Source organism: Indicator indicator, chromosome 2 (genome assembly GCF_027791375.1).
Source record: "Indicator indicator isolate 239-I01 chromosome 2, UM_Iind_1.1, whole genome shotgun sequence".
NCBI classification, from domain to species: Eukaryota; Metazoa; Chordata; class Aves; order Piciformes; family Indicatoridae; genus Indicator; species Indicator indicator.
In genome coordinates, this window is record NC_072011.1 from 27,578,460 (window position 1) to 27,650,548 (window position 72,089).

Below are 72,089 nucleotides of genomic sequence, written 5' to 3' on the forward strand. Positions count from 1 at the left end.
TGTTAAAGTATGATGGATGAAAGAGCATGTAGGATGTCTGCTGGTTTTCTTTCAGAATTAAACAAAACCAACATTCTGACTCATTCCAGAAGAAACACATGGATTCTGGAATAACTCAGATGGTGGGTTTGTTTTCCTTATCTATCAATATTTTCTTTCCTTAATTAGCACAGGCAGAAAAATAACATTTGTTGAAATTTGAGAAACCACAATAACCATATCAGCTCAATGAGAGTAGATTTCCTTTCAGAACTCTAACATATGAGCTAAAACTAACTACATGTGGGGGGCTTAATTTGCATAGTATGCAGATTTTCAAATAGTTGTGTTAAGCAGAAAAAAACGTTTCCACTTGCCACAGTGAGAAGGTGAAACACAAAGCATCTGCAAGGAAGGCTGGCTGGGCCTTGTAACTACATCAAAAGAAAATGCTCTGCAAAGGTAAGTTGGACAAGTTTCCTTGTGTTCTTCTGGACATTCACCTACACAGTGAATTCTTCACTTTGGGAAAGGCTGTTATTCATGCTGAATATTGAATATATTGCAGACAAAAAGCATGAGATACATTTAAATTAGAAAATATCTGAATAAGGAACAAGATGAGGTCTAGTTTTTGTAACTGATAAGCTAAAATTCAGATTTATCTTTTCATTAATCATTAAAATTCTGATTTATGTTTTGATGACTTGCATTCTATGAAACAGTGTTGATCATATTCAGCTGTTTCACAGGCTAATCTGTTAGCATTCCAAAAGTAGGTAGTTGTTGTCTGAGAAAGATGCTAGAATCTGTTACTAGTATCAGAAGTGCTTGTTTGTATTTGGACTACATGGACTTGGTTGGTGATTCGAAGTTACATCCATTTTTGTGATACAGAGAGAAATTCTACTTCTGTTACTCATTATTTGCTGCTTAAGTGACTGTCAGGGGCAAGATTTGTCTTTGTGTAATGAGGTTTGCTTTGCAGGGTGCAGATCCCTTTTCAGTCACAGAGTGATTGGAAAGAAGCACTTAAAAGGCTCATGGTGAAACGGCCTGTAATGCAATATCAGCAAATTCCTTTACCAACATAGAACATGCTCCTACTGTAAATTTGCTGGATTTGAGCCCTTGTTTCAAATGTTAGAACTTGTGAGCAAGAATCAGTGGTTTGCTTCAGAGAGCACTTAGACGGAAAGTGGGTTCTTTGTGAATAGGATCTGGGCTGTCATATGTAGCTAAGTTATTACAAAATTATATGCAGTTCAGCTTATCAAAATTAAATGTACTTTACTTTGCAGCACTTTGTGGGACAGGAGACTTAAAACAAACAAACAACTGTTTTTCCTTTCCAATAAAGTCTAGAAAATACCTTATGAGCCTTATTTGAATTAATCAAGTTAGGTGGTTTCCATTACTACATTTTGACATTCAGATATCAGCAAATTGGCAAAACAGTACAAAAATGTAGTCAAAAAACCCCGTAAAAGTCCCTCATACCACAGATTGAAAACTTTTGAAGTTTAAATGATGGAAATTGTTATGAATGACAGAAATTGTTATGAATGATGGAAATTGTTATGAACGATAAGATAAATAATACAGTGAAAAGTAGTCTAGTATTATGATTAAGGGTATCTTGAAAGATTCACAAGGTTTGGGCACCTTGCTCATCATCTTAACGTAGAAACCCAAAATACAGTGCAGTCGTTCAGCATCTTCCACCACATCATTGCTCATACACTCTCTCCACTCACACTCCTGCCTCCATGCTGCCCTCTTACATTGACCAACAGCTCTTTATAGGCCAATTAAAACACAGATGTCCTTGAACAGCTGCTGGAAGTCTCTAAAACTGGATTACTAAGGTTAAGGTGCATTGCTGAGCATGATGACTGCTAGGAATACAAGAACTGTCCCACAGACCTAAGTTCATTCAATGCCACATACTATTTCTGAAGATGGTCAGAGGCAGACACCTGGGGAGAAGAATATCTGCCTTATGAATTATTCTTTGATATCCTCAAAGATTTCATGGATCTGTGTTTTGACCATTGTTTCTCATCCTCTAGCTGCAACTAGTTTGACTTACCTATAGAAATATAAGACTGAGATAATTTAGTCATCTACTGCAATTGTTTCTCTTGGCCTTTTATCTTTACCTTCTTTGCACTGAAAATCCCATATCTTTCTTGAATGTAACTGGACTTTACCAAACCATATTACAAATACTGAACTACTTTACATATATAATCATGATCTTCCCCAGATTTGTGATGACAGTGATTAGTTTAGTCCAAACAGTAATAAGGTAGTCGAGTTAATCTTGTAGTGAGCCCATTGAAGTTGAGCCACAATCCAGATAGGTTTCACACTGTTTTATCTTTATATGCATCAAACAGTGACAGATGTTTTCAGCAGTAACAGTCAAAATACATGTGCACTCTGTACACGTGTGCACGCACATCTACGAAGAAATGAAGCTCACATTTCAGGGTTTTTAAGTATTTCTCTACTGTTCTACACAAATATGTTAGGATTTTGTCAAAGCTGAAGTCAAAGTCTTACATCTGATGAAAATCAGCTGTTGAAAAAATGAAATGTGCCTGCTTAAATGATTATGAACCATTACGATATGATTACTTAAATCCACCAAGTCACTTTTTGTCACTATGGAGTGTTTTTGTTTCACTCACTGCATATGCTAATTGGGAAGCAACTTATCTGATTGGGATTGACTGCTATCGTGATGTTCCCAGTTTGGGAAAAAAGATGAGCATGACATCTACCGTCCTGCATTGCTTTAGGTCCAGTGTTCTATTAATTTAATAATATCTTAAAAGGCTGCCTATATTAATGCCATGTGGTGTCTCTGGTGAGATCACAAGCTGCAACTGAATGCTGTCACATGCAATTTCTAAAATAAATAAGTTTGAAGGGGATCTTTACTAATTTTTATTTTTCCTTCTAATGCAAACATCTAAGTTACCATAAGAAACTAAAGCCTGGAAAAGAAACACCTATAGCTTTTAAAATTCAGGAATCATAAATCAAAATATTTTCATGTCTAGCTCCAACTGACTTTATTTAACAACAGACCTGAACAACATGCACACAGACAAATGTTTGTACCAAACAGGCAAACACAATTGCATTTTACCTCATTCCTTGGGCTTTTACAAATCTTGTGTTAGTGATTCAGGAACATCTGGATAATAGCAGTTTGACATATACCAGAGTGTGATTTTTTTCATCAGAAAACAGCTATTATTTATTTCAGTAATTAATGCTTGTCTCAGTTTTGCAGTTCTTCTGTAAGTGATCATGCTGATTTAAATGATTAATGATTAAACTGCTCATCTGCATGGCATTAAGTGCACCCTTTGCAAAAATAGGCCATCATTCAAAATGCATTCTGAGCACTATGACAATTAACATCCTACTTTTTATGATTCTACTGCTATCATTATTATTTAAAAAATAATACCATGACATAGGTAACCTAATTAGTAAATGAGTTGCCTCCAGCTTGCATGTTTCCAGCACAGATAAAGTTAAGTATTTTCTTTTACATAAAAAAGCAGTTATTATTATTGCTTCTCAGGAGGAAGTGGTGATCATTTCACTTTAACTCCGTACCTTTAACTCATGCTGTTGTTTCTTGTTTTTCAAATTAAAGTACATTCCTGCTGAGGCTGATGGTAAATGTGCTTGGGGCAGCCACAAGAGACTGTAAGAGTGACACATCCTCTTTCATTTGATTTTCAGATAATTTTGAAATCTGGTGAGTACTAAAATAAAATTTTTAAAAAATGTATCTATAATGTATGTGTGTGATGAATGTGTTAAATTGAACATTTAAGGAGTATACTTACAAAGGCAATGCTTAAAAAAATACTAATTGATCCCCACCACAGACTAAGATTTTTTTCTTTATAGAAATCTGTCCTTTTCCTGAGGCCTTTCTTTATCCATTGTCTTTTGTTTGTGTAATTCAAATAATTTATTTGTATTTAAGAATGTAGTTTAGTCTTACTTTGCATATTCACATGTTGCTTTCATAGTGAAAAAATATGTTAATGTTGGTAAAGTGGAAAAGCTAAAAAATGCCAAAGCTTATATATTTAATATTCTAAACACAAGTATGTTTGTGTGCAAATGCATGATTGTGTGACCATATGTAGTATAGAAATAATATCAGAACACATGCAGCCCCTTTTACATATATGGAAATTTATTTTTTATAATTACCTTATACATTAATGCTAGATAAAGCCATAAATAAGCAGGTAATAGATCATAAAGATGCTTATTGAAAGATTGCCAGAAAGATTTAAGCTGAAAAGAATATCGTGTTTATAAGAGTTCTGATTCAACTTCCTTTGCAGTCAGTCCATCTTAGTAACTTCAGTGAATGCCATTTCAAATTCAGAAAAGGAAACTATCTCAAGAGATTTAAATCACGTCCTAAATCTGATCTCTGCAATTATGGTTTCAGTTTGAGTCCTTTTGTACTGCTATTATACCAACCATTCTCAAGAAAATTTGCTGGACATGGGAAGTCTTTTTCTGAATATATGTGAGTGGTGGTGCCTTTGTGAATTCCTATAGCATCAGGTAGCTCTCCCATGATGAGTGGTTGTTTCCTACAAGGTTTATGCTGAGTTGTTCTGAGGACTACAGAGCCTTTCTTCAGTGCTTATTTGAAGAGATCTCTTTTCTTAGCCCTCCTTGTAGACTAGGGGGAACATCTATGTGCCCTTTCTTCTAAATGCCTTCACCCTGTCTTCTACCTTCTATGTGTCATACTAATGTTTGATAGTGGCTTTGACTAAGAGAAATGAAGAGTGACAGTTTCATAGAGAACAGGCTGACAGGCTCTCTTTCTATATTTAACCATGTGTGTCCTAGAAATATCTGAATGACAGATACATAGAAAGTTATTTTTCTTGCAACAGTTAAAGTTTCTAAACTGATAATCTAGACACTTCCTCCTTTAGTACTGCCTAGCTGAAGTTGCTGTAGTTGCATCCAAATGTGAAGGGTAACAGAAACAACAAGCAAGGGCATGAGTGCCTGGCTGGCTGGGGTCAGAGGAAAAGATGGAGACCAGAGTTGCTCAAAGATGGGCTAGGGGACAGCAGCTGCAGCTGCACTGTGACTTCTTGAGTTATACATCTTTCTACTTCTGAGAGACACTTCAAAGTGTTTAAAGCTTGCTTCAGAAGGTGTTCCAGAGCTTTCAGATTGTCATATTCCTGCAGCTCCCAAAAATCAGCTTTTAAAAGCAAGCATAGAAAACTGGAGAAGAGGTTAAAGATTTACTTAAATAGAAGAAAAGCCAGAGAAGCTGTGATGCTTAGGCAACATTATATAATATAGGTCTTTTCCTATCTGCAGCCCTCTCTTGTGAGCCATCCTCCCCACATGAGTCACAGAGAATCCTATGCTCTTTATGCTTTTGGAGAACGTTTTGTCCTTTCCTTCCTGTTATTTCCAGGTTATATCTGGTCTGCACCTGCTCCACTTTTACAGATTTTCTCTCTATATCTTTCAAAATTCAGGTAATTCCTAAACAGGAAGGATTTGTTTATTTAGACTTAAAAGTTAGCCCATGCACATTTCCATACTAGCAACCCAATTAACAAAAAGCATAGGAAGTCTGGACAAAATTGCCATTCATGGCCTTAGCAAATGTGGGACCTCATGTCATGCAGGCCCTGTAATTACTGCATAGCTGACACATCCCTTTCTCACAGAGCAGCTAATGGGAAGAGGAGGACTGTACTCATGCAGGGAAATGCTAAGAACTAAATGTCCCGCTTTTGTGTTCCTCTGTGAGGTTAAATGAGCAATTTAAGCTCAGCTTTGTGCATGGCACATTTCTCATTTTATCTGTCTGTGACTTTAGAGACTGTGGTCTGATTTGCAGAAGTCTGAGTCTGGCTGTAACCAGTCAAATAACTTTAAATAACTGAAGTCTTTCATAATACTAAGCACTATTGAAAGGGATGTTAAGAGGGTATGGGTGTCTCATACTGAACATCTCTCATGGACACTTACTGTCATGACTCAGCACTTAGGTTTATTCCCTGTAAAATAAATGTAATTATACCTCCTCACCAGAGTGTTGTGCAAATTAATTAACTACCATTTGTAAAATACTCACAGTGATATGGAAAATAAACTATTTTCACAGAGTATGTCTATAACATAAAGATGTGTGGACTGAATGACGACAAAACAACACTAGTGCCCGATCTGTTTGGATGTTGTGATTATACACTATAAGAAGCAGTTACCTTGGTGCTCCTAATTTAGCTCACTAGTGTAATAAGGAAGGGAAACTAGTGGGATGTTGAAAGCACTGAGACACTTGGATAAAATGCCAGAGTGAAACAAACAAAAAGAAAGTTCAAGTTTCTTTTTTTTACTGTTATGAAGTATATTAAGGTAGTGCTGCTTATTTTGCCTGAATTTTCCTCAATACTCTGCCACTGTCAAAGAATTTCTGAAAGTCAAATTTAATTTACTCTGCTTTCTTGTGCTGTAAAGTCAATGCAAAGTGAGAGTCACATATTCTCATGTTATTTATTAGCTCCATGAATGAGCATTTGTATGTAAGTTTGTGCTTTTAATGACACTAACACAAACCATTCACTTCCCACAACAGCACACTGTGCTGTAGAGATGTCTGATTTGTTAAAATGCTTCTCTGTGTTGTTGATATAGTTGAAGTGATGAGATACTTCTTTGGATAAATGGTTTATTTCCAATTGTATTTTTCTACTTGTTCATATTTCCTGTCTGGTTTCCCAACCCAGTCTACATTATTTTCTTTTCAGAAATCCTTGTAAAAGTATTTTGAATTTCATCTCAACATATTTTACTTTCTGAGAAGAGTACTGCCAAAATGAATGTTGTAAGTACTTGATTGATAAACCGAATTAGTACATCAATAAAACTATGAATCTGGAAGTCCCAGCTTTTTGAGGCTGCAGGCCCAAATGCCATAATCTCAGGAGTGAAGAGATGTTTCTAACAGCAGTTTACTGCCAAAGCACACTGTTTATTGGGTTTGCACTCTCCTAATGTAACTACAGGTTTGGTATTTGTGGTGGAGGTAGCTGTGTCTCAGACTAGCCATCCTGGATTGCCTTTGTAGCCGAGTGGTTTAATAATTTGGGGGCTTGAATTAGCCAAAACTACTTTGGTATGAAATATATAACATGCTGGAAAGGCCTGTTCCCCTCCCTTGAAAGTGAATTTAGGCTTCAAATTCAGAACTTTACACTGCAGAGTCTTCTGTGATGTTAGACTAATACATATAAAGATGGAAACCTGTGGGCCATTCAAAAATGTTATCTCCATGTCCATATTTTAATTAAGATTTAGTTAGGTCTTACATGTTCCCCCTGCAGTATTAAATGCATTTGTAATTGGGGTATGTGCTCAGTGGAAACAGCATAAAAAGTAGCATGGGAGGAAACAACAGTGGTGTGGATCCTCTTGAGATGAATTTGATACAGGCTAGAAGCTGACCCATGGGAATACCTGGGAAGATGTACTATGGTTATCATAACGAAAATGTCATTTACATTTCAAATCAGCAAGCTGTATAATTGTCATATACTAATTTTTTAAAGATTTCCAAAGTGCCTTCTATTTTTATGACTTTGCTATCTATGATCTTTCTATAGCGTAGAAATTAGAGATTAACATCTCTGTGTTGTTTGGTGTTCTTTTTTGCAGACATCTCCTCATACCCTAGATTACCAGTATGACTCAGAGTATCCTCAGATCACAGAACCTTGTTCTAAGTTGGAAGTCAGGAACTTCACAAAAGCATTTCTGCCAGTTGCGTATTCATTGATTTGTATCGTCGGCCTAATTGGTAACATCTTTGTAGTGATGACCTTTGCTTTATATGAAAGAACTAAGTCCATGACAGATGTGTACCTCTTCAACATGGCCATAGCAGACATACTGTTTGTGCTCACTCTCCCGCTGTGGGCAGTGAATTATGCTAGAGACGAATGGATTTTTGGTGATTTCATTTGCAAAATGACCAGAGGTATCTATGCAATCAACTTCAGCTGTGGCATGCTGCTTTTGGCCTTTATCAGTGTGGACCGGTACATTGCTATTGTACAGGCAACAAAGTCGTTTAAACTCAGGGCAAGAACACTTGCCTATAGCAAACTTATTTGTTTGGTCGTGTGGGTATCATCCATTTTAATCTCTAGTTCTTCTTTTCTATACAGTGAAAGTTACAGCTTCTCCATCAATGGAACCAAGGAGGTTTGTGATCAGAGATTTGAAAAAATAGCTGAAAGCACGATGCTGAAATCACTGCTTCTGTGTCTACAAGTTGGGTTTGGATTTTTTATACCTTTCATATTCATGATTTTTTGCTATACGTTCATTGTAAAATCCTTACAACAAGCTCAAAATTCCAAAAGAAACAAAGCCATCAGTGTGATTGTATTAATTGTAGGTGTTTTCCTATTTTGCCAGGTACCTTATAACACTGTTCTTCTTGTGGTAGCCATAAATATGGGCAAAATGGACAAGTCTTGTGACAATGAAAAGATCATTGCCTATGTGAAATACACTACTGAAGCCATAGCATTCTTGCACTGCTGTGTGAACCCAGTGCTATATGCATTTATTGGAGTAAAGTTCAGAAGTTATTTTGTCAAGATAATGAAGGACCTGTGGTGCATGAGATATAAGAAATACAATAAACGTAGTTCAAGGACAAGCTCTGATATTTATCGTTCAAGGCACACTAGTGAAATTCCTACTGACAATGGATCTTCTTTTACTATATAATACAATAACAGCATTGTTACTGAAGGACTCTTCTTACCAAGCAACGCAAAACAGTGTCGCTGTGCCTGTGAGAAGCAAGTAATTTGGGCTTCTCTGAGCCTCTAAGGGAGCTTCCATGATCTACAACTCCTTCAAAAAAATAATTAAGACTAAAATAAAAACCACTGTCCTGTGGAAAATTGAAATCTTACACACCTCTCTTAGCATTCACACTCCTTTAATGTGTACTTTCTTGTAATTATCAGGAAAGTGACATTTACAGAGGAACTCTTCTTGTTTTCTAAGGAACTGTTTCTGTTAATTACTTTTACCTGGAAGTCTTATGTAAGTGTAGATGTCCACTGTGCTTTTGTTGACAATACTAACCCAAAGAGATGACATTTTGAGCAAAGCACAGCAAGGAAAAGAAACAGAGAGATGAAGAAATGGGCTCAAGGCTGCTGATGTAGCTGGGCTTAGGTATTAGGTCTTGTAAATCTTTTCCCAGTTCTATAGTCCATTTTCTCATCTGGAGTTGCTTTCATCAAGGCTGAGGCTGGCCAAAGCTGACAACAACAACTCTACTAAAGAGAATATTAGAAAGAAAAAAAATAATCAAAGAGAATGCTGAAACAGGCACAGAAAGGTTTTCTAGCATCTCCTGAGATTATCTTCTGAACAGAGAACAGAGCTTTGCTTGGGAGATAATTTTCTTCATTTGGCACAAGATTCAGATACTGAAATCTATCAAAGCTGATAATCCAGTGAACATCTTTTTGCAAAAAGTTGTTTCTTTCTATCTCAAATTCATACTTCACTTTTTAAAAGGCAGCAGACTGCATATAACTGCATTTATTTCAATGTTTTTGTTGGAGTTGATCATGATGCAATTCTTGGTATTCAGCTACCATTAGAAAATTTTCCTTAGGAATTCATTTACTAGCACAATTATGCATATATGAAATTTACTTTATTAAAGACTACATCTAAAAATAAGACAAAAGCATGACTTAACTCAGCCAGAATTTTTTACTGAGTCAACATTTACTGTATTCAGTTCTGGAGCCCTCAATATGGGAAGGACATTGACTTGATGGAGTGGGTCCAGACAAGGGCCAGAAAATGATCAGGAGGCTGGAGCACCTATGCTATGAGGACAGGCTGAGGAAGCTGGGGTTGTTTAGCCTGGAGAAGACTCTGGGGAGACCTAATCTCCACCTTCCAGTACCTAAAGGGGGCCTGCAAGAAGGCTGGAGAGGGACTGTTTACAAAGGCCTGCAGTAATGGTGGGCCAGAGGCCAATGGATGAGATTTAACCAGGCTAAGTGCAGGGTTCTACACTTTGGCCACAACAACCCCAATGCAGTGCTACAGGCTGGGGACAGAGTGGCTGGAGAGCAGCCAGACAGAAAGGTACCTGGGGGTGCTGGTCGATAGTAGGCTGAACATGAGCCAGCAGTGTGCCCAGGTGGCCAGGAGAGCCAATGGCATCCTGGCCTGCATCAGGAGTAGCGTAGCCAGCAGGACAAGGGAGGTTATTCTTCCCCTGTACTCAGCACTGGTCAGGCCACACCTTGAGTACTGTGTCCAGTTCTGGGCTCCTCAATTCAAGAGAGATGTTGAGGTACTGAAACATGTCCAGAGAAGGGCAACGAGGCTGGTGAGGGGCTTGGAACACAAACCCTATGAGGAGAGGCTGAGGGAGCTGGGGTTGTTTAGCCTGGAGAAGAGGAGGCTCAGAGGTGACCTCATTGCTGTCTACAACTACCTGAGGAGAGGTTGTAGCCAGGTGGGGGTTGGTCTCTTCTCCCAGGCAACCAGCAGCAGAACAAGAGGACACAGTCTCAAGTTGTGCCAGGGGAGGTATAGGCTGGGTATTAGGAGGAAGTTCCTCACAGGGAGGGTGATTGCCCATTGTAATGGGCTGCCCAGGGAGGTGGTGGAGTCACCATCACTGGAGACGTTCAAGGGAAGACTGGATGAGGCACTTAGTGCCATGGTCTAGTTGATTGCTTAGGGCTGGGTGATCGATTGGACTGGATGATCTTGGAAGTCTCTTCCAACCTGGCTGATTCTATGATTCTATGATAATAGGACGAGGGGCAAAGGGGCAGTGGTTTTACATTAGAGAAGAGGAGATTTAGATTGGATGTTGGGAAAAGTTCTTTACAATGAGGGTGGTCAAGCACTGGAACAGGTTGCCCAGATAGGTGGTTGAGGCCCCATCCCTGGAGATATTCAAGGTGAGGCTCGACAGGGCTCTGGGCAACCTGATCTAGTTGGGGGTAGGAGGGCAGGGAGTTTGACTATATGATCTTTAGATGTCCCTTCCAACTGTGGTGACACTATGATTCTGTGATTTGACTCACTATAAATACAGGAATACTTACAATAAATGCAATTAATTTTACTCAGCCATGATTTTTGAGCAAATCCTCAGTGGATCTTCTGCTCATTGAATGAGCTTCACCACACTGTAGCAGTCATGATGGGATGGTGAGGCAAATAGGAGCTGGAACTGGACTGCAGAGGGGCAGGATGGAAAAGAGGAGCACCGTTGTTTGCAGTCTTCTGAAGCAACTGTTAGTCCTCTGCAGTTCTGCTGCAATGGAAGCATAAGACATGTTGTCTGAATTTGCTGCTATGTGGGACATTACTCTCCTATGGCTGTGTAAATTAATGCAATTTGCAGTTTGTTCTTAGCCTGGCTGGGTTTTTATTAAAGTTCATCCCTGAAGAGACAGTGGAACTTGGATCACTAACCACATTGTTTGGTGACAATGAAAAGGGCCACAAGGACAGTGCTGCACCTGAAGATCCCTCAAGGAAGGGTACTGATATGGCACAACACAAAACTAATACTTCCCCATCTGGTGCAATCCATCCTTGTTAGCAGTGCAGTGGGACATTATTAAACTTCAGTGCCAGGTGTGATAAAGATTGTATATATTTAGCATGACTAAATAGCATCTTAGGCAAGAATACAATACAAAATGCTGTAAATGCAGATGCATGCATTTGCTGTATATAGCATTGGTGATTTTCTGGAAAAGAATTCAACAAATAAAGAATGTAACTGAAAAGGAAAAATATCCCCTAAGAGTTTCTTGCTACACATATTGCTTTGTAACATCTTATTCGGTGTGAATCTCACATATTTGAAGGACACAGGGTCTCTCTGTCAGAGGGCTGCATGCAGGAATATTCTCTTAGGTGGGAATTCCATGACTGAAGCCCACCAAGTGCTCTGGAAGCTCTCAGACAGAGCCCCACAAGGCTTGAAAGCACATCCCGACGCTCCTGCCAGCCCTGCTGCCATTCCTTCATTGACCTTCAGCCACTGAACAACACAAACACTGCCCCAGTGGCTGCTAGAGTGGGGCTTGAGGGGCAAGACAGTGGTCAAGGGGCAGTCGCTGACTCTGCTACTGTTACTGCCCCACAGAATACTCACTGGCAGACCCTGAGCAGAGAGGGAGTGCCCTGGGGCAGGGTGAGTGTACCATAGCCTTGGTGAAGCTGTTCCTGGATGAAAGGACAAAGAGCAAAGCTTGGTCCCACAGGCCCTCTCACAAAGAGGACGCCTTATAGGTCAGCAGCCCCTCTGCTAACTGTGAGGGACTCTTGCAAGCTGGAAAGGCTGATGATGGTGGGACATCTGCCTCAGACACAGCCTCCCAGCTGCTGTCTTGTTGGAGGGAAAAATGCCCACTGGAAAGGATGTAGGAAAGTTGAAAACCATACCCAGCTGTTTCCCAGTTCTTGTGAGTGAGAAGTGTTTCTAAGGGAAGGGTACATGGTGCATGTGTGGGACTGAAACTGTGGTTGGGGTATGAATCATGATGATGTCAAGGCCTTACTAAACATCTCACTTGAGGTACTGCCAAAATGTCAGTAGTCATGAATGATTGCCCTCTTTCTGGGAGGACAAGGGTGAAGGGTAGGAAAGGCTCTCAAGGGGCTGCTGATCAGGTAGAACCACAGCTCCAACCTGCACAGTAACAGATTTCTTAAATTTTGAGGACAACTGCAGAATTGAAATGTGAGTAGGTAAAAATTTAACTTACATGCAATACCTTCTTACCCTTTGTCATGAAATCTCTTGTAAGGCAAAGAGCAAGACCAGTTCAGAGCAAATGAGCAGTGGAGAAGGAGAACCCCACTGTTCAACATTCAGCAACAGGTGGCCATAGTGGCAGGTTAGCAGGAGGGTGTTCCTCATCAGCATTCACATATTGTCTTTCCTTTAGTAGCCCCAACAGCAGAACTGACATGTGAGCTGGGATTGATGATGGATGTTTAGGGCATGAAAATAACACAGATTTATAGAAAGTTGTTTTACTGCTTATGGAATAACTTCGGAGAGCTTGCTATGGATGCTGCTTTTTATTACTATTTTCATTTCGTGGTAGCTGTGCAGTATGCTGCATAGCAAACACATGATAAAGTTTTCTGGTTTGTTGCATATATTGCATCTGTTATTTTTGAAGGAAAAAAATTGTTTTTATATAGGTCTTCATTTCCTACCATGTTTAAAAAGAGAAGAATATATACCATCTTTTGTCATGTTTTACACACATAGACGATGTGTATAGCTTCAAGAAGACAATTCTTATCTTCCTCCAGATGGGGGCTGGGTTGTGGCATTGGCTGCAGGTACAAGGTCTCTGCTTGTCGATGGGTTCTGCTTTTGGTGGCTCCATGCTTGGTATTTCCCATATCTCAGTGCAGATAGCCTAAAGTTCTGTTTTCTGACACATGCCATCTTGAAAATGGACCTAATTCATTAATTACCTCTCCGCAAAAAATGGCAGCTTTCTTCCCATGGTGTTTAAATTTCATGTTCTGTCTTTTCTATTTAAATACTAGTTTTCTTAGAAGGGTGATCAAATATAAGCTGTTGAGCCTGCAAGAGAATCACAATGGACAGAGGAGGTCGAAGTCATTTGGACCTTTTCCTCTAACAAAAAAAGGCAGAGGAAATAAAATTAAATACAGAGATAGATAACAGTTGGACATAGGACATAATGAGTGGAAATGGAAGCAAAAGAGGAAAAGATACTCTATTTGTCTATTAGTAATGGAAGTTAATTGATATGATTAATTACATAACAGGTACAACTCTGATCTTATTATTTAGACCAAACACTCTTGGCTTTGGATCTTTGTAGGACAATCTTTTTGACAAGAACTGTGAAAATTTGGGGTGGGGGGTGGGTTTACTACAAAAGTATCAAGAAGGTCATACTTGAAGCTTCCAGAATTTGAATGGAAGGGGAAAAACCCATTTTAGATCGAGTGAAAATGATAATGTTTCCAAAATGTCAAAACAGGTTGTCTCATGAAACACCTAAAATGTTTTGACATGTCTGGTTAGTTTTCAAATACTGTAATAAAAGCCAAGGAAATTATTTCACAAAACTACTGATAGAGGATCATAATTTACTTTTGTATGCTGAACAATGAGGTTATATCTTCATACCACCTCCTGCTCTAGTTACTACCTCCTGCCAGCACCTGTGGATTAGGAGCTCATGCCCTCTTTGAAGCAGTCTGTGTAAAATACAGCCAAAAAACCATTCAAACAAAACCCCCCAAACCAAAAAACAACCAAACAACAACAAAACCAAAAACACCACACAAACACCTCCCTCTCCCTGCCTTCCCCCCCAACCTCCCAAAACCCCCAAACCACACACACACACAAAACCACACCAAAAAAGAGGATGTAAATTGTACTACCTCAATAGGTCTCAATTCCATTCTGGATAATGTAGTTGCAGGTTCTTCAGACTCAAGAGGAAATGACATCCTCCTCTATGGGTGAATGACTTGAGACTTGGTGGTGATGATGGTACCACTAAGCAAGGAGTTGTTCTCTGGGCAGTTTTGAACACAGTTAAGTTCCCTTTTTGACAAGTTCCTTAAAAAAAAAAAAGCCTTATTTGGTTGAAAGAACTCCATTATCTAACGTGAGTTAAAATGTGTCTGGGTTTTACTTAGTCAAGGAAACAAAACATAGTCATTACAAATTTATTTTGATGGTCAAATTTCTTATCCACCAAGTAAAGATCCCTTTCCCTACAATTTGAATAACCTGTTGCTTGTACAATTTTCTAGCTGATATTCATAGTGAGTTTTCTTTGGATTGATGGTATTATGTAACTGTATATGGGGCAAAATGCAGGAAAAGAAGAATGTGAACAACAGGAACAAATCCTGAAGTTTCTCCTTAGTTCTGCACTCTATATTTTGTGGATATAGATGTGATCTCTGATAGGGTAATGGTGATTGCATGAGAAAATGTTGAACTAAAGTGTTTTGGGTTTTTTTAATTATTTGGACTTTAATTAAAAATATATTTTTGTGTAAAAATTACAAATACTCCTTCTTTGCAGAAAATTTTACAGCAGTTTTATATAAATTTTATGCAGTCATTACAAAAGCTGAAGTAACTAGCTTAAGGATAAAAGGAGAAAAAGGTAAAATAAAGGCAAACAAAGGGCCCAATCTTATTTTTAGAGTTTTGTAAAGGCCCTCACAGCAAACTGCAGACCCAACAGCTTTTAGAAGAATTCTGGATGTTATGGTTGTAATGTTTGTCAGCTTTCTGTTACTAACTTTGATCATTTAGGGCTATAAACCCATGTTTTTAGGAAACCTTCCTTTTGGGAATGCAGTTATCAGAAATGAATATTCCTTAAAATTTGTTTCCTCCTACAAAGGCAGCTAACATGCCTAAGACATGGGCAAAGTGTTGGATATTTCACAGTGCCTAATAAAGTCTTAAGTATCTTCAGCAGATAACTGGAGTATATAGAAATCTTATTAGACATGGACTGGTTCATATTCTTCTTGCCTTAGGACAGGATTCAAAGCATCTGAGTGCAATGCAAGGATAAACAAAAGCTACCACATGACAGTGCAGGATATGGAATCTGACAGCTACAGACATACTGGGTAATGTTTTCAGCATATGTTTGTATATGGCTCTTCCCATGGAGTTTAATATCTCATAGAACCAGGCAACAAAAAAGATTTTGTGAGGAAAATGCTAAAGAGAAACATCAGTTGTCATAGGATCTGACATCAATGGTGACACACTTGTATTTACAGGGTTCTGGTTGCAAAGATGCAAACCTGATGCTCAGCTATTGATTGCCACTGTTAGATGCACCTTGTTTGGGTGGGGAAGCTTATTCAGAAGAATTGTGCATAAAAGGATCTTACAGATTTAAAAATACCCTTAATTAAAAGTCAAGCACCCAGCTGTCAAAATAATCCTACTCACAGGAGGGTGGAAACCAGGACAGGTAACCTGGGAGGAATACAAAAAAGATGTCCAAGCAGCTAAGGGACAAGACAAGGGAAAATGTGGGCACTCTCTGGAAGCAAACAGGAGACCTAGTAGCACAGAACATGGAAAAGGCTGAGGTGCTCATTGAGTTTTTTGCCTCAGACTTCAAGGGTAAGGGCTCTAACCACAGCATAAAAGTTGCTGAATGCAAGGACAGGGATTGGAAGAATGAAGATCTGCCTACTTTAAGAGAATCACAGAATCACAGAAAAAAACAGTTTGAAAAAGACCCTCAGGATCACCAAGTCCAACCAACAACCCTACTCTACAAAGTTCACCCCTAAACCATATCCCCAAGCACCATAGCCAAATGACTTTTAAACACATCCAGGATTGGTGACTCAACCACCTCCCTGGGCAGCACATTCCACTGTCTGACCATTCTTGCCATGAAAAAATTTTTCCTAATGTCCAGTCTAAACCTGCCCAATCACAGCTTGAGGCTGTTCCCTCTTGTTCTATCACTAATTACCTGTGAGAAGAGACCAGCACCAGCCTCTCTACAGTGTCCTTGCAGGTAGTTGTAGATAGCAATGAGGTCTCCCCTCAGCATCTTCTTTTCCAAACTAAACAGCCCCAGCTCCTTCAGTTGCTCTTCATAAGATTTATTCTCCAGGCCCTTCCCCAGCTTCACTGCCCTCCTCTGCACTCACTCCAGCACCTCCACATCTCTCCTGTATTGAGGTGCCCAAAACTTAATACTTGAGGTGTGTCCTCACCAGAGCTGAGTACAAGAGAACAATCACCTCCCTACTCCTGCTGGACACAGCATTTCTAATATAAGCCAGGATGCCCTTGGCTTTCTTAGCCACCTAGGCACACTGCTGGCTCACATTCAGCTGCCTGTCGATTAGAACCCCCGAGGTCCCTTTCTGCCAGACAGCTTTCCAGCCACACTTCCCCAAGCCTGTAGCATTGCTTGGGATTGTTGTGACCCAAGTGCAGGACCTGGCATTTGGTCTTGTTTAAGCTCATCCCATTAACATTGTCCCATGGATCCAATCTATCCAAGTCCCTCTGTAGAGCCTCCCTACCCTCATGCAGATCAACACTCCCACCTAACTTGGTGTCATCTGCAAACTTACTGGTGACACACTCAATGTCTTCATCAAGGTCATCAATAAAGATGTTAAACAGAAGTGGTCCCAACACTGAGCCCTGAGGAACACCAGGGCCCAGGTTTAAGTCCATCTAATGAACCTGAGAGTGTACAAGTCCACATGACCTGACAAGATCCTTCAGTGGGTCCCGACGGAACTAGCAGATGAACTTGCAAAGCCATTTTCCATCGTATTTGAAAAGTCTTGGTGGTCTGGTGAAGTTCCCACTGACTGGAAAAGGGGAATTATAACCCCGATTTTCAAAAATGGATGTAAAAAAGACACAGGGAACTATAGACCAGTCAGTCTCACCTCAGTCCCTGGCAAGATAACGGAGCAGATTCACCTGAAGATGCTGCTAGGGCACATTAAAAATGAGGAAGTGTTTGGTGGTAACCAATATGGTTTCACCAAGGGCAAATCCTATCTGACAAATTTGGTGGCTTAATGTGAGGGGATCCCAACAACTGTGAATAAGGGAAGAACAATTGATGTCACCTTCATGGACTAGTGTGAAATGTTTGACACTGTCCTGCACAAGATCCTGGTCTCTAAATTGGAAAGATACGGATTTGATGGATGGACTACTCAGTGGATAAGGAAGTGGCTAGATGGCCACTCTCAAATGTTACAATCAGTGGCCCAATGTCCAGTGGAGACCTGTGATGAGTGGAGTCCCTCAGGGATTGGTAATGGGACCAGTGCTGTTTAACATCTTTGTCAGTGACATGGACAGTGAAATTGAGTGCACCCTCAGCAAGTTTGCCAACAGCACCAAGCTATGTGGTGTAGTCAACATGTTAGAGGGAGGAGATGCCATCCAGAGAGACCTTGATAGACTGGGGAGGTGTGGTCATGCCAACAAGAAATTCAACATGGTTAAGTGCAAGATGCTGCACCTGGGTTGGGGCAATCCCAAGCACGAATATAGGCTGGGTGAGGAGTGGATTGAGAATAACCCTGAACAGAAGGGCTTAACAGGAGGCACTTAACATGAGGCACTTATCATGAGCCCAGCAATGTGTGCTGGCAGCCCAAATATCCAACCATATCCTGGGCTGCATAAAAAGATGCATGGCCAGCAGTTAAAGGGAGGTGATTCTGCCCCTCTACTCTGGTGAGACCTACCTGGAGTACTGGGTCCAGCTCTGAAGCCCCCAACACAAGAAGACAGAGATCTGTTTGAGAGGGCTGAGAGTAGTATCAAAGATGATCAGAGGGCTGGACCACTTCTCCTATGAGGACAGACTAAAGGAGTTAGATCTGTTCAGCCTGGAGAGGAGAAAACTCTGGGGAGATGCAGAGCAGTCTTCCAATACCTGAAGCGGACCTACAGAAAAGCTGGAGATGGACTCTTTATAAGGACATGTAGTGATAGGACAAGGACAGAACAACCAGAGCAGGGTAGATTTAGATTGGACATTAGGAAGAGGCTTTTTACTCTGAAGGTGGTGAGCCACTGGAACAGGCTGCCCAGGGAAGTTGTTGATGCCTCATCCCTGGAAGTATTTAAGCTTGATGAGGCTTTGAGCAACCTGATCCAGTGGGAAGTGTCCCTGCCCATGGCAGCAGGGCTGGAACTAGATGATCTTTAAGGTCTTTCCCAACGCAGGCCGTTCTATGAAATCTGCTTTGCAAAGGAAGGAGAGGTTAGCGATACACACATCAGTCGGATTTTTTGGTGTAAGCTTTATCTATGTTATTGCTGTTCTAGTCTGTTATAGGCAGTGTATTTCCACTAGGAAAATACCCTTCTTGTGGAGTTTGGCTCTGTGTTTGTCATGACATCTACTTTCATAGCTGGAACTGCCAGCCCACCTTGAGCAATTATGTGGTATCACCTCATTCAGAAATACAGCAATGCTCCAATCGAAAAACTGTCTACAAATCATTGCCACTGTCTTCTCAATATGAGTGTGGAGGCTTGGGTGTATTTGGAAACTGTTTGGGTTTTCCACCAGCCTGAGTTTAGCAGCCAGCTGGTTGTATGAAAATGTGCTTGTTCATTGAATATTCATTTTTGAAATTGCACGTTGTGAGACACTGATACTATTCTAAGAATCTCTTAAGATTACTTTAGGGAGCATGTGTTTCTTTCACTGGTAAAATTATTTTCGTTGTTACATTTTTTCAAATCATTGGTGTGCTTTGATTTGTGTGTCTGCTCACTCAGAATAGTGCAAGATTTCCCTCTTGTGGTTAAACCCCTACAAACTGCCTGAAAATCTAATGTGATACATTATGTCTGCACCACCCACCCACACCATCCACCCCACCCCATTCAGGATGCACAGAAATGTCAGACCTTATACATACATCATTAGTTTATAGATGTAATCAAAGCTTCTTGCAGCCTGAGTGAACAGAGTCATTCAAGAAATGTTTAGATGTGGCACTTCAGGATCTAGTTCAGCAGTCATGGTAGTTGGGTTATGGTTGGACTTGATGATCTTAAAGGTCTTTTCCAGCTGTAATAAAACTTGTCACTTCTGCTGTAGTGAAATTTGAATAAGCAGTATTCAAGGCAATAGAAATCTCTCCTGGGGAGTCTTAACAGATGCCAAGATAAATTATATGCAGTTCAAGCATCCTGGAGTGTCCTAAATGGTAGATAGTAAATAAGCGGTACTTAAATGAGAGTAACTCATGTCAACTGCATTGTTAGACTGCATTGTGGATACTGTTAGTAAGTTGCTAGTAGCATATATTCAAAACTGGTAAAGAAGTCGCACTAACAAGTTAGAAGATTCAGGAAGATTCAGCAAGAGCAAGCCCTTACCTTACGCTGTTGCAGCTAGGTCCTGGGGGAAGTCATGAGCTCAGTCCGAAATGGTTTATGCAAAAACAATAGCAGCATGAACCAAAAAGCTGACCTGAGTACAAAGGTCACTGCTACGTGCTTCCATGCTGCAGTGCAGGCTGTTTGGGGCAGGTGGCTGCCCATGCTGCCAGCTCTCAAAATGAAAAGGAGAGATTAAAAAAAAAAATAAAAAGATAAAAATAATTCTTCATTCAGTCTGCTTTTAAAGACTCCAGCTTGCTAGTGTGGTGGCTGGCAGGATCTTGCTGGGAGGAGACCTGGCATCCACTTGGAGAAGGAAGGGAAAAGGATAGAAACACAAATGTTAAGATGTGTAGATTTTGTGGAAAAATATTGTTGCAGCAGAGGTGCAGGACAGGATTGGTCCACCACACAGAAAAAGCTTCAGTGCTGCTCCTCTAGACTTCAGTGTCATGAACAATACTTCAGTAGCTAATATTGAGAGAGTATGTGTGGAACTGCCATGCATTAGAAATAATTTGCCACTGTTTGATGTCAGTGATCACAGTAATGACTTTTTTCAGTCATCAAACAAAGCTTTCAAATGCATCAGCCATTGTGGCAGTATGGAACAAGTAACAACTTAATACAAATAAATGGTTATATGAGAATAAATCTCAAGGTATAACCAAAAAAATAAGCAAATACAAACACATCACAAACTCTTTAATAATTTTTAAAAGCTTGATCACCAAGTATACCTTCTAAATGTATTTGTCAACACATCTCTTACAACAAAAGACTTGAAGTTTATCATTAAATCCTAAATATCATTAGGGACTATCTGGAAACTCCATTTTGTTCAGTTTGATACCAGCCTTCCTTTTCTCTTGAATCACTGAGGTATGAAGAGTTAGATATTGCTTTGGCATTATTGATGGGTTGGAACTAGATGATCCTTGTGGTCCCTTCCAACCCTGACTGATTCTATGATTCTATAATTCTGCTATAAATTTTACTAGACAGCTAAGTATATTTTCAACCATTTAGTACTTTCAAAACAAGTAAAAAATGCTATTCTTTGGTGTTGATGTATGATGTTTATCCTTATATCATTTTAGATGTGTCCCAAATCACACAGAGGTTAATGGGAATTAATGGGACAAACTATCCTTTTTATGTTATTGTTGGTTTTTATATTTTAAGTCAATGTTTACTGAAGCCAAATAAGCCCCAGGAAGCAGGTGCATTCTTGTTTGCATAAATAGATTATAAATGTCATTTTGTTATGGGGTTGTATATGTCATTTTCTTGTGGGGTTGTGTCATTCTCAGCAGAGAAGGATCAAGGTCTGTGCTTGGTATTGTTTGGTATCAGAGCAGTGCAGATACAGAACAATAAAAAACTAAGATTTTGGAGAATGCAGTGAGCGCAGGGTAAGTGTAGCACTTCAAGGCTTGTTGAATATTTTATATTCTGTGCTGCTTAGGAGGAAAATTATCACTGCTGATTTATGTCTCTTTGTCCCTGTTTATTTATGTGCATCAAGTTGTTTCTGCTTTACTCTTAATATGATTTTTAAAACCAAAAGGAAAATTTATTGGTGTCTCCACTAGGGACACACTTGCACAACCGCTCCAGGGTTTAGGAAAATTCTACTTCTGAAGGTCTTTCATACAGTGTGATGGGAAGTGAGCTTCTCTGACATGCCCCTGACCCTGACAGCTCTCAGGGGTCTGTGAATCTGGCTCTAAGGCTTCAGCTGAAGTCTGCAAGCCTGAGCACGTATCTGTGACTAACTTCCAAATGCGATTTTTGGGGAACCTTATTAAAACTGTCAGAGTTCTCGGTCAGTTTTCCACTTGTTTTCAGGGGAACTTGTGAGGATTAGGTCATGTATGTATAGACATACTGACTTTATGCAAGCAATTTAAACATTTCTGTGGAAGGCTCTGTGAAAATGAAAAGCTTTTTGCTTATTTACTTTGGTGCCTGGAATTGATGATCTTAGAGGTCTTTTCCAATGAAAAGAATTTTATGATTCTACAAATATTAGGAGACTACCTGAGGTAAAACACGTTAGTCCTCTTTAATTAAAAAAAAGTCTGCTAAAACAGAGAATCCCCATGAACACTTCAAAAGACTATTGTCAGCCTGTACTGTGCTTCCATGTTTTCTCCTACTGGCTTTCAAGGTATGCAAAGGTATTTCTTCCTCACATGGAGTAGTTTTGACTGCTTTGTCTGTATTTACTTTGTTGCCTGGATAGTCAAAGGCTTTGTGTGCCTTTGATTGAGTGGTGCAGTCCAGGAAGAACCACAGAAATCAGGGCTGTGGGTGAGATCTTCTGTTTGCTCACTAATTCCCTAGCAATCCACAACAACGAGAAAGCAAACATTGAGAAGGTTAATGACAGAGCAAGTTTCGGCGTTCAGTTCCTTATTCCAACTAAAGTCAGCTACCAGCTAAGAAGGGTGAACTTTTATAAGCAAATTATTTCTTACCTATGAAACTGAATGCATTAAGATTATGCTCCTCTGCCTTTTTGAGATTACAATATTTTAAACTGATAAAGAAAAATATGGACAATTGCTGGAATTTCTTTTTACATTTTATTTTGCCAAGCTAGTCATCAAAAAAAAAAAAAAAAAAAAAAAAAAAAAAAAAAAAAAAACCCCAAACAAAAACCAAACCAAATATCTTTTTCTTGCTACTGATGTGTCAGAGAAGTTTTCTCACAAAATTCTTCATAATTCCTTACCTGCCAAGCAGTAGGAGTGGAGCCTAAAGAGAAGCATATATTTGGAGAGACTTTTCAAATGTTGCATGTTTCCAGATCCCACCGTTCTTACTTTTTGGATTATATTTCCTTCATTTGTATTTTGTAGAAAGCATAACCAGGACATGGAATTTCCATGCACTTAATGCAAAACGTGATGTCAGTGGAATAGGCTTCTAATAGCCTTTGTAACTTTCTTGCTGGCAGCTGATAACTGCTCATCATTTGAACTTTGTACCCTGTGAATAGATAAATGATTTCTGTGGGTATGTGTTGTTTTCTAGGTTTAAAATAAATAAAATGTAAAACAAAATAATGAAAAAAAGCCCCAACCAATTTGCAGATAAAGTTACACTTAGAACAGTCACTGGTAGGTTGGAACTTTTAGCTCTGCTTGAGTTCACACTGAAGTGGGGATGTTGTGTCCTGGGTAATTTGCCAAGCAATATCAGGATACTTCCGTTGACAGCAGAGGAAGAGGGAGAAGAATTTGGTTCTTATTCTTAGGCTTTGGAGGAAATTGTGATGTAGGGTCACAGGCTCTACTCTTTAAATGTGATTTCTTAGCCCATCCTTTCTGATGTGCCCCTATCCAGTACCCTGTCTTCACTAGATCTGCTTCCTTTTTTCATCACTCCTATTGAAGATCCATTCCATAGGGTTCTTATTTTACTGTATAAGCATCTGCTCATACAGCCTGGACTTCTGTTGTTTTAGATTTGTAGATTTCCAAAATATTTCCAGTGGAACAGCAGATCATTCTAAAGGGACTTTAAGCCCACAGACAACAAAATGTTTCCCAGCTACACATGATGGATTTGTCTAAGCAGGTGTCAAACCTGGTAGGGTGTGTACACATCTTATGCAAACCACTCACATTAAAGCAGGAAGAAGGCACTGACTTGCAAGAAAGTGAGGTTCTTGGAGACTCCACATTTATCTGAGAACACAGATAAATTACTTTTGAATCCTTCTGCAGCAGACAAGATTGAGGAGCTCACTAGCCTCTGCTGCTGAAATATACCCTCACACCCACCAGGTTTTTAAAGGTAAGCAGCAAATTCCTGACTCTTGCCTCTGAAGCAAAGTTCCTAAAGAAGGGACAAAGAATATTTGTGTTGTGTAGCTCTCTAAGTCATACTGGTCTCATTAGGAATAGATGCAGACTGCAGCAGTGTTATTCTATCCTTCTGAAATTAACACTTTTCTGAGCTACTTAAACATCAGGTGGTTTCCTAGTGATGTTTTTATCTGTTGTTTGTTTTCATATATCATTTGTTTTCTCCTGTTTCCTCCTGTTATATCCATCCCCTTCTTTCTGCAGTCACCTTTGAGCATTAAAAGTACTTTTTCTGAAATTAAAGGCTGAAGATTTGGGGTTTTTCTATTGCATGTATCCTAACAGTAGTTTTATACTTATATATGTATATTTTTATATACTTTTATATATAAAAAATACATATGTGCATTTTATAGTTTCTGAAATCAGAAGATACTCTATATTCAGCCTGGGCTAAAAAAATAGAAGGGAAAAAATTAGGAAAACAAAACAAACAACAAACCAACCCCCCCCCCCCCCCCCCGACCAGAAAATAAACCACAGGATTTACTATGTCACATTTGTTCATGCTGGGTTTTACTGCACATCCCTAACATGGATTTCATAAAGCAGGGCATAGAAGCCAATATTTTAAGGAGAAAGACCACACATCATAGTGGACAGTAAGTTGTCTATGGGACAGCAATGTGCCCTTGTAGCCAAGAAAGCCAGTGGGCTCCCCAATTCAAGAAAGACAGGGATCTACTCGAGAGAGTCCAACACAGAGTCACAAGAATGACTAAAGGACTTGAACATCTCTCCTATGAGGAAAGACTAAGAGAACTTGGACTGTTTAGTCTGGAGAAGAGAAGGCTGAGAGGGCATTTTATTAATGTCTATAAATATCTGAGGGGTGGGTGTCGAGAGGAAGAGGACAGGCTTTTTTCAGTGGCACCTGGTAATAGGACAAGGAATAATGGATATAAGCTAGAACACAGGGAGTTCCACCTCAACATGAGGAGAAACTTTACTGTGAGGGTGACTGAGCACTGGAACAGGCTGCCCAGAGAGGTTGTAGAGTCTCCTTCTCTGGAGGCTTTCAAAGCCAACCTGGACGTCTTCCTGTGTGGCCTGCCCTAGATGATCCTACTTTGGCAGGGGGTGCTGGACGTGGTGATCTCTGGAGGTCCCTTCCAAGCCCTAACATTCTTTGATTCTATGATTCTGTGTGATCACAGCAGACTGCTGGTGATTTGGCAAGCATGGTGCCATCTTCCTATATGATAATTCAGATTACACCTTCTTTATCCCCAAGTTGGGCTGACAATACTAATGAGTCTTCTAGCAATCATTGTCCACTTTTACACAGTTCAGAAGCCAGCAGTATGATCAACAACAGCAATGTCTCAGCTGGTAACTGGGCCACAACCGAGCTTTTCACCATGCAAGGCAATTATATTATTTGGCCAGCTCTAATTTTTCTCTTCAGAAGTTGGTTTCCAGTGTAGCCCAGGATGGAGCTCATGATGCAAGTAATGCCTTGAAAATGTTCACTCCTCCTCTGCTTCCTGTCTCAGAGCCTGGAATGAATTATTGTGACCCACCTACAAAAACACAGAACAGGTTAGTTGGCTTTGAATAATCACTAACTTTATAATGGCATATTGTATATGCATTTCTGATGGCTGCACAGCCTCTTTCAGAAGGAAAGGGCTGGTGACTTCTGTGTCTGTTTATAGGCAGAAAACTTTACTGGCAAGCACTGGGATTGCATCATTACTCTGATGCTGTTGCTCTAATGCATACATGCAATAGAGTGCTTTTCATGAGACAATCCATTTTTCTCTTGTTCCTCATTTGATAGTTACAGCTATCTCCCTCCATCTCATGAAAAAAGTTACATGTGAAAAAGGCTGCACGTTCTTATTCAACATTCCCATGTGTACAATTGTTGTAGGGAATATTCATGTTCTTATTTCCATGTTTTTCTATCAGTCCTCTTCTCACGCTCCATCTCTTTTTTCCTCTTCTTTTCCATTTCCGACCTTTCCTTCTTTTTCTTAGTTTTGACAAGGTGATGGACTCCACACTCACTGAGCAGTCCATGTATTAGTAAACAATACATTGCCTTAGTTGAATATTTTTTTACAAACTCTTACATCACTAATACAGATCAATGTATTATTTCAGATGTACCTGTGCTGGCAGTTCTTAACACTTTCTCTCCTGGAATTCTATCATAATTTTAACACTTTTTTGATGGTGTCAAAAATAAGAAGTACCTATGCTAACAAGGCTGCATTGCCTGACTCTTGCCTCAGGGATTCACTTCTTGACTCTCTTGATGCCACTGCTGCACAACAGAGAGGAGCTAGGAAAACAGTTATTTTTCAGTCATATGTCAGGAGACTGGCAGCTAGGCTGTGTCAGTGAAGTGGCTCCTTGACTATCCAGCTTTCCTGTGGCTGAGGACTGCTAAGTGTGGTGTTAAGGCTGCCCTGGGATTCAGTTCCTCACTTCCCTTCTCAAGGGGATACTTAAAAGCCAGTCAGGAGCCATCACCACCTTCAGCTCTCGATCTAATGAAAATTTTAGTACTTTACATACGGGGACTTGTTATTGTTAGGAAAGTATTAATGCAGGTCAGACTGCAGTTGAAGATAACTTCTTGTGAGCCCCAGGAATATGCTACTTCTTTTCCTGGATGACATAAACCACATCATTAAGTTTAATGACCAGAAAGTATCCTGTGATAACCTAAACTATCAACAGCTGGTTGTAAAATCTGGTGACAGGCCTTTGTTCTTTGGTGGCATCTGGCATTTGACTAGGTGAATTACTTGAAGTCTTCTCAAATAGTCTGGTAAAGAAAAAGTAAACATGGGGTTTGCTTTGTTACATGGTATTTATCAGGTGATACTATGCAGAGGGATAGTAGAGTGAAAATGATGCTTCTAGGCAGACTACTGGGAAGCTTCAGGCTCAGCAACAACATGAGGGTGTCTTCTGCTCTAAGTTTTAGTTCTGGAACAGCTCTAGTACTTCACAATAAATATTATTTTTGTAAAGATAGAAGAAAAGGGGGGAAAAAAAGACCTATCTCTTGTACTACTGGTCTCTGGTAGTTCTTCTCAGTGGACAGGACAAGTGAGTAGGTAAAGGACTCACATAAATTAGGAAACTCACAAGGCCAAGGCAAGTTAGATAGGTGTGCACCCACAAGGAGGCAAGGGAGAGTGCCTGATCTGCAGAAAAACTGAGGACTGGTTTATCAGTTTAGTGAAACTTTTGAAAGCTGCTTGTCATCAGTGGTACTGGTAATTTCCATTTATCATATTGTTCAACAAACAACAAAATGTTGCACCCTGGCACATTCTGAAGTTTTACAGTGAAGCTTGACACCTTCTTGGTGTGAAATGTGGATGGATACTTCATTCTTTTTTGTGCTTTAGCTTCTGTGGGAAGGAAATTTCAGCACATAAATCAGAAGAATATGCTGACTGGTGTGCAGCTGACTATCAAAGCCTGGCAAGGCACATACTGCCTGCAGATTGTCAGAGTACCCTTTGAACTGTAAAATGGTAAAAGTATTTTAAATACAATGTCAACATTCCTTATTAAAAGTAGTACACACTTTAAGAAATTCCTGTGCCCAAAGCCCTGATATGGTGATTCTTTCTCATAAAACCCATGCAGATATGTAGTTTGATACTATATAATCACAATATTTTCAGACTCCAGGGCAGCAGGACCAGGTGATGAGGCAGCAAATTGAGCAGCTGCAAAGGCTGGTTGTTGAACAGCAGAAAATCATCACTCTTTACAACCCAGGCACTTGAGGAATCCCTCCTGATACCTCAGCACCCTCACTTATTGATGCTTGCACTCCATCAATGAAATGCAGCAGATCCTTAAGGATACAGTGGCTGGGGACTCTTCTTTTGGCAGTTGGGCTAAAATATTAATTTCTTTACACACGTTACATACAGCTGTAAATCTCAGAACACACTTCTTTCCACTTTTATATAGTAAAATTCCAGGAGAACCATGAGGAAGATTTCTTTATGTTTAAAAACAGATCTTCCTCACAGAGAGAGTTGTTAGATGTTGGAATGTGCTGCCCAGGGAGGTGGTGGAGTCACCATCCCTGGAGGTGTTCAAGAGGGGATTAGACGTGGCGCTTGGTGACATGGTTTAGTAGTCATGAGGTCTTGGGTGACAGGTTGGACTTTGATGATCCTTGAGGTCTTTTCCAACCTTATTGATTCTCTGATTCTGAACAGACTTCTACTGAAGTATAGATTTGAATGGTATGCAAAAAGTTTAGTATAATTATGAGCATTATAGAAAAGCTAAAATATCTTTTTTTCCCCCCCTGTACTTATATATGAAAGTTGTATCTTTTATGTAGAAAAGAGAAGAGGAAGAAAGTCAACAAGCCATGCTTCTGGTGCACAAATAAAAATACTTCATAGCACATCTAGTTTGGACAGAGTATTAAGAATCAAAATTCTCTTTCAGTTGCCATATGAGGAACATCTGCTTACAAAGGTCCACTCAAAGCTATAGGTGTTACTTTAGGCAGAGTTAATGATAATAATAAAATCACCAATACAATAGACAAAAAAACAATAGACAATTGTATCCATGACACTGTTGGAGAGCAGTGGATACTGAAATTGAATGCGTTAACAGCAGCTTGAAAAGCTGTATGGCTCCCAGAGATGTGGAACATGTACATAAGCAGTAGGTGTACATTGGGGCATAATGCACCACATAGGAAGCAAGAGACAAACACCAACTCCATAGTGACCATCAAAGCCTGACTTTCTGCAGCTTAGGTTGTCTGCTTGTGCTGTGGGAACGTTTCTGAGCTTCCTGATGATACCTGCAGTGTTAAGCAAAGTGACAGTGAAAGGAACAAGAAATGTGAAGAAAAACATAGTGTCACATCTGTTTGAAGGTCTCATTTTCAAACTTGATGCTGCATGACAATCAGGGTTTTTTTTTTGTTGAGGAGGTAAGCAGGATCTCAACCATCAACCCCACATAGTGATCCAGAGAGCTAAATGGAAATCTTTCTCCTCCTTTGCATTGAGGAGTGCCACAGAGACACTGCAACACCTAACTCTTACCTGCTGAGGGACTGAAGGGGTCCTAGGGAAAATTAGTTTTACATGCTCAGGACTACTTTGTAAATTCTCTTTAATTCATCATCTCTGTAGCACGTGATGATTATTTTGGTTATGACTGATGGTTGCAGTAAGCATGTTTTGCAATTAAAATAAAATAACAAAATGTGCAGGACACCAGGGAACATGAAAGCAGTACTGGGTTTGTGCAATACTGGGTTTGTGCAATACCATTAGTAAGAGATTTCTACTTTGGTGCAAAATACTTAAACTTCTCTAATTTTTCTTCTTTGAGAAATATTTTTAGGCTTTTTTGTTTCTTCTGGGATACCTCCCCAGCCAGTAGCCACAATACCACCTCTTTCATGCTTTCCAGCTACTTTAATTCCTGTCCAGTTCCCATCAGAAAATTCTTTGCAATTTGAGAGCCCAGAATGCTTGCAGACCTCTCCCTTGGTGATGAGCTGTGCTTTGCAAAGCAGATCCCCACTGATAGTGCCAAAAGAGAGCAGTTCAGAACTCTTCAGAACTTTTAGCCTGGTAAAGAGGAGGCTCAGGGGTGACCTCATTGCTGTCTACAACTACCTGAGGGGAGGTTGTAGGCAGGTGGGGGTTGGTCTCTTCTCCCAGGCAACCAGCACCAGAACAAGAGGACACAGTCTCAAGTTGTGCCAGGGGAGGTATAGGCTGGATATTAGGTTCTTCACAGACAGGGTGATTGCCCATTGGAATGGGCTGCCCAGGGAGGTGGTGGAGTCACCATCACTGGAGGTGTTTAAGAAAAGCCTGGCTGAGGCACTTAGTGCCATGGTCTGGTTGATTGCTTAGGGCTGGGTGGTCGGTTGGACTGGATGATCTTGGAGGTCTCTTCCAACCTGGTTGATTCTATGATTCTCAGAACAGCATGTGTAACTTTCAGATTCAGGTGAGTAACAAGCACTGGAAATCTGAAGCTACGGCTATTGTTCAAATCCTGGTAATTTTTGCCTTTGATAGTGATTGTTACTGATCTTATTGCAGGTCAGTGGAAGGTGCTTTGTTTTTATGGTGGGCTGTTAGAAAAGCTTTTAAAGTATTTTAAACACAATTTTTTTTTTTTTTTTACTTTTAGTATCATAATCATTCTGCCTCTCATACTGCTGCTATTCTGTCTTCTCTTTGCTACACTACCTTGTCTTCTGTGGGAAGATATCAAAGTGTAAGAAAGAAGAGTGAGTGATTTGAAAGAAATTAAAATTTGATTTTAAAACTGAGGAAAGAGGAAAAAAAAGAAGTGGGAATGAAACTTCTTAAAGAGGAAGAGGATATGAATTAGACCTGCACCCTGAATTCCTTTAAACTTTTATAGCAAAACCTGATTGTGATGCTGTGAGACAGCATCTGAAACTTTCCTCAAGCTAGTTCAGTACCAGTACTCTCTCTGAAAGAGTCTTGTATCCTTCTTGTATCTGGCACTTCTGTTTTCCCTCTGGGTTAACCTGGACTTGAATCTGTTGCCCAACAATTTTTATCAGAGAGCTTCAGAAATACTTCTGCCAGCACAGATTGCTAAGGTAGAGGGGTGGGTATCATGTGTGTGGTTGAGAAACCCAGGAACCTGAGAGTGAGAACATATTAGGACAGTGGGAGGTATGACTGCTGGTTTTGACAGCAGTGATGACTTACACCTGCTTTGTGTGTTTCAAACCAAGGCTTGAAGGTGCAGAGTCCTCAGTGCATCAGGTTAACTCCTGACTGGAAGCTGGTCAGTGCGGTTGCCTTTGAAATATACTTCTGTTGAATGTGGGCTTGAGGACTGGGCTGAACTGAAACCTTCCTGACTGTTGTGAGGAGTGTGGGCTTTTCTTGCTGGAAACATAAACATGTCTGTACCAACAGCTTATGTGACATTTCACATTATTATTTAAAGGGATAAGCTTAGAGCCACTGCTTCAGTGTACTGACACCCTCCCAAAAAAACTTTCCAGACAAGGTGCTCGAGAAGAGAACAGAAAAGAAAACAAAGCTAAATTACACAGCTGTTCTTGTCTTGCACTGGGGAGCACTGGGAAGCACTAGATGAAAATTACAGTGCTGGGGCACCTCTCCTTTTAGAGCATTCTGGAAACAGCATAGCCCCATACATGAAACTGTGAGGACGGACACAGTGTTCTGTGTTCCTTGCTGCCATCAACCTGCTGTGTAACCTCTGTCTCCTTTGCTCTCTTCTGGCATAAGGCAGGTGTCAATCTTGCAGAGACAGCACTGCCTGTCTGCTGCCAGACTAGAGATTTTGTGTGTGTAGTTGGGAAAGGCCGAGGGAAGGATGTAAATCTTTTGTACTCTTGTTGCTGGAGCAGAAAGTCCTTTCAGCGTGTTGCAAAGGACTTCAGCAGCACTGAGCGCATTAATGTGACAGCAAGCGACACATAGTTCCTGGCTACAGCCACAGTGTGGACATTGTATGAATGAGACAGTAAAGACTTTTTTCTCCAACTGATAGCCCTAACTTGAGCTAAAAAAGTGAGTCTATATTGGCTGACACTTAAAAGAATTGAAGGGGGAGACTTGTTGTAGCGAACATAGCCAGTAAGCTTCAATAGGAAGATGTACAAATTCACTCTTGTGTGAAATAGAATAGAAAATGCCCAGTAGAAAGTCTCATGTGTAAAAATATTGCTTTTTAAACTGCTTAATGAACCAGCTTGCAGGTCATGTAATCACAGATGCATGAGTAGCTTGGTACTGTCTAGCAAAGTATCTCTACTGCAATGTTTTGCAGTGAACATTTTAGCCAAGCATTACAAATCTCTAAAGGCAAGGATTGCAAACCATACTATTTCCACCAACTACACCTGAGAATCAGAAGTTTCTTTTATTTTTTTCTAATAGGTTGCATCCTTCCATCTACCAATTAAATTGTATTCCATAAAGTATTTTCAAAATTTAAAACCTTGCCTATGTTGTTGTGAATATAAACAATTCAAATTTATTTTATCTTTTTTATTTTTTATGTAGTCATTCTACAAACGCCTTGTTTTCACTGACCTTTTTCACACTGCTTAGATAACAGTCAGTTAAAAGAAAGGAGTTTCCCTGATAACTTTTCTACTGTCAAAGAAGAACAAGGATTCCTCCATCTCCCTTTGACATAGAGGGGAAGATGAAGACTGGAAATATAGCTCATAGGTGAGAAATTATGTTAGTCAAGCTAAAAAAGCATATTTTCCTTGATTGCACATTTACTACATATGATATATTTGTAAGACAAGACTAGCCTTTTTTTTCTGTCTGTTGCTTGAGATGCACTTTCAAGTGCAGGCTTTTGACCCCATGAGATGGATGAGAGGTTCAGTCAGTCCCTAGAGTCAGTGCTAGTTCTCTGTAGCTTGGGTATGAGCCCTTAACCCTCCTCTCAGGGATAATGCAACTGCTGTTCCTCAGACACGGAGATCCTCACATCAGTGGAAAATTATGATTTCCTAATTACATCTTCACTCAATTTGTCCTGAACACCATCCCAGTTCTTTGATCAAACAATCTTTCCAGCCTTTTGGCCCAGTGATGTTACTTCTGGCAATGAAAGGGTGTCCTGCCTGTACAGGATTTACTCCTTTTTATTAAACTGGTTCTTGATTTTCCTTCTCTCTTAGTTTTCACTAAAGGACTTCCACCCCATTGGCTGTAGGATCAGTCAAAATCAGTTGTCCTGTCTGCAGTAACTGCCAGGGCAGAAATATTCATTTCTGATGGCTCTCAATTGCTCTGTCAGAACTTGCTAAGCACACTCTACTCTATGTCAGGATGCTGCTTCAAAAAGGTTCTTGAGTCTTCTTTGAAAGTTATATTCAAAATAAGTTGAACTATCACATAGCATCCTGAAAAGTTAATCACCTACTGGCACCAATATATTCCCAAATCCATTTAACCTACCATGATCTGCAGGGCTTGGCTTGCTTTATTCTGGGAACAGAATATTTTCATTTTTAAGGAAAGATACATTAATTCTTTTTGATAGATTAAGCAATAAAGCTTACTGCACTTGTGCATTCTGTGATTTTATGTATATGTCATAAATATTCACGAAGTTCTGTGTCTTTATAGAAGAAAACCAGAACATCCTTACTAGAGGATTAGAGACTGGTGTATCTCATACAGGAACCCCTTCACTGGCTGCATTGAAAGAAGAGCAAGAGAAAGCAAAGCATTTTCACATGTAAATCTGTATACACCAGAAATTGATTTGTGTGCAGTGAAGCAAACGTCAAATGCTTTTTATAAATTGCTGTACGTCTTCAGATTATACTGAAATCAGTAAGAACTCAGATAATTTGTTTTATAGGATCAAGCCTCTGATGGAATAAAGCATAAACTTCTCACATCACATTCACATCAGGGTAACCCATTTTTTGAAGTTAACAAGAAGTGTGTAACAAACATCAATGTCAGCAGCATTATTATTTCAGGAGTACCAATCTTCAGATTGTACTGAGGATGCATTTGGTACCATACAAATGAAAACTGTGAAAATTCAAGGGAGATGTTTGAGTAATTTTTAATCATTAAATGCTGAAAATTGTTTGGATTTGGCTTGAGTTTACGTATTCATAGAGGAAAAAAATTCCTTACTATAAAATCTTTGCAAGAAATATGTTTTGAAACAATGGGGTTTGGGATGGAACTGCCTTGACAACTTTAACTGATTACAGGTTATGCTAATGCCTCTAATAAAAATTGAGCATGCTTACATTAAAATCACATATGTTTTTTTAACATAATGAAATATGTTAGAAGTTACTAGGTACCCTCTACTGTAAAGACAGGAAATATTCTTTTCCTCTTTATGTTTCAAGCCTAGTTCTTAACTGGTGCTAAATTATCATAATTTATTGATCTGTATTTTTATTTTAATATAGAATGCAAAGTAAGAAATTACATTTCACATCTGCTTGTCAAGGAGACTTCTGAATTCTATTTATAACTGTTTATAACTTCCTTCTGCAACTGTCTTTCAGCAAAATACTTACAATGTCTTAAAAGCTAATGGTTTCATTAAAAACTGCTCTTACTGGTGATCCTGCAAACATATCGGATGAACTCTAGCTGACTGTAGTAAGTGCTGCAGATGTGAATATTTGTGGGATTTAGTAGTTCAGAAAACTACTAGTAAACCAGATGCTGCTTTTACTTTTAACTGGTGTACAATTTGGCTGTGGAATGATGTACTGGTGCAGAATTTCTGCAGTGCTGCAGTCTGTCAGCGCTGCACACTCTGCCTGATGAAAGTGCTGCCTCACAGAGGACATGGCTCTGACTTTTGTAACAGTGCAAGTTCTTCAAAGAGCTTTCCATGGACTTATTTATGTCATTAGCCATAGCAGCCCCTAGCATTTCCATACAGAAGTTTATCCCAAAATCCCCGCCTCATATAATGTGTACATCTTTTAATTTTATTTTTTTTTTATTTTTGAAATAAAACCAATTGCAAAAAGCAGATTATTCCCCCTGTGTTTCCCCTGTGCTGAGTTATACAATCTGAGAATCTGCTCTGTATTTTAAAACCAGTAACCCTATTACAAACACAAAATGGCCACCGCATCAACAGCATTTCACTTGTGCCATGCTGACAACTGTGCTCATTGGAAGGAATGAAAATGCTCTTGGGAACAGCATGACATGTCTGCACTTGCCCAGTCTATCCATTCTTTTATTTCCAAGCACTTTGCTGTCAGACCTTTGCAGGCACAAATAATACAGGCAACAGGGTGAAAATAAACAGGATGCAGTTTGCTGTGTGTATCTGGTGCCTAACTGAGCCTGGACATTGCCCAAAGCAGCAGCTTATGGCTCCACCCTTGCAGCAACTGAGGCAGCTGCTGTGGTTCTTGGCATCAGGCAAAGGATTCAGTTATGGTTATTTCCTTCTTCCTTCAACAAAGGCAGTTTGTTTGCCATTTTTAATACACAATTTTCTTGTATTATTGAATCTGCACTCTTTCTGGATCAACAGCAGTAGCCAACACATTGGGGTTTTGGTTTTGTGGGTTTTTTTTCCCCCCAATTTTCATTTCACTATTTGACTTTTTCTTGGAAAAAAAAGACTTTTACTTCATGTTTGTTTTTACCTCACAAGCAGGCTGCTGCAATGTGCCTCATGCAGCAGTGTGCCTGGGATACACACAAGAATTCAAGTTAGCACAAAATGCTTAGCCTTTTAATGTGTTTTATATCTGTGTTCTGCACCTAGATCCTACTCGCAAATTACAGCTGGGGTATGAACTGATTTTCAGAGGCTCCAAAGAAATGTTTTGTTTGCTTCTGGTGTCCTTGGCTGTCATATTTCCTCATCTAGGATCTGTTTTCTAGCCTAGAGGCAAAGTGGCATAGCAGGACACCTCTATATGACTAACCTGTCCTACCCTGCATACCAGAGTGGCTGTATCTGAGCTATCTGCTGGACAGATATAATCTTTGGCTCTCATGCGGTGATGGATGTCTGATGCCAAGATCAGTGGTCATGCTAACAATATGTAGCTGTGGACAGCTGCATACTTGTGTTCATGCTCCAGCTCTGATTAGTTTATTTATACACATGTAAGTCTTGTGCAGTTTTGAAGAGGTTGATACCAGCTGAGATGCTGGAAGGAATTGGATTTTATTTATGGGGTGCAAGAAAGTTAAGGCAGTAGTGTTCACTCTTCAGTGGAAGATTCTAGTTCTAATACATTTTATTTCAGGGCAACTGGTCTGGGTATATAGCAGTGGTAGGCTGGACATAATTGTGCAGAGGTTACATTTGTTAATTTAACTGTATTAACGTGAGGAGAATTAATACTCCTGTTGGCTATTGCTGAGACTTATTTTTGCATGCCTTTAATCAGAATATTAGACAGGTTTGTTTAGGCTAGAAAACAAGAAGAAAGAAAAATTAGGTTAGGAATGGTACAGAGCAGCAGGATATAGGGACTTTGTATCTGAAATGTTCCTATTTTGCTGGATGTGGTTCTGAGCAACCTGATCTAGTGTGAGGTGTCCCTGCTCATGGCAGGGGGGTTGGAACTAGATGATCCTTGAGGTCTCTTCCAACCCTAACAATTCTATGATTCCATGATGCTATGATTCTATGATTAAGTGATAAACTCCATTACTGAGAGGAAAACATGAGGTCATGGCTGCCTCATGTAGCTCATGTTGCTTTTCAAGTAATAGTGATGGCCAGATTGTGGGTGCAGGTCATGAAGTTAGCTAAAACAGGGAGGTAACAAATAATTTAATACCATATTAAAAATGAACCAGGCAACTTGGTCATAGTCATACAAAAATTCTTTGTTTGAGGATATGTGAAGATTTATACACTTCTCTTGCTGACTTTTTAAATGTGCTTTCATACCACTCATGCCTTCAAGGGCAAAATCTCTTCTGGCTTCTGAGCTCCAACAGTTAACTCTTAGGATATTTACTTATGGAAAGTAAAATACTTTATTCCCTTTCATTCAGGTTTCTGGTTCTGCTAATTTGTAATAATGACTTGGCTGCTGGAAATACATCTCAGTCCCCAGTATTGCATGGTGAAGTCAGGGAACAAGCTCTGCCTTCTGCAGGTCTGAACAGAAAATATATTTAAAAGCTTCTGAGTTAATTTTCAGAGAATTCCAGTGAGAATTGTTTTCATCTGCTCAGCAGAGTAAATTATTAAGCTGAATGTATACATGAGTGTTCCCAGTGGTGAAGTACTATCCCTATTAAAACCAGCTAGACATAATGTGACTTTAAGCAACTTACTAGAAGAATCAATGATAAAGAGAAGAAAAATATGGTGAGCCATGTGAGACAGGGATAAGGGAGATGGGGGCAGCCAGAAGATACATTTTTACAGGATAAAAGAATAGGCAAAGAATGATTACAACTGTCTGGATCAGTGTTCTGCCTCAAAAGGATGTTTAAATCAAGATGATAAATTCAACAGCAAACTGACAATTTCAAGGATTTTCTTGACCAGAAAAGTTTAAGAACAAGTAAAACTAGAAAAATAGCATTTTGTTCAAATTTTCCATAATGTCTTTACTTTCAGTAGTACATTTTTGAAATACATATTTTTGTATGATACACATAGTGAATGTTTCCCTGCTCATGGTCCATATTTCTCTAGTGGTAATATTTGCAACATGGAATGACTGACTCTTTCAGAGAGGTTATTTTAGTATTTTGAATAAATATTTTGAATGCACTTTCTGCACAATATTTTGAAACATTGGCTTTCTTTCCACCTGGGACTTTTTTCTTTTAAAGCTGGAATAATTGTGGAAATAATTGTGTTTTCTGAGTAGGTCTAGACATAAGATATAAAGTTTGATAGAACTGTTTTAATCCTTTTTTTCCCATGAGTGCAGGTTCAAAAATTTAATTTTCCAGAAAGCAATCACAAAATACTTTCTGAATAACTTATCTGTGTGATTCCCAAGTCGAGAAGACTGCTTGAAAATAGCAAATGGATGTGCAAAATTCTGCCCAGGTGTCTCACAAAAAAGAAAGAGTGATGTTAAGAACATGAGTGGAAAGATACAAAAGTAGGAAAGGGGTGTATGTGATGCTTGGTTGACTACAGGGCAAAATGCACAATTCTAGCTTAACTCTACCAACATTCTATGTGCAGTACCCAGCAGGAGTCATCTGAATAAAGAGGACTCAGTGTTGGCATAAGCGTGGGTGAAGGAAGGAGAAAGGAGTAGGGGAAAAAAATGGAGATGCATGTATATGGAAAAGTCCTCTCCAAAATGCACCAAATTTCATTGCTTGCTTTTTCCTGAACTCAGTTAAAACTTGTGTCTTTGCAATATCCTGCTCTGTGTAAGGACAATTTAATGATTCATGTGCCATTGTCTACATGAACAGACATTTTTGATGCTAAAATATACCTCATATTCTTGCCTTTTTTAAAAAAAAAAACTTTCACATTTAATGATTTTTTTTTTTTTGGTGCTTACTTTGCATTTCCTGATTTTCCTTCATGCAGCAAGGACTCCTTTCTGTTCACTTTGTAACAACGAATTTAGTTAAATATAGGAGTTTGCAGGGCAGTTTGGTTTGGTGTTTTCTAAGAAATCATTTCAAACGTGTTCTTTTTGTATTGCAGCCTTCATGTTGACTAAATTTATTCTGTAGACTGTTGAGCAAAACAAAAGAGTTCATGCTTCATTCTGGATGTGTAAGGCAGTAGCTTGTACATGTTGTTTTTTTTTCTACTGGTAGATGTTAAAACAGCAAATTGCTGGTCTGCAGGAGGAGTTCAAGAGGAATGAGTCCTGCTGGCATGCTGCCTACAGCAAGCTGAGAGACCAGGATAAGCTGCTGGTCAGGCAGAACATAGAGCTTCAAGATGAGCTCAGTTTCAGGACATCAGAGGTGGAAAGCAGAAAAAAAATCCAGAAGCTATGACTTACCTGGACAGAAAAACAGAGCCCCTGATACTGAAAGATGGAGTAGCTTTTCTTAGGAGCTGCAGTGTGTGAATACTATTAATGCATTTCAGCCACACTCAGCATAAAGGGGAGAAAAACCAGCTCTGTAGTAAGCATGTTAACATATACACTTTGTGTGGTACTCTTCCACTTAGGCTTACTTATCTCTGAGGTGCGCACCTCTACAAGGTGTCAACCTACCTTAGACACTTCTATCAGGGCAGTTGTCTGCCTCCACTAAATAGGGAGGGAGTCTATATGACTAATTTACATTTGGTGCCTAAATTAGACAACTAAAATCTCCTGTAATTGATTCTACTCTCTATGCAGACAGCACCATTCACTGTTTTAATAAAATAACTCTTCAGCCAGGTGCAGGCTGTTTTCTGGCAATAGATATAATGGGACCTTTATTAAATCTCATTCCAATTCTTATTTTGTGCTATAACTTTCTGGGAAGGAAGCACTGCCAGGGGCCTGTGCAAGTTGGGCTCCTAAAAGGGAGTTACTCTGAGGTGGAGCAAGAAGGACCATCAGGATGCAAAATACAGCTGGCCAGCGTAATCTTATCCAGTGACTTCCTGAAATCAAAATTACTTAATCATACATTTACAGATTCAGTTGCCCTTTCTCATTCAGTATCCCATTTGCTTAATATACTTGTAGGGTTCCTTGTTACCTTTCTATTTAACTGAGTAATTTCATTTAAGTGAATTATAAGAGTGGAGAAGCGTGCTGTTGCCCACTTCTTACACAGGAGACAGCAAGTATTGGTGAAATTAAATGGTTAAGACTAGAATTCAAAAGACCTAAGTCTGGTTTCAGTGGGTCATTTAATCTCCTTATGTATTCAAGGGATAAAAATATGTGCCTAGAAAGAGGGAACAGTTTCCCTGTGAGCCAAGACAACTAGAACAAATAATTCTCTTCTTGATGGTGCAGTCTGGTGAGATGAATTCTCATCTTCCACAGAGTGTCTGAACCTAGGATAAAACAAAATTGAACCATTTACTCCTAAGTTTTTCCCTAATTTGCAAACCTAATTTCTACAAATGTATCTTTAAAAGGTGTTAGAAACACCAGTTAACTGTCCTTTGCTTTATGGAGTGAAGAGGTTCTGTGCTTTCTTTTTAGTTGATTTTAATGCACTTGTTAATGAGATTTTTCTCCTTACACTATTAAGTTCCATTGAAAACGTGAATTCAAGTTACATTTCACTTTATTTTTAATTTTCCCAAACCTACCTATTCATATGATTCATTTTTCTATAGATTATGAAGGACAGAAAAAAAATTAGTCACATGTACAGAATGAAAGTATAAAAATTCCAATAAAAGCAAGCACAAGAAAAAGCTAATTAATGTCTGTTGTATCCCAGATTTCTGTATTGTTTCTACTGCTTTGGGACATTTGGTTATGTAGAACTAATGCTCAAGACACTGAGAGTAATAATAGGATGCTTTATATAAAGATGGTAGGATGCCACATGCAAAGATTGTATATGGCATCTTAGACATATAGATATAGTCTGATAGAGTCCCTAGCAGAACAAGTTGCGGAATCTCATTTATTTTGTTTAAATATCATAATTTTTATTACAACAGAAAAGAAGACGGCTTTGAGCGTTGTTTGATTCCAGTAGCTGCAACCTGAACTTAAAATGATATATTTATAACAAATTCTCTATTAGGTTGCAGAAACTTTTCTGCAAGAGACAGCATCTTTGTCCAGACAAGAAGAAAGGTCTTGGAGAGATAAACACAAGAGCCACAGCGTGGGGGATAAAGACATCTTTGCAAAAACACTTCTTCAGAGATGCGAATAACGACTTTCCCAGAGTTTCAAATATTTATTTAAGAGAATGTTATTTGTAATCAAAGTTGATGCAGATGAAAATGTCTGTATAAGCGTGGTCATGTTTGGTTGCAATGGGCTTGTGCTGTCATTTAGCATAATTTTGCTTGTAGTTTTACTTCTGGTTTCAGCAGCAGCAGCGGATGGAACCATTTTTCCCTTTCTAGACCTAACTGAATTGCCTGATGTTTGAAAATATGCTCTGAATTCATGGTACCTGTTACTTCACAGATTGGTTTTACTCCCTGTAATATACCTACCATACCTTGCCTCAGCAAACTGTAAATCCAGTATTTTGCCATTTGGAACTGAACTTGCCAATAAGCATTAGTGGCCTTCTGCCTGAGAAAGTCAGTGGGAAAATCACTTAGCTTTTGACAAATTGTGACAAGTTAACTCAGAACATCAAGTCAGGTGTTTGTTTCTGATTGGTATCTCTAGGACTACTCCTTTACAGCCAGTTTACCACTTTTTTTACACACCTCACTGTTTAGAATATATAGATATCTAAGTGCCTCATCATGCTTTTCTTTTTCTTTCTCTTGGCTTTGTATTTCTTGCTTCTTATTATGAGCATTTTGAATATTACAAAATCCCTTTTTTCCTTTTACTCACATTTAGCTGAAATCTGTACTTTATTCAAGTGCACAGTCTCTCTGAAATTCCTCCTACTTACTGGAAACTAATCTCCTGATTCCACTGGCTAAAGCAAAACTTAGCTCAGCTTAGCCAACACACTGCTAATTCCGCCTGTTTAGGGACAGAAATAAAGTGTAAACCATGTCAGATGAGAAAGGAGACAGATATTCTGCTCTATTGGCCATGATGGTAAACTGAATATGCTTGAAAGAGCAGAATCAGTTACGTGTGAAATCATAGCTGCAAAGGGGATGCAGATATTATCTGTCTGGCTTCAAGACTGGCTACATTTCTAAGCACTGTATGTTGATTGTGAGTCAGAAGACAGAGGGTACAGATGCAGGAAATTGTTATACTTGCTCTACATGTTTTGCAAATCTCCCCAATTCCTCTACAGCTGAGATCTATTCCTCTGTGCTGTGGTAGACAAAATTACTAGCCAGAAAGGCTAGTAACAGATGGATAAATAGGCTGGATAGATGGGCAGAGTCCAGTGGCATGAGCTTTAGTAAGTCTAAGTGCCAGGTTCTACACTTTGGCCAGTTCTGGGCCCCCCTCAATTTAAGGGCAACAAAGCTGGTGAGGAGTCTGGAGCACAAGCCCTATGAGGAGCATCTGAGGGATCTGGGGTTGTTTGGCCTGGAGAAGAGGCGGCTCAGGGGAAACCTTATTGCTCTCTACAACTACCTGAAAGGAAGTTGTAGCTAGGAGGGGGTCAGTCTCTTCTCTTGTCAGGCAACCAGTGACAGAATGAGAGGACACAGTCTCAAGCTGCGCCAGGAGAGGTTTAATCTGGATGTTAGGAAGAAATTCTTCACAGAAGGAGTGACTGGCCATTGGAATGGGCTGCCCAGGGTGGTGGAGGAGTCACCATCCCTAAAAGTATATAAAAAAGAAGACTGGATGAGGCACTTAGTGCCATGGTTTAGTCATTAGATGATGTTGGGTGATAGGTTGGACTTGACGGTCTGGAAGGTATTTTCCAATCTGGTTAATTCTGTGATTCTCTGAATTAATGTTCAACATACTATCTGTAGTCAAAGTATCCAACAAAGTAAAAAAAAAAATCTTCATTAGCTTACCCTGGAAATTTTCAAGGTATGAAAGAGTTTGTTTCATCTGAATATCTCAAACACTTTTGTGAAATGAGTTAAACCCAGAAACATTTATTCCACATAGAAATTCCTTAAGACCCATTGAGTTCATTTGCCTCCTGTGGCACACAGCCACATGCAAAAAATATTGTGGCTTCTGAGATGAAGGAAGTTGGGACAGCAGACTTTTGGGCTTGCTGTTATCTTGCTTTCAGCAGCCAGCCAGCCTCCAAAATCACTATTATCTAGAAGGTCAGTATTACATCAAGAAAGAAGAAAAAGTGAGGAAGAGGTGCAGGAAAAAATAGAGTATCGTAATGGAAAGGTCAGATAAAACAAGATGCAAAAATACTCAAAGAGATCTCCAATAGGACTGAAATATTGATGAGAAACAGTGCTCCAAGTAGAAACAGTCATGTCTCCAATGAAGTGTCTGTTCCTTAGGGGAAAGATGAAGTGTAAAGTTCACACCATGAATGGTAGGAAATATGATGAGATGGAAATCGAGTAACCAGAGTATTTTCTTATCTTCCAGATGGATTTGATCTATGACCTTCACCAAGTCCTTTTGGGTTCAGCTGCCTCATTTGGGGGCTGGGAGAAATTATAAGCTTGCCATTAGAAATGAAATTGTGATGGTGAGGTAGTGATGGTGTTTTGTAGTGCAAGATTAAAGGCCATTTTATTATTTTCTTTTCCTGGAAGTGACCTGATGTCGGTGAGCTGTGCCAGATGAACATCACTTTGGGGAGAAGTCTTTCATTATACACAGCTGGCTACACATGGAGTAGTATCAGTGGAGTTCAGCTCAATGCAGCCTGTCCAGTTTGCTCAAGCCACTTGCCAAAATCTCCAGTAATTCCCCAGCTGCATCTAGACATTGCTTCCAGCTGCCTCTTGTCTTGAGGTCCACAGCTCAGCTTGGCAGCTGGTTTTATCCTTTCCTGGAAGTCCTTTTCTTCCAGAAGAGGGTGAGCAGGCAGTTCCTGCCAACTTCCCATTGTGCCTGCACCTCTTGACACAAAACTGGGTAATTCCTTCTGAGGTGGCCACATCACCTTTCCTGCACAACATCTCAGGAGCTCAGGAATTATCTCAAAAAATTATATGATAAGGTCCTATGATTTATCTTGATCTATCAATTCTGGGAGGACTTGAAAAGGAAGGGTGTGGGTTTAACAATCCTGAGTGGTGAAACCACTACAAGGGCAAAAGTGGAAAGAGATGAAGGTCACAATCAAAGAAGGAACAGCTGGGTAACTGGCCATGCAGATTAAAGGAGATTGAAACAAGGAAAAGGGCACAGGCAGCCACTTGAAGCAAGGACTGGTTTTAATACAATTGTAGCACAGGGAGCTCTTCCCACTTGGCATTATGTAAATATAAATAATTAATAATAATGTGAGGTAGAGTGGAAATAAGGCTTTGGAAGAATTGGGAGCATGGGTGGGAGCCAAAGCAAAGAGGTGGGAAGACTACTTTCATGCATTCATTGTTCTCTTATATACTGCAGAGGTGAAAATAGTACCATCTAGACACAGACATGAGGAGGGTGATGAACTAGAGGAAGAAGCAGCAATGCAAACATAGCTACTTTTATAAATGGCAGATACAGATAATTACCTCAAAATGACATTTGTTTATGTTTGTTTGGGTTTTTTTCAGGTGGCTTGGTTTAAAACACATTGCTTATGCATATATTGTGACCATGCTGCAAACACTTCACTCTTCTTCCAGATTTATTATCATGCAGATGTGCAGACAACACACACTGCTTATCCAGATGGCCTGGAGGTGCTGCCTTTCCCTAATAATCAGATAGGTATGCAAAACCACATAAATGTGAACTACATGCTTCTGCTATGAAAGTGTCATCCAATTCTGACTCCACCAGACTGGGCATTTTCTTCTCATTTTGCATTGTCTTTGCATTTCACATCCAGTATGTTCCATCATTTTACTGCTCAGTTTCCTTCTCGAATGCAAAGATAATAGTGGGATGTAAATGAATTTCTTGTAATTTTGATTTATAAATTTCTTTATCTGTACACTGGGTATTATTTCCATCCTCAATACAATGTCCAAAAAAAAAAAAATCTGATCTAGTCCTGGTAAAATAGTGTGAAAGAATAAAGAGACTTTGTACATCTTCTTTTCCACAGAAAAATATTATCCTGATGGCACACAAGAAATTATGTTCCCAGATCACATGGTGAAATGCCTCTATACTGATGGATTCAAGGAAACTTTTTTCCCAGATGGTACAGTAGTAAAAGTAGAAAAGTAAGTCATGTGTTAATGACAGGAACCAGCCATGAAACATGGGTATAATGATGCAGACATTTAAAACTGTAGCTGGATTCTGCATGTCTGGGAAATTTTCAGATGAAGGAGAAAGGATTTGTAAGGTAATGAGAATTTTGCTACAATGAAGCAATGAAAAATTTTCATTTCCACGTGATTGAGAGATGACTTTACGGTTAGCAAAGTGACTGAAATATTTGTTATTTCTTTACACTGGCCAGGGTTGCTTAGAGATCACCATTTGTTTGTGTTAACAATATGGGTACTAAAAGACTCAGGATGAGGATTCCTGAACTCTATTCCTAGCTTTTTGGCTCCCTTTATGATCTTGGGCAAGGTGTTTCATGCATTATTTCTCTATTCCTCCACGTAAAATGATGAAAACCAACAATACAACTTTCTTACGTATGCTTCCTATGGGATTAAGGAGATCTTCCTGTAAAATAGATTTCTTGCTCTCAAAACTCCTTGAGATCCTTGCACAAGGAAGTCCTCTAAAACACTGATCTCACATGCCATTAGATATTACACTATAGTATCATTTAGGTTGGAAAAGGTGTTTAAGATCACTGAGTCCAACCAGTAACCTAACACTTCCAGGTCACCATTAAACCATGGTACTCAGCACCACATCTATACGTATTTCATTTACCTCCAGGGATGGTGACTGTACCACTTCCACAGGCAGCCTGTTACAGTGGAGTTTCTCCATTTCAGTGGAGAAATCCAATCTAACCCACCCCTGGTGTAATGTGAGGCCATTTCCTCTTGTCCTATCACTTGTTACTTTGGAGAAGAGACTGACATCCACCTCACTTCAATCTCCTTTCAGGCAGTTGTAGAGAGTGATAAGGTTTCCTCTGGACCTCTTTTTCTCCAGGCTGAAGAACCCCAGTTACCCTATCTTCTCCCCATAAGACTTGTGATCTAGACACTTCACCAACATCACTGCCCTTCTCTGGACCCTTTCCAGCACCTCAACATCTTTCTTGTATTGAGGGGCCAAAACTGAACTCAGTATTCAAGATGCAGCCTCATGTGGTGGTTTGGCCCTGGCTGGAGGCCAAATGCCCACCAAAGCTGCTCTATCACTCCCCTTCTTAGATGGACAGGGGAGAAGGGAAAATATAACAAAACCCAGTAATAAGACAGAAGAAATTTAATAATAATGATAAGCACAAACAAAGGTCACACACAGAAAGCAAGAGCAAAGGGAGGTGATATTCTCTACCTCCCCTCAGCACACGGTGGTCTATCACTCCCAGGAAGCAGGGCTCTATGTGTAATGGTTCCTCTGAAGGACAGACGCCATGGACAAATATCCTCCCACTTCCTTCTTATGTCTGAGCTGATGTCATATGGCATGGAATACTCCTTTGGCCAGTTTGGGTCAGCTGGCTCAGCTGTATCCCCTCCCAAGATCTTGCCCACTCCTCAGTATACTCTTGGGGTGGGGAAATTTTGGAAAAGCACAGCCTGGATGCTTGTTCAGCAGTAGCCAAAACACTGCTGTGTTGTCTACAGCACTGCAAAATGCAGTACTAGAAAGAAGCTCCGAGAAGAATTAAATCCCAGTCAACGAAACCCAACACACCTCATCAGTGCTGAATACAAAAGGACAATCTCTGCCTTAGTCTTGCTGGCCACATTGTGCACTGAAGTACCTTTGTACTGAACTCTTATTTTGAGATCTCTAATGACATCCCATGAGAAAGTTTCCACTTGACATTATTTTCCACTTTCATTGTATCACATTAAACAGTCAGTGAAATAGTTTACTAACAGACAGTTCATTCTCATCACTTCATTCACAGCTATTTCTTTCAGGAATGAGGATAAAGTAGTGGAATTCAGTAACGACTAAAAGGAGATTCACACTGCACAGTTCAAGTGATGGGAGCACCCAGATGGCGCTGTAAAAACCGTGTGCTGCAATGGCAGAGAGGAAATCAGGCACTCCACTGGACGAGTTAGAATCAAAGATGATCAGGGTGATATCATCTAGATAAGTGACTCCTACCCTCAAAAGGCTACACTACGTGTAAGTAGCTCAACCCATTTTCTTGGCAGGTCAGAACTGTCAGGGAGATTTAAGCCTTGTGAAAATGAATGGATGGATCTGTAGGGCTCAGATTTACTTTGACTCAGTGACTGATGCTTAGCTTGGGATAACCTTACCTAAGTGAAGTATTTTTTTGAGTGAGACTTGAAGGAGATGCAGTCATGCCCTCTTTGTGTATCTAACATGAACATAAATGCCTATAGTAGTTCTCATCAAAATGTTTCATGATATTGATCACATTTTCCCCTGTTTTTATGATAGTTACAAAAGTGACTACAATTAAGGAGCATAAGAACCTCAAATCTACAAAGCTTTTTGAACTTCTGTTCAGTGCTGTCTTATGCTGACAAATATAAATCTGTTTGTTTGTTTGTTTGTTTCTCAGTTAACCATTAAAAAAAAAAAAGGAAGTGATTAATGGTTTTAGTTAGTAAGGTTCCTTGGAGAAGATAATCCCCGTATGTATCAGCCTCACGAGCTGTACATTAGACCAACACCTGAGCAGGATTTGAGTGAACAATTAAAACTCTGGATGTCACTTCCAGCCTAAATTGTTTAATAATCATATGGATTATAATCTTAGAACTCTGTGTCATATATTTGAACACAAAATGTAGTGTTTATTCCATCCTGGTCATTATTCCCGATGAAACAGCTTTTTCTTCTTCCTCCAGCAGTCTTTCTTCAGACCTTCTTTGTGTTGCTCCTTTTTGAATTAAACTCTCCCACAACCGCATTTATTCTTCCAGTAGTGCAGAAATATTTCTGGTCTGTGAATCTCTTCAGCTTTAAGGCTCCTTGAATGGTGCTTGATACCTAGAGGGATTAATCATTCATCAGATGCTGCTTTCAGCTGTTTTCCCTGTAGACTACCTGTCCACAATCTGTCTTCAATCTTTCCAAAGCACGGAAGCATTTCCCTTGTAGAGTTCAGATCATTACCTGCCTATTGACTGAGAAGACAAATTATCTCCCTATGCTCTTCAAATTCCTGTAGCAACACACTTGCATAGCATGCTGCTTTAGCCTTTTCTCACACCTAAGTGCAAAATAATTGCAGTGTTATGGAATTGCTCATTCTTCAGTTTCCAGTGGGTCAGATCATTAACAAATCGCCATGGAAGAAGTAGATTCAACAAAGCAAGAAGTGTTGCTAATGTTGATCATACACATTCCTCAGTTTATGAATTTAATTATGATACTGTGAACATCTACACAGTTTGATGTCAGCTGGTGTGATAACAAAATTGCATTGTTTTTCCTCTACTCTTGTATAACAAAGGAACCATTTATGAACTTGTACTTTTCACTGCTGAAATACTCTAATGAAAAGAAATCCAAGATGTAATTCTTTTCCATGTGTTTCACTAAGAATTTCACTTCCAGACTGCTTCAAACAGACCAAAACAAATTTATGTTGATTTTTTTTTGGTCAATTAAGCATCACGAAAAAAAAAGTATCACTAATTTTTTCAATTTGTCTGGAAAACTAGATGTGACACTAACATTTTCGAAAGGATCACTGTTTTTTATTCACAGGAATTCCTTTTAACAAAAGGTCCCTGTTCTCCAGTTAATATGCTGCATCCTCTTTATTTCAATAGCAATACAGAAAATAAGCTTTTTTTTTTTTTTTCCCCTAGCTTTTAGCCTTAAATCATAGAATCATAGAATCATAGAATCATAGAATCAGCCAGGGTTGGAAGGGACCACAAGGATCATCTAGTTCCAACCCCCCTGCCATGGGCAGGGACACCTCACACTAGATCAGGCTGGACAGAGCCTCATCCAGCCTGGCCTTAAACACCTCCAGGGATGGGGCCTCAACCACCTCCCTGGACAACCCATTCCAGGCTCTCACCACTCTCATGGTGAAGAACTTCTTCCTCACATCCAGTCTGAATCTCCCCACTTCCAGCTTTATTCCATTCCCCCTAGTCCTGTCACTACCTGATATCCTAAAAAGTCCCTCCCCAGCTCTCTTGTAGGCTCCCTTCAGATACTGGAAGGCCACAATAAGGTCACCTCGGAGCCTTCTCTTCTCCAGACTGAACAGCCCCAACTCTTTCAGTCTGTCCTCATAGGAGAGGTGCTCCAGCCCTCTGATCATCCTGGTGGCCCTTCTCTGGACACCTTCCAGCATGTTCATATCCCTCTTGTAATAGGGGCTCCAGAACTGGACGCAGTACTCCAGGTGGGGTCTCACCAGAGCTGAGTAGAGAGGGAGAATCACCTCCCTTGACCTGCTGGCCACACTTCTCTTGATGCAGCCCAGGATCTGGTTGGCTTTCTGGGCTGCAAGTGCACATAATCACTACTTGCCATTCTATAATCTGTGTATACAATCCTTTCTAATTGTAAATTAAATAAAGGACAATTTTGTTCAGATAATCTAAATTAAATTTGACTGCATATGTACTTAAACTGTAGCAATACACATATACTTAAACTGTAGCAATACACATACCTATTTGACAATGTTTTTTGTTATAGATGGCCAATAGTAAACAATTTTTATGAAGCCTTCAGGGAGATGGAACACAGTTGGGAAATCCCACTTCTCATATTTCTACAGCTTTTCTGCCATTAGTGGAAGCATGCTACAACCAGAATTTGTCCTCAGTTTTGATTCAGATTTAGAATACGCTGTGACTTCTGAACAGACAGCTGAAGGTCAGCAAAAATGTACAAGGGAAGGACAGTATTTTGAACATGATCTCAAGTACCTCGTTTCAGTGTCAGTATTTTTCAATGCACAGATGATCACCAGTTTTATTGCAATCAGAACAAAGTGGCCTAACCACTGTACCCATCAGGTAGGTAATGCAGAGTCTGCAAAAGACAGCTTTTTATCCAGTCTTCTAAATGTGATACTTGCAGTTTATGGTCTGTCCTCGGATAAAATGTATCTCTGTTATTTATCTGAAACAAAACACTGGAGCAGTATAGAGATATTTTTAAATTACTTTCCGTAAGAATTTCTACAGAAACCTACTGGTGTTAAAATGAGAATAATTTTCTATTGTTATTTCATAGAAAGCAAAATTAATTTCTGGAAAAGACTGTCAGGAAGCTGATGGGATTCTTCTAAAGTATGATAGTTTTGCATCATTCATACTGCCTGAACCTTTGTAAACTGAGTGCATGCTGAATACTCCCTGGTGTCAAGTAATAAAGTCATAAAGTCTCCTTAATTAGGAGAAGAAAAGAAGGAACAGTCACTGAGAAAATAATTTCTGGCATTTCTGAGGATGTTTTGAGAAAACATCTGAGGATGTTTTATTCTGGAATTACTTTAATATTACAAGAATTACTTTAAAAATTAGTAGTTTAATTTAAAAAAATAATCTCATGGTAATTGCAAAATTACAATTTTTTAATTGTGTATTTTTTTGAGATACCTCCTTTCAATTTCAGTGTACATGTACTTCCTTACAGCTAAAGTTATCACTTATGATATGTCTGTATAACCTAACAGCATGAAGTTAGACAGAAGCTAAATAGCCTACACTTTGTTTTGTGTTCTGCTGTTGTGATGGTAACTGCTCATTAATTTGCTTATTTCCTTTATGATGCTCTTTATATTTGTCCCATCCCTGGAAGCCTGAAGCACAGCTTCATTGAAAGGAAAAATAAGGACAAAATCTCCTACACGGGGGATAGGCCTCTGGTCTTTATCAGAGATGAAATATGGGCATGTGGTTAACTTGTAGTTGCAGAAATCAGGTGTAGGTAACTGGTGGCTGAGTTGGGCAGACTTTTGTGGTGAGTGCCCAGTTCCTAGGCGTTGTTTATTTTCAGTCTCAGCTTTTGCAGATGTTTTTGGCATGTTCATTTTTTCCCGCAGCTGGGAAGTCAGTGTTTTTCTTGGATGTGCTCTGGCATTTTTCTTGGTCAGGGCAGCCACCTTATGGATGGCAGGTTGCACAGAAGAAGCAGAAGTACATTTAGCCACTTTTTGGCAGGTGAGTAAGCTGAGAGTCTCCTTGGTGGCACTTTCACCAGTTGTGCTCCACGGCACCTGCCTTCTGCCAGCTTTTATCCCAGCCACTAGGTTATGCCTGAAAGTGTCAATCTGCTTGTAGTTCAGCAGTTCAACAATGTCATGAAGAAGTTTCCTTTTCACAGTGTCATCAATGGAACAGTCTAAACACAAGGCTGGATTGTAGTTGACTTCCAAAAGCCATGGCTTGAATTTGTCATCAATCAGGATGTCAAAGCCAAAGAGCTCAAAGCAATTGGAAGCCACTGGTAAGGGGGTTACAGCAAGCAGGGTGAGAATCACTATGTTATTGATCTTCTGCCAGAGGACCATGTCATCAACACCAAATATTCGAAGATAAGAACGAAATTTGCTGAATGTCCATTTAGAGCCACAGCCAATCCCTTCCTTATACTTTTTATATGAAGCTCCATATTTGTTGATGCTAGTGTTTGTTAGGTGGGCATAGACATTGTCCAGAGAACCAAGGTCGAACTTCTCAGTGGCAAACCTCACCAGTCCTTCTTCGTAAGTGTAAATGGTGAGGGGGCAAAAACTGGTGACACACACATAAAGACGCAGATCCAGTTTATATCCTGAAATAAGCAAGGGATTACTAATGTACTTCTGGACAATGACTGTACAGTCATATGCTAAGTCTTTAACATCTTGGAAAATGAGTATGCCCCTTCCACGGGAGAGATCTACAGGCTTGCAAATCCAGTAGCTACTTCTTCTGCCTCCTGCCTGTCTCTCCTTGCTGTATTCTGCTATAAATTTGACATAGTCTTTAGGCATGATGAATGCCACTGGACTAAATTCATACAGTGCTGATCCATATACTCCTTTCATACGTTTCAGGTGCCTTGCCAAGTAGTCTTTCCTGGTGATCCGAATAGCTTCTGGGTAATGGTTGAGCCTCTGCCATGGTTTAATGCTGTGGTGGTCTGTCATGCAGAAAGGTGAGTTCCGCCAGTACAAGTTCCAGTCTGCATCATCTTGCTCCTTTTGGTCAAATTCAGTCCAGCCACGTTCCAGTAAAACCTCACGGACTATTGCAGGCACTTTCTCATGGAGACGGAACACCAATGGCCTCAAGATATCTCTTGTATCATAGTCATTTGTCATCACTTCCATCTTACTATCTGAAAGAAAAGAGGATCATCAGTGTTGTGTTTAAGCTGAAAGATCGTAAAGGGGCATCAATTCCAGATAGCTGTTAAGGCAGCACAGAGCACTGACTGTTGCAAAGTTTTCTATCTCCATATTTTATTTACTTTTTTTTGTGGTGGTTCACTACAGCAGTAGCTGTCCCAAAGCTTTTGTAATTATTGGATACTTGGGACTTTTTGCTTTTCTTTGCAACTTCCTTCAGCCTAATGGATGTAACTCTGCCCAGTAAGACTTTGCACTGAGAGACTTTGCTAACTTAGCATGTTGCCCTGCTCTCAGCAAGCTTGCTCAGTTAAGGCTATAAAGCCTGATGCAAAACTGACAGTAAGCAGAAGGAAAACGCCCTTTAATTCCAATGCTCTTCTCCTCCTCTGACACATGCTGACATATTGCTGATAATCTTCCGCAATTGCTTCAGTGAGGTCCTTCCCAGTTCCTGAGAGCAGGGCACACTTTTATCTCATCATTTCCCTGGCAAGAAAATAATGTTCCACAGAAAGACATGTAAATTCTGAGTTAAATACTAGTTCTTAGTAGTTATAGTGGAAATAGATGATGGTCTCCATTTTGTGGTTAAGAAATGCATTTTCAGTTATTCTAGGAATAACAATTATCATAGAACCACAGAATGGTGTCATTTTGTGGGCAAGAAATGCATTTTCAGTTATTCTAGGAATAACAATTATCATAGAATCACAGAATGGTTGGAAGGGACCTCTGGAGATCATCCAGTCCAACCCTTCTGCTGACATACATAGGCCTAGATCAGATAGCACAGGAACATGTCCAGGTGTGTTTTGAAAGAATCCATTGAAGAAGACTCCATAACCTCTCTGGGAAGCCTGTTCCAGTGCTCTGTCACCCTCAAAGTACAGTTTATCCCTAAGCTCAAGTGAAACCTCCTGTGTTCTACTTTGTACCTGCTGCCCCTTTTCCTGTCACTGGCTACTGCTAAGAGCCCAGCCCCATCCTCATGACCTCCTGCCTTTAGATATGGATATGCATTAACATCCCCTTTAAGTCTTCTCTTTTTCAGGCTAAAGAGCGCCAGGTTGCTCAGCTTCTCCTCGTTACAAAAGATGCTCAGTCCCCTAATCATCCTTGTGACCCTCCATTGGACTCCTTCTAATAGTTCCCTGTGCTTTCTGAACTGGGGAGCCCAGACACAATGCTAGACACAATATTCCAGGTGTGGCCTCACTGGGGCAGAGTAGAGTGGGAGAACCTCCCTCAACCTGCTGGCCACATTCTTCTTAATGCACCCCAGAATATTGTTGGCTTTCTTGTGTACAATGTACAAAAGTGTACATTGCTGGCTCATTCTGAACTTGTCCACCAGGACTCCAAGATCCTCCTGCACAGTGCTACTACTCATGTAAACAGTTCATGAAGTCTGCTCTTCCCATTCAGTAGTCAAAGAGGCAATTACTGAGCTGATATTAGCAAGGAGTTCAGGATATCAGCATGACAAGATGAAACAGAGCAGATTCTGCATGAAGCCAGGGGCTCTCTATCTGCTATGTGCTCATTCTGTGAAAACAAAACACACAGACTCAACGTCATCTCTCCTGACCAGACATCCTTCAGGTTTTGGTGGTGGTTTTATTGAATAGAGAGCTCTTATGTGTAGATTTGGAGATTATGGGTAGTGATTGTGCTTGTGTCAGCAACAGCGTGGCCAGTAGGTCTAGGGACGTGATTGTTCCCCTCTACTTGGCACTGGTGAGGCCTCACCTCAACTGTGTTCACTTCAGCGCTCCTTGCTATAAGGACATTGAGATGTTGAAGCATGTCCAGAGAAGAACAACTCAGCTGGTGAAGGACCTTAACACAAATCTTATGAGGATTCAGGACAGACAGCACGGTTTTACTAGGGGCAGGTCCTGCCTGACTCACCTTGTGGCTTTCTATGACAAAGTGACTGTCAGTAGATAAGATACGACCTACGGATGTGATCTATCTGGACATCTGCAAGGCCTTTGACACAGTCCCCCACAACATCCTGCTTGCCATGTTGGAGAGATACAGACTTGATGGGTGGACTGTTCAGTGGATAAGGAATTGGCTGGATGGTCACATACAGAGGGTGGTGCTCAATGGCTGAAGTCCAGATGGAGAGCAGTGACAAGTGGTGTTCCTCAGGGGTCTGTACTGGGATCTGTGCTGTTCAATATTTTTTATCAATGATACAGACAATGAGATTGAGTCTCTCATCTGCAAATTTGCAGATGACACCAAGCTGTGTGGTGTTGTCAATACACCAGAGGGATGAGACGTCATCCAGAGGGACCTGGACAAGCTGGAGAGGTGGGCCCAGGTGAACCTCATGAGGTTCAACAAGAGCAAGTGCAGGGTTCTGTACCTGGGTCAGAACAATCCTTGCTATCAATACAGACTGGGGAATGAAGTGTTAGAAAGCAGTCCTGTGCAAAAGGATTTGGGGGTTATGATGGATGAGAAGCTGGACATGAGCAGGCAGTGTGTGCTTGCAGCCCAGAAGGCAAATCACATCCTGGGCTGCATCAAAAGATGTGTGGCCAGCAGATCAGAGAGGTGATTCTGCCACTTGACTCTGCTCTGGTAAGACCACACCTGGAGCACTGCATCCAGCTCTGGAGCTCTCAATACAGGAAGGACATGGACCTGATGATGCTGGTCCAGAGGAGGGCCATGAAAAAGATCAGGGGGCTGGAGTACCTCTCCTATGAAGACAGGCTGAGAGAGCTGGGGTTGTTCAGTCCGAAGAAGAGAAGGCTCCAGGGAGACCTAATAGCAGCATTCCAGTACCTGAAGGGGGTCTACAGGAAGGATGGAGAGAGGCTGTTTACAAAGGACTGCAGTGACAGGATGAGGGGCAATGGCCTTAAACTAGAGAAGGGTAGATTTAGACTGGATATCAGGAAGAAGTTCTTCACTATGAGGGTGGAACAGGTTGTCCGGGGAAGTGGTTGAGGCCCCTTCCCTAGAGATATTCAAGGTAGGACTCGACTATGCCCTGGGCAAATTTTGGAGGTCCCTTCCAGCCTGGATCATTCTATGATTCTATGATTTTAGAGAGGCTGGGAAGCAGGGCAGTGGTGTTAGAAGTATATGGCTACTTTAACCACAGCTCTGAAGTAAGTGAAAAATAGCCCTGGACTATCATATATCCTGTCATGACAGAATCATTGCCTACAAGTGAAGGGATGTGAAGCAAGCTTTGGTTCAGGACAAAAGGAATAAGTTTCCTATTGGAAAGGAACTTTAGGCTTCATAATGGGCTCAGATTGTGGTCAAAATTTTAATTTCTGTATACAATTACTTTTTATAATCCAAATTAATATGCAATTTTATAGTCCAACAATAATATGTACATTAATATATTTAGTGATGTCTTACAGTCAGACCTGCAGTACCCTGCCATCTCAAGTTTAAACTAGTGTTGGAAGGGAGCAAGATCTATGCTGCACTGTGATTATTTCTCTGAATCCCTCTGAAATCAGAGATTTCCTCCCTGTACAGAATGTAGTTGATTTCTCCTTAGTGAGAGCTTTCCTTGGCTGAGGGGTTTATAAGGAACAGGAGAGAAACATTTTAAGTAGGTATTGATGTTCAATCATGATGCAGTAGGACGTATATAAAATACCACAAAGGGGAAAGCAGTCTTGCTGTGCCTCTTGCAGTTAGTGCTTCTTTTCAGACCCCAGGTTGCTGGAGGGTTGCTATTGAGCTTGCACACAAATCTGATGTGGTGGTCCCTGGAAGTATTTGTTGTCTTTGCTTCCACCTTCCTTCCTGTGAGTTGTTTTTCCTGTTGGCTTATTAAACAGCACCATGTTATATGTTAAAAAAATATCCCAAAACTACTGTAGAAAACTAAACAAGTTTTATAGTAGCTGGTTCAAATCCTATGGCAAAAATTGTTAAATTAATGAAACCAAAATGATGCAACTTAAAAGTAGTCATGCTAAGCATTTGGATAAGTCAGTTTGTAGACTGCAGTTAGTTTTGTATTTTCTGCAATGCTCAACATTGCTACTAGCAGTGTTTCAGTGAAAGGCACTGCTGTACGTGAATCCAATACATGGTAAGCTGTGCCATCATGGTCTCCACTAGGTAATCATAAATTAAGCTGTTAGTAATGTCTGGACAATGAAGCCTTCTTTGGTGGTTTATTCATGTCAGCTTGTGTTAATGCAACAGCTTTCATACGTCTGGAATTCAGGGAGTAGTTTACAGGAAACTGGCTTAGCAAGACTAGATATAACAAATGCCAACGTCAAATTCCCTAGCAATTACAGTCAAAGAAAATAAAACATTTTTACTAACAAAGAATGCTGACCCACTTCTAAGGAATTCATATCACCTACAGCAGCAGCTCTTGAAGTGTGCTTATGAAAACTAACTCTAGGATTAGGCATTGGTTTAAATGAACATACACAAATTTCACTCTACTCTGTATAAATGTGTGCCCAGATAAATACCCATCTCTTCATTAGCCTGCACTCCCCTAGGGTTCTGTGTTCAGCCCATTCTTTCGTAACTGAAAAACACACCTGCATGCTTGCAAACATCCTTTCATAATGCAAACACTGCTGTGGCTGTCTCTGATCACACTCAATGCTCACCTACCTACCACTGCTGTTGACTGGCACCCAGAAGCAGAGACCTCCCTGAAGCATTATCTCTGACCTCGGGCTCCCAGGATGTACAGTTGGATGGATGCTAGGGTGGCAAACCTTCGCACCAGTGTCCCAGTGTAAGTGCTCACAGGAAGGTGGCCTTTGTCCTGGTCTTAGCACTTCCAGTTGCTTAAGTTTTACACCTACAAGAGGAAATATGATTCTTAATGGTTAGGCACTAAGCGTGTGCACGCCAAGTTAATGTGGAATGTCAGCATAATTACACTTGGCAAACTGACTGCCGGGCTTTCCTATCATCATCAAGCTCTCAAGGTCACAGATCATAACCTGGGTCTGGCTGCTGCTTGCCTTGGAATTTAGTTTCAGAAATAGCCATTTTAATTATTTCTTGAGTTGATGGTTTCTGTCTGGTACACCATTGAAGTTCACTCCATCTGCCCCAGCCTTTGCGGCTTGGGTCTCGTAACTCCTGCAGCGGGCTGGCACCGGGCTGCAGTCAGGGCACAGGGCTGCCACTCACACGGGCACTCCGGAAAAACAGCGCTCTGGCGGCACACGGTCGAGTCTCGGCGAGGAGATACGGCTAACATCAAACAAACGTCCCTGAGGGCGCAGGAGTGAGGATCAGCTGGTGCACATCGTACTCTAGTAGCAAAACAATTCGTATTTAAAGCCATGGTCGCTGGGGCAGGGACCCAGCTGAGTGCCCCCCACGGCCTCACATCGTACCTGGGCCCAACCGAACCGTCCGCTGTGGCCTGCCCTGCTCTCCTCCCGGACTGCTGCTACCCCCGGCGACCTCCGGGCCGGAGCAGCCTGACGAGGCGCAGGGCCGGCCCTTGGGCGCGATGCGGCCCAGAAGAGCGACGGGCGCCGTGCGTCGTTGCTAAGCGATGGGGAAGGGCGGGGCGAGAGCTCGCCCTCCTCAAGGAGAGAGCGGCAGCGCTGGCGTGGGGTATCGGTAGAACTCACGTCTACTCCGTCTGCTCTTCCCTTGCAAGGGACTGCGGCTCTTTATTGTTTAAACCACCTGCACCGTTTAATCTGAGCCTCCCAGGGAAGATGCGGGCCCAGGACGCCCAAAAGGCACAAAACCCAGCTTCCTCTTCTTCTGTGTCGCTCTTTTCCTGCTGCCCTTCCTCACTGTCCTCTCTTCTCCCTCAAGCATCGGGACGTGCTGCCGCATCCCCACCACCTGCCCAGAATGGGCCTTCCTCCCCGCAGGCAGAATGGGCCTCACACGGGCAGAAGCAAGCACAGGTGTCTGGGGAGCTGGAGATGCCAGCTGAGTTCCTGCATGTCTCCCACCTTCTGTGCATGCATTTGAGACCCTCCAGCTTCATGCGGCTCATGCCGTAAAACATTATGCCGTAAGAGATTATGTGCCTCGTGAAAGCAATGTATCAGTTACTTAATTGCTTAATAATAATAATGATGCTGATGAACGCAATAGCCCAGAGGCTCCGCAATACCTACACCCTTAGCAGATGAGGTGTATAACCCAGCTTCACTCCCTGAAGTCATTGGAAGAAATAGCTCAGCTATCCTTTCTCAGGGCCTCTCCTCCCGTCTGGCACAGGTGGCCCCTCACTCGATGACATCATTACCTGCATTGTCTCATAGTTCTTTTGTGTGAAGGCCTGACTCTCCTCCAGTACCTCTGGGAACACACAGTTTGGGACCTCAGTTCCTGAGGATAACCAGGAAACACAGGGCATTTAGTAAACGAGTATGAGCAGGCTTTATTACCCATTGCCAGATTGAGTGTTCTTGAAGGTTTCAGCCATGTGACCGAGGACATATTCATTTGGCTACAACTTCAAATGATTCCATGACTTTATGTTTGTCATCTGCAATCAGCTGAGCAACCCCAGTTGCTGTCACCTGATTTTGCATGTGGGCTTTTCAAGTTTGTTTGCAAAGCTATGGTACTAGGTCTGAGACACAGATACAAAAAATATGAAGACTTTAAAAGTTTTGTTTACATTTATTAAGACTTTTTTAATTAAAAAAAATAAGGAGAAAATATTTAGTTGGTCATCCATGATAAAGGGGGAAGTCAGATAATCCTCCCTTATAAAGTCTAAAGAGATTTTTACTCCTAAGGTATTTGCATTGTACTGGCATTGAAGTCTGTTCCTTTACTGTTTATGTGGTGACAGTACAGGTTGCAACACCCTTGGATATATGCCTGGAGGAGCCAGTGAGTTTGCTTTGCCTCCATCGTTCTGACTCTCTTGGATTACATCTGTGTTTCCTGCATAACTGGTCCTATATTTTCCTTCTTTGTAGCAGGAGGTGTCCCAGGGGAGCTCTTGGCTTTGAGGTATTCAACTACTCCATATGTCACCATTGACAACACAAGCACAGACAGTAAAATATACAGCTTAATGTAGACTTGCAATTTGGTGCTATAACCAAAAGCAATGACAAATCCAAGTGATTCCCAGAGACGGTAATTTGCAAAGGCAGCCTCCTTGTGTTTCTCAAATAAAATGCCATAGAGTCCTAGAAGGAAGGAGAAACACACCTTGTGAAGACGAAGTCTGCAACCATACATTTTCTGCAAAGGAGAATAGATCATAATGGGGAATTTAGATCCTCCCTCATGGTATCAGAGAATGGAAAACATAAGCTTTGTCTTAAAATATTTTTGTGCTCCTCTAAGTTTTTATAAGTGAAATGACAGAGCAAAAATGACAAAATAGAGAATATCAGAGAAAAGGGAAGGAAAATGGGAAGAAAGAAAGGATGGACTCTACTGAAGTGAGATAAAAGGAAGTGTTTTTCAAACTATAAGCCAGAAAAAAAGAAGGTTTTTGGATTACAAGTATAAGTAAGGAGGAGGAGGAGGTGGCCAGCAGTGGCACTTGACATGTCTCCACATATAACTATTGAGAAGGTTACGTGTATTAAGGTGTGCTGTTCATACTTGCCAATCTAAGTGAAACAAACTGATCCAAATTACTTAAATCAGAAACTTGAGGAGAGCACTACAACTCGCCTCAGATTTAATATGCAGAGGAGGTCTATGTCGCTGAGATAACCAGGTTTTCAAATTTTCAGCTTCTGAACAAGTTGGCAAAAAGAATATCCTTGACGTATTCAGAACCTCTTGGCAGCAACTGGAAAACTTGCTTGACATTGAGACTTAGATAAGGTGATCATCCTAGTGCAGTTGTGCTTACTGGGAAGCTCCCTTTGAGTTCAGTCAGCTGCACATCCACACCTGTGAGTCAGGGAGGGATTCCCAGCCTCTGCTCTGGCTAATGTGGCACACAGGAAAGAGGAGAGAAGTTGCTTTCCTCTGAGTGCTGAGCCAGCATCAATGATGATAAAGCGGAGGGCATTTTCACTGACTCAGCTGTGGTGTTCAGGGAGTGAAGGGGAGGAATATCATGAACCTTGACTCTTCTCACCCACTTCTCTATTGACCAACATGTTTAAAATATACACATTCAGCCAAAAGGCACAGAGAAATACAGAATTCTCTAGAAGTCTGGGTAGACTCAACTAACCCTTTGCTTTTGTTAAGAAGGAAAGGAACTGGGAAGAACTGAAATAACATTGTTTTGCTATCCTCTACCTGATTGTTCTATACTACATAATTGTTATGTCACGTGTGCAGTTATTACTGGGGAGTAATACTGGCATCTGTGTTCAGGTTAGCTAAGAGAGGGGGCACTACCCACTGAAATGAAGTCGCTTTCACTCACAATAAATGAGAACGTGACTCAGCTACTGTGAGCCTATAAATCCTCTAGGGGGAACTGCAGCATTAATATCCACAGCAGGCCAAAGCCAGCCATCTTCGGTTACTGCCCAAAGCCTTAAGCATGCGGCACTCTGCTAGTATAGTTCAGTGGCTGATCTACTGACGCCCAAGCAGCAGTCGTGGGAGCTTGCCAAAGGAAGGGCCACAGATCTCAGTCCCTAATGTTGTTTTAGAGATCTTGTCTCACCACATAGCTTTTGGAACTTGGAATTTTTAATGTGATGTATATTTGTATAAAACTGATGAAGAGCAGAAGAGATTTAGTCCTAAATGGGCATGCCAAACTGAAGATCGTGTTTTGGGATGCAGCATTATGGAGTAATGTCACTGCTCCTCTCTGATAAGGATCAATGTCAACACTGTTATAGTCTGACAGTGTGACAAAGCAAACTCTGTATAATTTTATAACTAGGAGTTGTGGAATGTATAAGCAGAAAAATACTGTGCAAGCGTAAAAAAACGTTCGGTTTTCCCCAGATAAGCACAAACGTTAAATTTTCACAGTTATCCTGCAGTAATCTGAAAATGGAGATGACCTGTTACAGTGCTGTAATAGAAGTCGATCTTGTTGACTTGTCCAGATGCAGAACTCACCCACCATCAGGTAAGCCTGCAGCATTGTCCACTATCTATGCCTTACTGGGGAGTTGGGAACTGCAACCATTTCCCAGCCACCTTCTCTGACACAGAGGTCCTCTCTGCTTATCCCATTTTTCCTAATGTAATTCCAGCTTAAAAACATGTAAATTTTTGGCAAGGAATGCCATGCTTTGATTATGCAATTTGTGGGGAATAAAAAAATACAAACAAACCAACAACATTTATTTTGATTTCTCTAAAGCCTGCTGCCTGATAACTTAATTTGGTGCCACTTGTTCTGTTAGTAAGAAAAATAGGGAACTTCTAAGCACTTTCTCCATACTATTATCTTACTGACAGTTTTCCTTACTTATGGTTTGCCCAGGCTAAAATGTATTCTAGCTTATTAGTCTTCTAATGGAAGTCTTGCGTGACTCTGCTCTGTTGTTATGCCTTACTGCGTTGGATTATGAGTTTTGAAATGGAGTAAATCGGAACTTCATGGAATTACTTGGTGGTATAATGTTGCTTTTTGTGGTTTTCTCCTTCAATTTTTTATTCTTATAACTCCTAACAGCCATTTTGCTGCTTCTTTTGTTGTTGAGCTTTGAGTTGACTTTCCATCCAGAGTGCTCTCCTTTATTGATGAAGATAGACTTACATGTATGAATCATTAACTTAGTTTTCTAATTTTCTTTGAAATATGTATATTCCTCCAGAAAATTTATTCTGAGTATCTGTTATCATTTTCTGCAGGGTTCTTCTCTCTTCATCTTGGAAAAATTGTTTAATGAGTATTTTACTTTCTTATTCCAAACTTGCTCTTATTTCTCCTACTTTCCAATGAGCTAACATGTTTCTTTTAGATGCTGTTTTAAACCCATCATCAATTTACGCATGTGTTGTTTTATTAACACAAACACACAGATTTCTGTATCTCTAGAGAATATATTTCATTGTCACCAGGACTTACCGTTAGTTTGTGTCTGCCAAATGGCATCAGATAGGCCCCAAAGAGCAGGGAATATGAAAAATACAGCAAGCTGCTTAGGGTGAGGTTTCCACAGCAGTAGTGCTATTATACAGGCAGTGTTTGTAGCTGCGGCTGTTGATTTAGAAAGAAGGAAGAGAATTATAACTGTGGTTACAAACAGGACAGGCAGTGGTAGGTAACACTTTCAAATTCTTCCCCCAGCTAGAGCACATGGCAATCTTAAAATCTTTCTGGTTCACTGGTATTTACACTGACTAACTCGATATCATGTTAAACACAACACAATGCAGTCTTTTGACAGTCTTCAATTAATAATTCTGAGCAGTGTTCTGAGCTGAGAGATCCTTGGTGCTGATACAGCTGTTAGCCCAAGGGACAAGAACTGCCACTGAGTGGGAGAAGGGGTTGCTGAAGTACTTGCAGTCACCATGTGAGGCATGTGGGAAGGGAGAGGAAGCACCCTTCTGCTCTCCTTACCTAGTGTTTAAGCATAGGTTTTCTTTCAGGGCCAGATCAGACAGTTAAGGATGTCTAGAGGGTCTGGTGATGTTTTGCCTTTCTTTTTAAAGGCATTTTGGCAAATGAGCCCTTCCACAGACACACCTTCACAGGCTGAGCTCAAACACCATTAAACATAACTGAGAAGTTCAGACATCTTGCATTACTAACCTTATAGTGTAGTGGTAGCAGGGTTTTTTTTAATCTGAGTTTCATAGAGTGAGACATATGCCTGGTACAGACATGGAGAATCTCTAAACTAGTCAACGTAGCATAAAGGACTCTAAATGTCTTTTTTCTTGCTGAGATTTAAAATTTCCTGTGGAGGAAGTGTGTAGAATGCCTAGATGCACGCTAAGTCAGTGAAGTTTCTGACACAGGTTACTGTGTAGTGGAAGTGAGGTTTTAGTACACTTTAGTATGCTTAGTGGGTACAGGTACACAAATCAAATATTTCTGAAATATTTCTTGTTAATTTTCTGCCTTTATTACTCTTTATTACTCATTGGAACAGTACTCTCTGGAAAAGGAGATGTTCTTAAATGTACAAATCTCATGGCAACTTGAAAATTACTGTCCCATACACAAGCCCTAAGTTATTCTAGTTTGACATGCTGGCATATGACTTTCTTTTTTATTTTTCTCTGTAACAAGTAATGAAAAGGACACCAGGACAACCTTTAAAAATGTTCCTGACGTTCCCAGACTGGTTGCTGAAATTTTCAAGTTCACTATGCCCTGATACTCAAATCAACAGTGTATCTCACAAGGTTCTCAGCTGCTTTTGCTCTATAAAGGTGAGGAGGTTTAACCTCAATAGAGAAATCCTTCTCAGGTATGGTGTAGGCCTCAACATCTGTATTGTAATATCATTTATCACTGGTTTCATTAGAGCTATAAAGCATCAAAGCTTCTCAGTAGATAGCACTCTCCAAAACAGGTTGAACTACGCCACCAGCAAAATGATGTAAGGCAATTATCCTAATACAGTGAGTAACTGTGCTGCCTTTCTTCTCATGAATGAGGTTTGCCTCCAGACTGACTTTGGGTTTAGTTGACAGATGACATCAAGCTCTTGCTCTGTCATACCTGCAGAGGTGGGGAGCACTGGATTTGATACATTACATGAGGTGATGTGTCTTTCAAGTGACCTTTACATACCTAATGAAAATAGAAGTTTTCTACCAGTGAACTGAGAGATCTTTCCAAAGAGCAGAGAGCAGAGGGAATTTACTGCTGAAAAGCAGATCATTGTATAGCCGACGTAATGTATCCCCAGGGCACAGGTCACATACGTCTGGAAGAGAAGAAATGACACCCATTTTCTACAGTGAAAATATGCAGCTAAGGTTCAAGGGGCATAGCTTGAGTGTTCAGGAAATACCCAGCATGGACAAGATAAAGGGAGCATAGCTACAGAATTTGCTGACACGTCCCCTAGTGTATTGGCATAGTTGGCCTTCAACAGCAATATTCCTAACCCAGATCTCAAGCAGACTGATGCCATGCAAACAGAGCAGTAACAAGCAGAAGAAATCAGAATACTGCGCACTATGCAAATACAACTCCTGGAAATGGCACTAGGAATTTTCTGCCCTTCCCTTCGTAGACCAAGAGATGAAAATTGACAGCACTAAAGTCATTACAGCTCCCAAGAAATGAAGAATACCTCACCTGTAAGAGCATGCAACCAGTGGAGGTGGCCATGGAGTGCCCCTTTCAATCAATTCAAATACAGCAGCAGGTGCTCTATTCCATCTGCTTATATGCAAGTTTTGAAAGCTTAAGTGTCAATTAAGCAGCTCGGGAAGATTGCCCCCTTTCTTTGGAGGGTTTCTCAGTGAATGTCTGGAGAACAGACCTGTTATGTGTCAAAGTTTGTAGAGAAACTGGAGGAGCAGAGGTGTTTTTGATCATTTCAATCTGTAACGGTTTGAACGTGTTGCACTAGTCAGCCAGACACGTTGAGGATTCGCTGTCTTATGGTAAAGGTTTTCAAAATAAAATATGTGGTGTGTGTGCTGACTTGCACTTCTACAAACTCTAGGGAAACTAGAAGGAAGGAAGATAGAAAAGCTTTGCAGACTTCTGGCTGCTCTCCCAGTTTGTTATTTACAACAAGCTGAAGAGTTTGAACCTGTAGCTCTCTGCTGTGGCCTCCACTGGTGAGTTTAGCTCTCTTCACTGTTCTTTCTGAGGCTGTTCCAAAGGACATATTTACTGCTGGCCTCTGCTGTTTGAAGATGTCACTCAGAGTTCATTCAAGTAGAAGTAAGCAGTAATTTAGCAAACCACAAATCACCACTGAAAACATCTTAATTTAAATACAGATCAGATGCAAGAGACACAAAGACACAAAGCCCAATCAGACAGAAGTAGATTTTCATTGTCATCCACACCTTTGTGTAGTCACCAGAAAGAAATCCCTGTTCAAAACCACTGTACATTGTCAGAGGGATTAGAAGACACTGCCTTTTGTCTTTAAGGTGCTGGAAAGTTGCTAGGAACGTAGACCAAATGGATGGTGTCTCTATTATTTCTTTCTCTGTTTCTGCTTGGTCAGATTTGATCTGGTCCAGAAATATAACAATCAGCAACACAGCTAGCACACCACTAGCTGCAAAAACAAAACAAAAAGTTCATGAAAAACTGAGGAATGCTGGAAGAATGATGGGAAGTTGCTTGCTGCTGTTATTGTTCTGACTTAGTGCTTAGCTCTCTGTGGGATGTTTTGGCAGATGCCTCTGATTCCGTTTCAGTGTAAAGGCCATTTCTGTGTAAACAGTAAGGGTCTGATCTACATTCACATTTTCTTCATACAGCTGTGAACCTCACAAATCCTCTCCGCTTAACTGTGACTGGCCTGTTGTGACAGCCGCTGGGCCAGCTGCACTGCAGAGGGTGATTGCTCACCCTTCCAGGGCAAGCTAGGGGTCACAGGGAGGGAGAGCTGGCCAGAAACAGCTCCCTTGGGAGCTATCAACATGCTTTAAATCAACATGAGAGAGGAATATTCACTTTGACTGCCAAGCTTGTCATGGCTAGTGGGGATCTTCTTTTAAAAGAAAAATAAAGGGCTAGAATCTGAAGTGCTGTCTTGGATCCCAGTTTATGGGGGTTTTTGTGTGTGTGTGTTTTTGTTTTGTTTTGGTTTGATTTTTTTGTCAGCTTGGAGCCATGCTTTGTACAGCTTTGAACCTATAATTTCCTGGCAGAAGCAGCTTATCAAGGAATACATGAGGCTGGTAATCAAGTGGCCATGAATGTATCAGTCTAGGTTTGTTGCTTGTGAAGGGAATCAATATAATTTTTTTCTTGTTACAAGTACTTAACTGTGTCACATAATATATATGATTATGTTTCCCCTTCTACTTACATTGACTAGAATTCATCCATGAAAACAAGTAGAGTTTAGAGTAAGAGGAGAACCAACTACCTCTTCCCATCCACTTTGCCATGTTAATAAACTCTTGTGTTACCGTGCGTGGGCATGCTCTTTTCTTTGAACTTTTAACATTTGAATACATTAGCAGATTTACAGTAAATTTCCTCAGTTTTTAATTGCTTATTATTTCACATTCATGTCTCCTAGAATGAAATTGTGTTCTCCAGTATCCGGGTTCTCCACTGTAGCTGAGCTGTAAACCCTTCATGATATAAGTCATTTAAGGCCTGGAGAATAAATCTTATGAGGAGCGACCGAGGGAGCTGGGGCTGTTTAGTTTGGAAAAGAGGAGGCTGAGGGGAGACCTCATTGCTCTCTACAACTACCTGAAAGGACATTGTGGAGAGGCTGGTGCTGGTCTCTTCTCACAGGTAATTAGTGATAGAACAAGAGGGAATGGACTCAAGCAGTGACTGGGTAGGTTTAGACTGGACATCAGGAAAAAAATTTTCACAGAAGGAGTGGTTGGGCATTGGAATGGGCTGCCCAGGGAGGTGGTTGAGTCCCCAAGCATGGATGTGTTTATAGGTGGTTTGGATATAGTGCTTGGGGCTATGGTTTAGGGGTGAACCTTGTAGAGTAGGGTTCTGAGTTGGACTTGGTGATCCTGAGGGTCTTTTCCAACGTGAATGTTTCTGTGATTCTGTGATTATCAATTTTACCAGAGTGCTTGTTAGTGCTTATGGGATGCTTGCAGGACTTACATGAGTGAGAGCAGGACATACATGTTTACAGGAAAAATATTCTAACAAATGCGTCAAATGAATCAGCATCAACTATAGGTGATACGTAACTGTATGGCTTAATAGTGGTTGGTATGAACATAAATAGAAACATCCACAGTATTTGAGAAAACAAAAGACTTATCTGTTATTGTCTCCATGTAAGATGGGCAAAATATGTATTCAGCAATCAAATAGAAAAGACATTTAGAAATATCTGTGAATGGAATATTTAGCTATTTGGCTTCCCTTGAGGTAGGAAAAGAGGATTCTTTCATTAAGAGCTTAAAAGAAAAATGAAACCCTACTGACGCGGGTTTGGTAGACAGCAGGGTTGCATTCATTTTGCATGAGCAAAGCCTAAGGGAGTGCTGTATATGTTAGTCATCAAATTTAAATTTGAACTTGTGAGCCGACCTAGCCTTTAGCAGAAAGGTACTGGCTCTAGCACACTCTGGAAGGGAAGTGGGAGAACAGTCTTTGTGTTTTCTCAGTAATTAGGAATGGAGGTTGAGGAAAGAGGGAGGGTTTGCTGCCCTGCCCCTTGTCTGGTGAGGGCCGTCCCTGACCAGATCACGTACTCAATGAGCGTATGACAAATTCTGTGCATCTGTCTCAGCATAGAGAGTACATCTGTGGGCAGAGACTGCAAAGATATTTTCACAGAGCTAAGGTGACATACTGCTTTGACAGATACTTCCCCTTTATCTGTAGAATAACCTGTTTTGAGCTGTTTGAGCTTACCTCACTGAATGAGCCTTTGCACAACAATTTTTATCTTTCCAATTTTTTATGGCATCAGCCTTCCCTGTCTTTCATTGCTTTCTAGCCTTATGCAAGGAAGGTCTATAGCAGCTCTGGTTACTAAATGGGAGGTGTGCCAGTTCGCCTAGTGCTTCTCTTCATCTTCATCTTTCATACTAAGGTATTAGAATTCAAGCAGTGCAGCTAAGAATTGACTGAAGTTGTAAAATCTCAGCAAGGATCCAAAAACCTCTCCCCAGACAACTGTATGTTCTAGGAGACGTGGTTCAGGCCCACCTCTAATTACCGTGCCCTTCTTGTGCTAAAACTGTTATACACATGGCAGGACACCAGCCAGTTCTGGTACGCATCCATAGATGACCAGAAGCTGGTGAGTTCAGGCTGGGTTGCTCTTATTGTCTCAAACCTCTGCATGCATATATAAATCTGCCCAGTGCCATCAGTAACTAGTTCACTATTGCTGATCCTGAAGATAGTGAACTTAAAACTGCATAAACTGCTGTAATTCTCTAATTGCAATACATGTATGTATGCTTTTGTTTGTAGACCAACACTGACAGTAGGTGAAACACTTGGGTCACCATACCAAGTTTCAGCTTTATTCCAGGTGAAAAGTGGTAAATAATGTCTTTCTCCTTTGGAAAAAAATGATACAGCACTGGTACAAGGCAGTTAAAAGGAAGGAGTTCTCACATATCTTATTTACTTCTATCAAATTGGATTGAAAGTGGAAATTGGAAACATTCTACAAAGTCATGCTAGGTTTCACAAGTAGTACATTCCTCATCAGTGATATTCATTAAAGATTGTGTGGATTACTTACCAGTGTTGTGGATTACTTACCGGTGTAAATCCCTATCAGAGTGTAGATTAAGGAGTTGGAGGGTTCTGCTGACCCAGTGCTGTTAGTGGTATCAGTCATGCAGTCATATGCTCCACAGCATGCCAGGTTTTCTTCTGAGACTTCCAATAATTCAGTAAGAAGCAAAAGAAAGACAAGTCAGAGAACAGATCAACTGAGTTCACTCCATATGTAAAGATAAAAGGGGAAGGGAATCCAGTGCTCAATGATTGGTACCCTTTTCAAATGCTTCCGAACTAGAGATGTTTAAATTCAGTATCCCAGTTTAGCACAAAAAATTTTGGTTTAACAGAAACAGTTACTCAAGACAGAAAACTTAATTGATAGTTTCCTGGAGTCTTGGGCTAAAGCCAGAGGCTAAAATCTGAATTCAAGCTCAATTTTCAGTATTTCAAGTTCCATTGTGTATCTGTACTGCTTAATCATATTACCCCAGAAGACAGGTCTCTCAGTTTACACCACTGCTGAACTAATCAACCTCAGTTTTTACAGTCAGAGCATCTTATCTCTCTCCAGATTATTTCTGTATACAGGAACAGAAACCATCTTTATTACTTTCTTTATAACTTATTTTTATTACTTATTTATAACTTTATTTGAGAACATACCTGAAACTGGAATAGTTTGGCAGGGTTTAGAGTAAACCTTTACTTTGTTCAATCCCATCAGCATTGTGCTGGCCTATGTGTCAAAGCCATACACATGCCTGTATTCATGCACCCTATGTGTTACCATGACACTGTGCCCACTTCCTCCAGTACCCTTTCTGTAAATTAAAAATACTATCCCAAAGCGTGAGCCAGAATAAGCTGTGTCTTGGGGAAGGATGATGAAGAAACTCATACAATTATTTTAGTGCATTAACTGGAACATTCATCACTGGTCCAAGCACAGGAAAAGGCAGTACAGTGTACCTGGGCCCATTCTTTAAACAGGACTTTCAATCCGGGTTGCTGTGTAACTACTTTTAGTGTGTCTTTCCTCATTGCTTCCAATCAAAGCTGCTACTATGTGAATCAGCTGTTTAACTGGCTCCATAAACAACTTCAGGTTCAAGATCAGATAAAACTTCATAACATAAAGAATATTATTACTTTATGATAGCCAGTGGCTACCTCTACAGAGTTTAGAACAAACAGACCTTCAGCAAAATTGCCATATGCAAATGGTGAGTCACACTAGTAAATTATGGAAGAGTTTAGGTAAAGCTTCTAATCTGTTCATGCATCATCTGAAGTTGAACATGCACATGCATTTAGTGATGTGGAAGCTGCAACGTGGGGTTTGCTCTGTTCCTCTGGAAATAAGGTGGCAATATTGATGTGTAGGAAAGGATGACTCTTGAAATTTACATTGATCACTGTCTTCTGTTGTAGTATTATCTCATGTATAGCTTGCCTTGCTATGTTTGGATGCAGTTGATGCAGGCAACATTCATGTCTGAGTTTTGTACATTTTGATTCTGCAGATACATACTATATCTTTCCAACTGTTCAGTGAAATTATACTTTTTAAATATATGAACAATTTGGGTTGACAATTTTGCTGCACTGTCAGATGAGAGGAAAAGAAGTGAGCGACTGGACATCCTTACCCTCTCACCCCTCAGGAAGCTCCCACTAGATTAAAGCTGAATCTCACTGAAAAGGCACAGCTGGGAAGCTTATGGTATGACTGCTCATTACTGTTGTGAGGATATATGTAAGACCTTTGGCTTTGAGGGCTGTTCACAGGACACTTCCCAGGAACACAGTATTCCCTGAAATCCAATGTTAAAAAAAATAGAGTATTTTATTCCTCTTATTAACAAGATGTCTTCTGTGAGGCAGAGGAGAACAGTTGCAGTCTGTGCAGACCCCACCACTGCACTACAGCCTCTGCCCTACAAGTGAAACTGGAATGGACAGTCCCTCCCAAGATACTGCGTGGCTCAGTGATGAGGTTAGCAAGGCTCTGTTGCACTTCATACAGTCCTTTAGCATTCTGCTTTGACAATATTTCATCTGTTGTTGTATTTAAAGGAAGCATAATCATCCATACGTATCACACCTTGTAATAACTACTTTTCCATAAACTCAAGGATTCAAACCAAAAATGAAAGCCTGGTCCCAGCTCCCTGACATTTAGTTTTAACCTAATACCTATTTGAGCACACTCTAGAGGAGATACTTCTTCTTTGAGACAGGAAAGAGAAGTATCTTCTTGCTATTCATAGTAGCAGTGTATATGGAGACCTCCTTTGATGTCTTGTTCTCATTTTGACAGAATAGAGAATGCAGGGGGGCTGCCATGATAATAAACTGCAGCACTTTGAATCTCTAGGGTGATGTCCAATTATTAATTTATCTTAAAAACTGGCCATTTAAAGCTTACACCAATTACAAGCATGGGAAATGAGGGCAGCGCTGTTGAGTGGTTTCTTTAAACTACATCAGCATCTGCTGTCTGAGCCTGAAATACAGCAGAGGAGCCCTGGCATACAGACTCTTGCCAACAGCTAATTCTATTTCTTCTTCACAATTCTGTAAAGCACTCATTTTCAGCAAGCACCAACATTAGTGTGACTAAACTTGAATCTTTAACGTGTATTAATCCAATACTACAAGCTTTATGAAAAGGCTGCTGGCTGCTTTGGTATTTTGTCTTTTGTTTTAATTCACTTTAAATGGGTGTAAGATGTGAAAGACTGCCAGCAGCCTGTCTATGTTTTACAACACAGGGGCGGAATTCAAAATGAATTCAATAGGTACCTATTTTTGAGCTAGCTGTCTGAACTCTCTTTAGAGCTGATGAAGAGTTGATAGAATATAGACACTTCCAGAGAGGAATTTAGCCCATCTGTTTCAGACATCTAAGTTCAGAAGAGCTAAGTCACATCTCGACTTCCTCTTTCTACTGACTATGAAAGCAACTGTGGGTCACCAGCTCAGCTACAGAAATGTACCTTTTAACTGTCTAGAACTAGTTGATGTTTATAGAAAGAAACACCAAGGTTTTAAAATATATTTTACCTGTGGTGGAAGCTTGGCTAAATATCAAGGATGAGATAAGATTTCCCCAGATGCCGGAGGACTGAAATATCAGAAAGAAGACCCCAAAGTATTGGTTAATAATGTCTTCTCCATTTTTTCCTGCTTTCTCAGCATAGGAATTGCCAGCAATGGTGAGGTAAGTGCATTTGGCAGACCACAGTGGTGCTCCTCCTAAGCCCAGGATCACAGAAGTGGGGATTAATGTATACCTGCCAAAGAACACTTTATTTAGCATAGTTCTTATCTTTTAGCATAACAATAATTTACCCAAAGATTCAGAAGTAAAAAGAGTCATCAAGGTAATAGATTTATGTTTTGTGTGCTTCAATAAATCTGTTCCATGTAACCAGTCATAGGAAGTTTAGGATGAGCAGACACTTCTGTGGAACCAGTCATATGAAGTTTAGGATGTGCAGTCACTTCCAGCTGTATTCAGGGGCTAGGCCTGGGCTGGCTGGCTGGGTCTCTGCTCACATGCTTGATCCTTTTTTAAGTGAGAATTAAATTAGTCATTTGTATTTTAAATGAAACTTCTGGTGTTTTTTTGTGTGGGTTTTTTTTTTGTTTGTTTTGGTTTTTTTTTGTAACTGCTGCATATGACTTAGAGAAGCAGCTTCATGTGGGCAGATGGATGCATTCCTTCTTTTTGCACATTTTGGCCTCTCTGCCTCACCTCTTTGCTTCACCTAATGGGGATTTATTTATCCCCATTTCTCACATGCAATGCCTTTTGCATCCAACTTTCAAATCCACAACACAGAGGTAGAGTATGAATTAAGAAAAAGAGGAAAGAACTTTGCCCTTGCTGATTTTCTTCAAACACAATAGAGAGGATAAAAAAAATTGTACCAGCTAGCATAGAAGTTCCCTAAGGAGAATGTGATGTAGCAGCACATAGAGCCTGCAATGGTCCACTTGCAGCCCAGCTTCTTGATGAGGAGTGGAGGGAGGAACATGGACGAGAAGATGAGTGCAGCGTAGAGAACACTTAGGGAAGCAACACCTAGGCCTTCTTCTGAGTGGAGACTGCTCTGTGTGAATAAAAAGAGCATGTGAGAAAAATTTTATCACAGGTTTATGTTCCTGTGGTGTACAGAGAGGGGATTCAGGCAGAAACAGACATACGTGGAAGCTAAGGCTGGATATTACCAAAGCAGCCTGATTATGGTTTTATCATTTTTCTCATAATAATAACCTGTTTATGAAAATATGATACAAAACCAGGTGAAGTCTTCTCAGATTCAAAGCTTTGGTAAGTCAGACTTTACATTATTTAGTGTAACTCATTT

General features: G+C 40.4%; 3 protein-coding genes across 3 annotated transcripts in view; 1 reads left to right on the forward strand and 2 right to left on the reverse strand.

Moving 5' to 3' along the window:
- Positions 1–6,892: 6,892 nt before the first annotated feature.
- Positions 6,893–8,814, forward strand: LOC128978723 (C-C chemokine receptor type 6-like). The gene is made up of 2 exons (XM_054396697.1): positions 6,893–6,901; positions 7,732–8,814. Exons 1-2 carry the CDS (start codon positions 6,893–6,895, stop codon positions 8,812–8,814), a joined length of 1,092 nt encoding a protein of 363 aa, XP_054252672.1.
- Positions 8,815–49,856: 41,042 nt separating this feature from the next.
- TTLL2 (tubulin tyrosine ligase like 2) lies at positions 49,857–51,461 on the reverse strand. The gene has a single exon (XM_054399181.1). It carries the CDS (start codon positions 51,459–51,461, stop codon positions 49,857–49,859), a length of 1,605 nt encoding a protein of 534 aa, XP_054255156.1.
- Positions 51,462–58,370: 6,909 nt separating this feature from the next.
- Positions 58,371–72,089, reverse strand: part of UNC93A (unc-93 homolog A) — a 15,523-nt gene continuing 1,804 nt past the window's right edge. The window contains exons 2-8 of the mRNA XM_054399016.1: positions 71,650–71,831; positions 70,780–71,009; positions 67,750–67,875; positions 64,374–64,591; positions 63,136–63,271; positions 61,456–61,587; positions 58,371–58,636 (exon numbers count right to left, since the gene is read on the reverse strand). Coding sequence (XP_054254991.1) covers positions 58,371–58,636; positions 61,456–61,587; positions 63,136–63,271; positions 64,374–64,591; positions 67,750–67,875; positions 70,780–71,009; positions 71,650–71,831 — 1,290 coding nt within the window. The remainder of the gene's footprint in view (positions 58,637–61,455; positions 61,588–63,135; positions 63,272–64,373; positions 64,592–67,749; positions 67,876–70,779; positions 71,010–71,649; positions 71,832–72,089) is intronic.

What these genes read in the sequence shown, in the direction of transcription:
- TTLL2 (XM_054399181.1), bottom strand. Translation starts at nt 51,461, where the DNA reads ATGACAAATGACTATGATACAAGAGATATCTTGAGGCCATTGGTGTTC.